At 44.2% G+C, this 68,073-nt stretch overlaps 3 protein-coding genes across 3 annotated transcripts; 2 read left to right on the forward strand and 1 right to left on the reverse strand.

The window, feature by feature from the left end:
- Positions 1-26,877: 26,877 nt before the first annotated feature.
- TADA1 (transcriptional adaptor 1) lies at positions 26,878-43,466 on the forward strand. The gene is made up of 8 exons (XM_029230282.1): positions 26,878-27,284; positions 31,682-31,773; positions 32,036-32,101; positions 36,456-36,553; positions 38,026-38,235; positions 39,517-39,668; positions 41,521-41,683; positions 42,125-43,466. The coding sequence occupies exons 1-8, from the start codon at positions 27,211-27,213 to the stop codon at positions 42,275-42,277; spliced, it is 1,008 nt and encodes a 335-aa protein (XP_029086115.1). The 5' UTR covers positions 26,878-27,210; the 3' UTR covers positions 42,278-43,466.
- A 1,679-nt stretch (positions 43,467-45,145) lies between these two features.
- On the reverse strand, positions 45,146-60,308 carry POGK (pogo transposable element derived with KRAB domain). The gene is made up of 6 exons (XM_029230931.1): positions 60,190-60,308; positions 58,590-58,723; positions 52,995-53,121; positions 52,111-52,209; positions 49,270-50,753; positions 45,146-47,027 (listed from the first exon to the last, which is right to left on the reverse strand). The coding sequence occupies exons 2-5, from the start codon at positions 58,719-58,721 to the stop codon at positions 49,282-49,284; spliced, it is 1,830 nt and encodes a 609-aa protein (XP_029086764.1). The 5' UTR covers positions 58,722-58,723; positions 60,190-60,308; the 3' UTR covers positions 45,146-47,027; positions 49,270-49,281.
- On the forward strand, positions 59,670-60,503 carry LOC114897861 (basic proline-rich protein-like). Its single transcript, XM_029226924.1, has one exon. The coding sequence runs from the start codon at positions 59,670-59,672 to the stop codon at positions 60,501-60,503; it is 834 nt and encodes a 277-aa protein (XP_029082757.1).
- The last annotated feature ends 7,570 nt before the right edge of the window (positions 60,504-68,073 follow it).

A 68,073-nucleotide genomic window follows, 5' to 3' on the forward strand; every position in this document is an offset into this window, starting at 1 on the left:
AGGAGGTGTAGAGGTAGCTAGCAAGTTGCTCAGAGAAGGGGAGTGAGTTTGCCTGACACGCCATCTAGTGGCACACATAAAAAGGAACGCCTCTAGTGCTAACTTTCCAGGACTCAAGGTATTGAAGTGTGCCTCAGTGTCTAAGAGTTGTATCCTTAAAAAGTTGTGTATGAATTCACTTATGGAAAATCAAATTAAGTGCATTAGGAGTTCTTTATTTGGAAGTGATGAGTCCTTCTGTATGTTTTGCAAGTTTAGATCTTTCCATGTTATAGTTTCAGGGTAAACTTCTGTGGGTACCACTTGGGGAAAACCTCATGTTTCTTGCTTGGTACGAAGTGGAAATGAAGCACATTCCTCCCTTGATTTAAAGCTATTTTAATGTGTTCTTTTTTAACACCATTGAGATATAAGTACTGAAGTCAGCTCAGACTCAGATGCTACAGAATTACAGTGAAGTCAGTTTCTTATTAACAAGCAAAACTTATGTCACTGAACTGTGCAACCAAAGGATTTAAACCGTCCATTCCCTGGCCTTTGACTGTAAAAAAATGAATCAATCTCTCTCTCTCTTTCTCTCTCTCTCTCCTATTCTCGCTCTCACTCTTTTGCTCTGTCTCTAAAAAAACAAGCAGAGAAGATTCCATAGTCTCTTACATTAAAACACTTTATATAAAAAACAATCCTTGCTCCCAAGAGATGTTTTCTTATATTTTGTTTACACGTCTTGTGCTGCAGCCCAGCACCAATGTATTCTTGGCTTGTTTTGTTTTTTCCTGAGATATTCAGTCTCCAATAGAGCAAAGCCAGAGAGAGAGAGATGCCAACTTCTTTTTTTTTTTTTTTTTTTTTTTTTGCGGTACGCGGGCCTCTCACTGTTGTGGCCTCTCCCGTTGTGGAGCACAGGCTCCGGACCCGCAGGCTCAGCGGCCATAGCTCATGCCAACTTCTTTTTAGCACTGTTCTTATAAAAGCCCTTTGCTCAGCTGAATGGAATTCATTTATAATGGACATTAGTACCATCCCCTCTCTCCCATAGCCTCTTGGTGTTGCTGCAGTGGTTCAGGCAACTGGCTTTTCTTACTCCTTCATGCTAGAGAGACAGCCACTGAAGTTCCAGCTGAAGTTGCTTTCTTTTTGCAGCAGTATTAGTCAAAAATCTTTTGGTTGCAAATGACAGAAGCCCAGCTCAGGCTAGCTTAAGAAAAAAAAGGAAGAGATGGACGCTGTGTATCAGAAAGATCCTGGGATAGATCATGGGATGGAAGAAGAGCTGTAGGAACTGAGGGAAAATCTAGGTTGTGATGCATTCAGATTCTCTCCCTGTCTATGACTCACATCTGTTTGTCTTTTTATATCTACATTTTTCTCCCATTGAGGACAGACCTTCTCTACAAGGCAGGAATATAGTCACTAGCAGTCCAAGAGTCACAATTTTCCAGCTCACATGGCCCCAGTTAGGTGAAGGGTCTTACCCGTGGGAACGATCTTGGGGAAAGGCTGTGACTGACCCATACTGAGTCATGTGCCCATCTTTGAGCTCATCCTTGTGGCCAGAGAGATGGCAAGTCCGTTTATGACTAGAAGGATGACACTCAGTGATGGACTGGATAGTGGGATAAGAACATTTCTCCAAAGGAGGGAGGGATGTGTTATGAATAGAAGTAGGAAAAGGGATGCTGGGCAGACAGAATACCATAACAATGGGCATCCACTACTGCATGATGAAATATTCTTCTCCTACAGTCATGGAGCCTTGAACACCCCTCAGGTGTAATATCCCTATCCAGGGCATTAGGGGGCTGTTTTCTTTGCAATTCAGTGAAAATTCTCACCAGAGCCTTCCACACACGGGTGTATCTCCTTGGGTACACTCTGCTCATTCTAAGTTGAGAAATCTGTCTCTGCGTCACTGCCTTAGTTAAGACTTTTCATCTCTTTCCTGGGTTAGTCTAATATCCCCCTTTCTTCTCTCCCACCTCCAGTGTTGTCCCCTAATAATTCACCTTCTACTTTGTTGTCAGAAGTTCTAGCTAGTTTCAAGAGAAATACTTGTTCGGCAAAGTGCCTTCTCCTTTCCTCTCCAAGCTCTGCAGAACTGGGGACTTCTAGCCTCCTTATCCATCTCTTTATTTTTTTCTGTACTATCAGGAGAGGAGAACTAACTGGATTCCCGAGAATCCCTGCAGCTCACCGGGCCACATTTCACATGTAAACGTGAGTGTTCATGGACCCCACGCTCTCTTTTCTGGTCCCACATCCTCTTTCATTTCCTGTCTCAGGGTGACCAGCACATCTGTGCTTACTTCCCTCATGGGAGGGCACAGTTGGGTAGAGTCATCACTAGGCATCTTGGCCTCAGACCAAAGCTGCATTCTCTCACAAGGCTACTGGAAACCCTGCAGTTAGAGAGATATTTGTCCCTCGGAGCCCTCATTTGACTTGTACTCTTTGTGTACATGTATGTGGCATTGGTCATGGGCAAACAGGGCTGTGCCACCCCAAACCTCTAATGGTACAGAGGACATTTGTTGACTAAAAAATATTTGTACATGCTATAGAAAGTTTATTGATGTATGTATCTGTACATATAACTTTTATGTTAGATTATGTGACTTTAAATATATCTTTTCAAAAAATTCATTAATTGCTTCTAGGCAACCAATATCTCATACCCATCTGACCATAGATTTACACTTTCCATTCCAGCATTTGACACAGAAATTCAAACAAAATACTGAACAAGTTTTAACAAATTTAGAGCGGCAGTTTCTTGAGGGGAAAAAATCCATTTATTAAGAGATATTCTCTCAAAGAAAAGCAAACACCATGTCCAAGGCCTCCGCATGAGGAGAACTTGGAGAGCGCCCATAGAGATTCTTCAGATTTAAATAACTCAATACAATGAGCGTGGATTTTCACAATGATCCAAATTCTCGTCATTCAGAGCAGGCCTTGGGGCGTTTTCAAAAGGAAACCTCTTCTCCAGGCATTTGAGGGCTCTTGTGTCCACTTTCAGTGCTTCAGAAGGAAAAGTCTTCAAGAGCTGGCAAACAGCTCTTCATCACAGCAGATGCATCTCTCATTCCAAGAAACTTATCAACACATTTTTTTTGCTCTCAAGGAAATTTGAAACCAAATAAAATATTTTAAATGCTTGACTTATGGAGACCTGGGTTTTGTTTTGTTTTGTTTTGTTTCTTATAAAGCTGCCAAATGCTCCTCAGAGCATTAGAAAGAAAGTATTAGAAGGAAAAAATCTACCTAAAGACTCTCACTGTAAGAATTTTAAGGGATAAAAGGGAACTACTTAACTCTGGCTTGTGGTAGCAGGCACCCTGACAGTAGGCAGTGCTGACCCACACAGAGGACTGGGTGCTGGGGCACTGGACTGTGTGCCATGAACTGGGTGGGTGCTGGAGCCCTTGGATCCAGGCAAAAATTTTATCAGCACATAGATCATCCAAGAGTGAGAGCTGAACACTCTCACACAGCCATATCACACCTTGATAATGACCCTCAGTTACAAAATTCCAGATGGGTAAATATTTCCTAAACAGAAAACTGAAATAAATAAATACATATTTCCTAATCAGAAAACTGAAATTACAATACCCGGCAAGGCCAAAGTCTGACTTTGTCACACCCTGCTTAAAACTTTTCTGGCTCTCCGCAGTCTTCTTGACACAAGGTCAAGTGCCTTAGAAAGTACACAAGGCTCTCTGTGGTCCAACCTCTTCCTGCCATTGCAGCTTCACTGCCAATTTCTACTTCAACTTCTCTTTTTTCTTTGCTGTGCTCTCATATGCAGAATCATTAGGAGCACTTGAATACACTGTGTTGTTTTGCATCTCTGTGCCTTTATTGCAGAATGCCTTCCTCACCCTCTTTGGGCACCTCCTTACACATGTTTTAAGATTCAGTTTGGGTGTCACATCCTCTAGGAATCCCTGCTCCCACCAGGCTGAGCTAAAAGCCCCAGTTCCCTGCTTCCCCGGACGTGTTCATCCTGTCGCTGCACTCAACGTGAATTCAAAAGAATCCCTTTTTGTGTCTGTCCACCCACTGAAATCCAAGTACTTTGAAAGTATGCTTTTTCTATCTCCTTCAGATCACTATGGTGCGTGGTACACAATAAGTTCTCCATCGTTAGCTGAACTAAACCAAAGTGGGATCATGTTATGATATTCTGAAAGCTCTGATCGCAGGAGGGCTGGAGAGCAGTCACTCCCATGCTGGTTGAATATGCCCAAACCCTTCCATATCCAGGTCACTGCTCAGCCAGGACAGACGACCTCAGTCACCTTGAGGGTTTCCTCCTAGCCATACGCTAAAGCAGAGGTTGGAAAACTTTTGAAAGGGACTTGCCAAGATACTGGTCCCTTTCTCAGTGACATGTAAGCCTAGAGGGGTTTGGAGGGCAGGAGATGGGGATTGTGTTCACCTATAAGCCATGGGCGAGAGGCCAAAGATTTTGGAGGTAGAAACACCTGAGGCCCTATACTGGCTGCCAACCTCAGCTGTTCACTCCAACTGAGGATTTATATCCATAGAGGATTTATATCCATATGGATTTATATCCATATCCATAGATGCTGTTGTGACTGAGACATGAAAGAAGTTACCAGTCTCTAGGCCACAAGCTGTTTGTGCATGCTTTCATCAGCACCTAGACCAGCCATTACTACCCCCAAGCTCATGAGAACCACGAAGTATTATAAGCTATATATCCAAGACAGAGATATCAGGATTGGACAACTCAGGAGGGCCTGGAAGACATCCTGTCCAGGTAGTGGGGAAGATGGAACACTGAGCTACTAGAGAAACCTACTCAGGCTCTGACCTCCTCTGGGTCTGCTCCCTTCCTCTCCACCATATCGGAGCCTCAGTTTCTTTTAGTCTAAAAGGCAACAAATCAATGTGACAGGCGGAAAATATCAGTGTTAGGAGCACCTCTTAACCTCTTTCTCTTTCAGTGTACACCATATTGGGAACAGCCAGCTCAGCATCTACAATTTGTGATATAAAACGAGGTAATGAGTGAAGGCAGAGCCCAGAGGATCCTGGTCTGGCTCAGTGGATTCACATGGAATGAGCAGAGTGTGGGAGAGAAAAGGGTAAAAGATAATGGTCAAGATGAGCTAGGAGATTTTGGAGAGGGGGAAGGAGATTTGGGGTGTAAGGTCTTGAGGGAGATATGAAAAGAATATTTTAAAGATTTTATTATTTTATTTGTTATGAATGAAATCCCTTCTGGCATTTTTGAGGACCTTTAGTATGTGTTAAACTGGTTATAACAGAATTTTAAAATCTCCCTTCTTAGCAAGAACTCTGTCTTGTCATCTAGCACAAAGGGATTTTTTGGTGGCTTCTTTGAGGAGGTGTTTCCATGCTTAGCATGAAAACCAGGGGAAGAAAGGACAAGATGCCCTATTGTGTAAGTGAAGGATGGAGGACTGATGGTTTTGGAGATGAGCTCCAGAGAACAGCCCCTGGATCCCCAGCAATCTTCCCACATTGCAAAGCCTCTCCCTGACTCCTATCATCGGCCCTGGCTGTCTGGAATATTACTTCCTATTTCATACAATTTTAGATTGTTCCATGGCATGTTTATGTACATTGTTATCTGATTCATAACAAATCTGTGAGGAAAGCATAACAGGCATTTTTGTCCTCTGTTTTACAGATGGGAAAATGAGATCACAAAGAGGGGAATGACTTTCTTGAGGTAATTTTTAAAAAGACAACAGACACTGGAACTAGCACCCAGGTATCTTGAAGCCTGGTTCATTAATCCCCATGACCCTTAATTCTTTTTTTTTTTAAATTTCTCCTTACTTCTTTTTTTTTAAACATCTTTATTGGAATATAATTGCTTTACAATGGTGTGTTAGTTTCTGCTTTATTACAAAGTGAATCAGCTATACGTATACATATATCCCCATATCCCCTCCCTCTCGGGTCTCCCTCCCACCCTCCCTATCCCACCCCTCTAGGTGGTCACAAAGCACCAAGCTGATCTCCCTGTGCTATGTGGCTGCTTCCCACTAGCTATCTATTTTACATTTGGTAGTGTATATATGTCCATGCCACTCTCTCACTTCGTCCCAGCTTACCCTTCCCCCTCCTCATGTCCTCAAGCCCATTCTCTACATCTGCATCTTTATTCCTGTCCTGCCCCTAGGTTCTTCAGAACCTTTTTTCTTTTTTTAGATTCTATATACATGTGTTAGCGTATGGTATTTGTTTTTCTTTTTCTGTCTTACTTGACTCTGTATGACAGACTCTAGGTCCATCCACCTCACTACAAATAACTCAGTATCGTTTCTTTTATGGCTGAGTAATACTCCATTGTATATATGTGCCACATCTTCTTTATCCATGCATCTGATGATGGACACTTAGGTTGCTTCCATCTCCGGGCTATTGTAAATAGAACTGCAATGAACATTGTGGCACATGACTCTTTTTGAATTATGGTTTTCTCAGGGTATATGCCCAGTAGTGGGATTGCTGGGTCATATGGTAGTTCTATTTTTAGCTTTTTAAGGAACCTCCATACTGTTCTCCATAGTGGCTGTGTCAATTAACATTCCCACCAAGAGTGCAGGAGGGTTCCCTTTTCTCCACACCCTCTCCAGCATTTATTGTTTGTAGATTTTTTGATGATGGCCATTCTGACTGGTGTGAGGTGATACCTCATTGCAGTTTTGATTTGCATTTCTCTAATGATTAGTGATGTTGAGCATTCTTTCATGTGTTTGTTGGCAGTCTGTATATCTTCTTTGGAGAAATGTCTATTTAGGTCTTCTGCCCATTTTTGGATTGGGTTGTTTGTTTTTTTGATATTGAGCTGCGTGAGCTGCTTGTATATTTTGGAGATTAATCCTTTGTCAGTTGCTTCATTTGCAAATAGTTTCTCTCATTCTGAAGGTTGTCTTTTTGTCTTGTTTATGGTTTCATTTGCTGTGAAAAAGCTTTTTAGTTTCATTAGTCTCATTTGTTTGTTTTTATTTCCATTTCTCTAGGAGGTGGGTCAAAAAGGATCTTGCTGTGATTTATGTCATAGAGTGTTCTGCCTATGTTTTCCTCTGAGAGTTTATAGTGTCTGGCCTTACATTTAGGTCTTTAATCCATTTTGAGTTTATTTTTGCCCATGACACTTAATTCTTGCTTCATAAACAAGTGTAGAGATTGTGGAAGCACATATTAAAAGGGAAGTGCAGTGAAAAAGCAACATAAATTAAAGGAGCTGGGAACATTGAGTGTCCATTAACCCAGGGCTGGAGGCTGATGGCCAGCTCACATGGGATGCTGGGAAGGACTTACAGACCCACTGGCAGTGAACAATCGAGAATTAAATCCCAAGAGAGGTCTATAGACTGGGGCAATGGGCCATGTCTAATAGAATAAATTTAAGAGGAATAAATGCAAAGTCTTAAATTTTGATCTAAATGATAATTGCACAAGATGAGATGGGGAGAAATTGCTTAGGATCCTTTTATCTTCTTACTCAATTTGTTTTCAAAAGGGTTTGTTGGGCACCCATCATGTCTACATGATGTTCTTGACCAAATAACTTCAGTAAACAAGAACCAGACAAATAAAGCCCTATTCTGCTGGAGCTCTGATTCCAGTGAGACAGACAGCCAGTATGGAGATAAAGAAATGATTTCATACAAGTATCAGTGTAATGAATAAAATAAAGCAGAGTTACAGACATTAATTATTAAGAGGTAGGACAATAGTAGAAGGGTGGTCAGAGAAGGCCTCTCTAAGGAGGAGACATTTTCAAGCTGTTACCTGGAGGATAAGAAGGAACCTAGATTGCAAGGATCACTGGGCAGCGTTCTAGGCAAAGGGAAAGCAAGTGCAAGGGGGTGCAGGTAGGAAGGATTTCAGGATGTTTGAAGGACAGAAAGGAAGACACTGTGGCTCAGATTAGTGAACTAGGAAGGCAGCAGGAGATGATGCTGGAGTGCCTGCAAGGACCAGGTCATGTAGGCTTTGAAAGCCACAATAAGCATGGCACACTGCTAATCATCCTCCCAAAATCTATCCTCCTTTTCCTCCTGGGCACAAGACTTTAATCTGGACACCTCGCCAGACACAGTTTCCCAGCCTTCTTTTTGTGAGGTGCAGCCATGCCACCAATGTTATTGCCAAAGGGATATGAGCAGAGGAGATGTGTGCGACACCCACCCTGCTTGATTGAAAGGAAAATGCTTATCTTTAACTTCCTCTCTTTTTCCTTCCCTTGCGTGACCAGCCATGCAAATAAGGACAATACGCTTTTTGCTTAAGGGAGGATGGAGCAAGAAGATGGAAGGAATCTGGGTCTCCGAAGGACCTCGTGGAGCAGAACTGTCTTTCACTCTTATGTGAAAGAGAAATAAACTTCTGTCTTATTTAAGTCACTGTATATTGAGATTTTTTTAAATAGTGATGTAGTCTTTACTGTAACTAAATCAATGAGATATTTGGATTTTTTTTCAAAGTGAGAAACCATTAGAAAGTTTCAAACAATGAATAACACGAACTATGTTTCAAAGAGATCATTCTGACTTCTGCATGGATAACAGACTATAGGAAGGCCAAGGTGGGAGAAGGGGAAACAGTTAGAAAGCTATTGTAGATTTTATATGAGAGATAACAGACTAAGATGGCCCGGCATTGGAGATGGAGGTATAGGATGGATTATGAATATATTCTGGAGGTTAGAGCAAGCAGGATTGCTGCTTTATTAAATTTTGGAGGTGGTGCAGGACAAGAAAAAACCAAATATGATTCCTAAGTCTCTGACTTGAATAACTGATGAGAGAGTGATAGGATTTCCTGTGGTGGAGAAGATTAAAGTACAGGGTAGGATGGGATGCTTTGGTAGCAAAAAAACCAAAAACCAAGAAAACAAAAACAAGAAATCTTGACACAAACTGGCAAAAATAATAAGCAAATTTATTAGCTTACAAAATGTAGAACAAGCTATAATGTTTGGGTGTTTCAGTGGCTTAAGTATGTTATCAATGGCCTCTTTCTAACTTTCATCTTTGCCATCCAAGTTTAAGCTTCATCCTAAAGCTAATTCTCTTTGGGGTCAGCAACTGGGACAATGTGTTTCTTTGCTCATAACCAACAGGAATGGAGAGGGAAACCATTCCTCTAAGCATATAGTACAGGTCCTTCCTGCTAGCCTGAATTTGCTGACTTAGGTCTGCCATGTTCTGATTGGTTTAAATGAATAAGGACCAGAGTTGGAGCCACTGGCGTCTGAGTCATGACTGATACGTGGAGAGTAGTGAGTGACACCTGGGAAAAATCAAGTTCTGTTGGGAAAGACAGGAGGAAGGATTGATTAAGAGTTTATGTGTGTGAGCTTTAGCTCTTTGTTTCTTTCTCCCCATCTGTGAAGTGGGAGGAAAATATAACTGCAGCCTTAGCAGACGGAGGAGGAGAGATTTTTATGAAGAAAACTAGAACAAAGGTCTCATTTGCACCAAGAGGGAAGGCTTGTTCTAATACCAAAGGACCCATGGGGTAAAACTGCTGCATGGATGATATAACGTGAATATCAGTGACTTCATTTTTAATATGTTTTTATAGAAGTATAGTTGATTTACAATATTGTGTTAGTTTCAGGTGTACAGCAGAGTGATTCAGTTATACATACATATATATATATATATATTCTTTTTCAGATTATTTTCCATTATAGGTCATTACAAGACATTGAATATAGCTCCCTGTGCTATACAGTAGACCCTTGTTGCTTATCCATTGTATTTTATATATAGTAGTGTATACCTGTTAATCCCAAACTCCTAATTTATCCCTTCACCACCCTTCCCATTTGGTGATCATAAGATTGTTTTCTATGACAGTGACTTTATTTGGGTGATACAAATAAACTGAGACTGATGAGTCCAAGCAACCCTGGGGGAGAGCCAGAGCAGAAGACAGCAAAAGAAGACTCTTGCTGGGGGCTTCCCTGGTGGCGCAGTGGTTGAGAGTCCGCTTGCCGATGCAGGGGACACGGGTTTGTGCCCCGGTCCGGGAGGATCCTACATGCCACGGAGCGGCTGGGCCGGTGAGCCATGGCCGCTGAGCCTGCGCGTCCGGAGCCTGTGCTCTGCAACGGGAGAGGCCGCGACAGTGAGAGACCCGCGTACCACAAAGAAGACTCTTGCTGGTCCTCATTTTCTGTGTCTTAGAAACCCAGTGTTTTGGTCTAGAAAATGATCATAAAGGATTCTAAAACCGTCTCTCTTTTGTGAGTCAAGCCTCTGATATTTTCAGAAACCAGGCCTTGAATACGAAAAACAAACTGTGACTGTGCCGTAAGGGGCAAAAGCAGCCTTAGTCCAGGATGAGGGAGGTCAGGGAAGAGAACCAGCAAGAATAATGTGGTATCAAAAGCCGCACCTGCTGTCCAGGGAGACTGATTCTGGGTGGGCAGCTTTCTTGCTTGTGAGTCTATGAATAAGAAACTTGTTTAAAAGGTGCTCCCCATTAACCATGGAGAGGAACTGTCTGAAGAAGTTCTTGGTTAAATTTTGTGATAATCCCGGAGCACCCAGTGACTATAAGATTGATGCGGTTCGGGAGGAAGGGGGCAGGAGTTATCCCAATCATAGGTGAGGCTGCCAAGAACCTAAGTAACCAGGGGACATGAAGCACCTGGGCTCTACCCAAATAGTTTGCATCAGACACATAGATAGAGTCTGAACCCCCATTAGCCCCAGATTGTACCCCCCAAGCCATCCACTCCAATTGCTAAGGATGGAAGGTGGCCAAATAGATCAGACAAAGCTATGAAGCTATCAGTGCTTCATGTCTGATTTTGAATCTTCTTTGGGTGTGTTCCACCTATCCTTTTATATTTCTTTAGGAAGAGTTTGGTGTATTGCATTCTAAAAATCAGAGTTAAGAGTTGCTACAAAGGCAGAATAAAGAAGGCAGGAAAACAGAAAAGAAGCAATCTTTACATTACCCTTAGAGATAAACTGGGAGTTTTAACATACACGCCACCCCTAAGACAAAAGGCCTGCCCTTTGACCTAGTTTTCCTACCTGTGTTGATGGAGTCACTAATCCCAGTTAGTTAACCTGAGTCCTAGGAGGTCATCACAGACTTCTCTCACCCTTCTATCCCAGCACAGGGGTGAAATGTCCAGTTCCCAGAGTCAGACTTCTTGGGTTCAAATCCCATCTTTGCTATTTTCCAGCTCTGTGGATTTAGGCAAGTCATGGAGTCTTTCTGAGGCTTGGTTTCCCCGTTTTTGAATGAGCATAAGAACACCGTCTGCTTCATAGAATAGCACAGGCTGTGACACATAGCAAGAACAAGATAAATGTTAGCGTGTGTTATGATTAGCCAATCAGTAACGGAGTCCTGTTGATCATACCTTTTAAATATCTCTTGTATTTATCCTCCACGGCCATCTTAAAGTGTATGCAATGCAATGAGTTGAAAGGTTTATTTGTGGTGGGTGGGCTGGTTGTCGTGAAAGGAGAAATTAGAGAGGGAAATACACTCCCAGTGGGAAGTGCAGGAAGGGGCAGACATGGACAGCCCTGGCTTTTCGGAGGGGCTGATGGGAGAGACAGCACTGGGGGGGAGGGTATGAAAGGAGAGCAATCAAGAGAAGAGAAGCTGAGAGGCTAGCACGAGTGTGGAGCTTGGGTGAAAAAGATGTCTAAAGAGAATTTTTAAAGATTTTTTTTTCTGTGATGCCCCACACAAACATCTGTATTGTAAGTTCAAGAAAACTTAGTAAAGATTTACATTATTGTTCAAATCATTTGGAGTCAGATCTGGATTCTTTTTAACTTTACACAGTCCAAAGATGGTCTTGGGAGTCCCCTGGTGGCCTAGTGGTTAGGATTCAGCACTTTCACTGCGGAGGCACGGGTTCAATCCCTGGTCAGGGAACCATCCCACATGCCACGCAGTATGGCCAAAATACAGAAAGAAAGAAGGTGGGGTGGGGGGGGAGAAAGAAAGAAAGAAGGAAAGATAGAAAGCAAGGAAGGAAGGAAGGAAGGGTGGGAGGGAGGGAGGGAGGAAGGAAGATGCTTTAAAACAAACAAACAAACAAACAAACAAAGATGGTCCTTAACTGACCCAGTTTTACTTGGACCATGCACAGTGCCCAGATGGAACACACTGAGGGTGCTCTGAGCAGCACAGGACCAACATCTTCCCTGTGGAGACCAGACTTCTGCCTGCACAGCCCACGACCACAGGGACTGCAGTGGCACTCCCGGCACACTACTGACACCTTGTCAACCAAAATCATTCAAGATTTTTCACATACACTATTAGTTTTGTTCTCCATATTTCACATGGAGGCGTCAAAAAATCTATTCCAGTCATACAGGCCTCCTTTCAGTTTCCTGAACCACCTTATTCATGGCTTTTTTCTTCATTTTTAATATCTCAGTTTAAATATCCTTTCTTTGGATAAGCCTTCCCAGTCATCCTGTCTGGTCCCTCTGTCCATCACCTTGTTTCCTTCATGGAATGTAGCATTATCTAATTAGCTTGAGTATTTATTGGTTACTTCTTGATTGTGTCTCTTCTCCAGTAGGAGAGAATGTAAGCTTACATGGAATGTAAGCTCCATGAGGACAGGAATCTTATATTTTTTTCATTTATCACTGTAGTCCAACACCTTGCTGGGAATTGCGTCCTAGACAAATATTTGTTTAAAGAATTAATGTAAAAACAGTGAACCATAAGGATGACGTTATTTAAAACACACACACACACACAACGGTGTTCCCTTTAATTATCTTATTCTGCCTAGGGATAGAGCACGCAAGTAAAAGACTTAGAGTCAGAAAATATTAACACTACTGGTAACAGAGATCTCATTTCATAGATGAGAAACCTGAGGCTTATCTTATTTTATAGATAGCTGTCCAGAGCCACACAGCTTGTTAGGGTCTGCAGTGGATTGATTTGTGGATCCCTCAAAATAGTCACAGAACCTGTGAATGTAACCTTATTTAGAAAAAGAGGGCTTCCCTGGTGGTGCAGTGGTTGAGAATCTGCCTGCTAATGCAGGGGACACGGGTTCGAGCCCTGGTCCGGGAAGATCCCACATGCTGCGGAGGAACTAGGCCCGTGAGCCACAACTACTGAGCCTGCGTCTGGAGCCTGTGCTCCGGAACAAGAGAGGCCGCGATATTGAGAGGCCTGCGCACCGCGATGAAGAGTGGCCCCAGCTTGCCACAACTAGAGAAAGCCCTCACACAGAAATGAAGACCCAACACAGGAAAAATAAATAAATTAATTAATAAACTCTTACCCCCAACATCTTAAAAAAAAAAAAGAAAAAGAATCTCTGCAGATGTAATGAAGTTAAGTATCTCAAGATGAGACTATCCTGAATTATACTGGTGGGCCCTAAATCCAATGACAAATGTCCTTATAAGAGACAGAAGGGAAGACACAGAAAGATCGAGGTGACAGCCATCTGAAGAAGGAGGCAGAGATTGGAGGTGTGCAGCCAAAACCCAAGGACCACCTAGAGCAACCGGAAACTGAAGAGTCAAGGAAACGTTCTTCCCTAGAGCCCTCAGAGAGAACACGACCCTGCAGACAGATTGATTTCCAATTTCTGGTCTCCAGAACCACGAGAGAACAAATTTCTGTTGTTTTAAGCCTTCAAATTTGCGGTAGTGTATAAATGAAGCCACAGGAAACTAATACAATGGCACAGCAAGGAACTACTAGCCATACTTCTTAACCGGTGCACTTTCCATGAGCTCCTGCTTCCCCAGGGTGACTATGAATAATTACAATGTGATCAAGTTCCAAGTGAAAACCCAAACCTTTAGCCCCCAAGTCTAAAGGCACTTAACTCAGGAGAAGGTACAGATCTCAAACCCAGGCAAAACCCCCAAAGCTGAAACCCAATGAGGGAATGTCTGAATTCTGAATCCAGGGAAAGTTGCTTTCTTAAACCACCAAGAGAGGGAAACTTTGGGCTCTAAAAGTGTCCCGCCATTCAGTTAGCCATGGGCGGGCCTTGTTGCTCATGGGACCACATTTCTTCCCAACGTCCATTCCAAGAAACTGGAGCATCAAGAAACTGGGCTCTGTTTGCTCAGGTCCACCCCCACTACACAGCCCATCTCTGCACAACTGTGCTGAGCAAAGGTCCCTCTTTCAAGATTCTTCTCCATATCCTGAGGTAGGAGAATGTGCTCGAGCCAAAAGTGGACAATTTTCTCTGCCAGCTCATTAAAAATGCTGGCCAGCACACCAAGGGTCTTTAACAAGCAGTCAGTGTTTACAAGGGGATTCACATCTAATTTCTCTTGTATAATAATAGCATTTCACAAAACTCCATGTGAAACTCACTGAGCAGTGCTTTTCACACTTTTTTGTGTATTTGAATGACCTGGGTATCTTGTTTAAAATGCAGATTCTAATTCAGTAGGTCTTGCTGGAACCTGGGATTCTGCATTTCTAATAGGCTCCCAGGTCATGCTGTTGCTACCAGGTTTTGAATGGTACAGAGTATCAAGGAATAGAGCCAATCCTTGCATAGTCCTTTGACAAGTGGCCATCTTTGGAACCTCTATGGATTTGTTTTCAGTCTGCTTTCGTAGAGCTTGTCTCAAAATAAAATAATTCTTCCTCTTTCCCTAGACCACAAGCCCATATTCACAGAAGTGTCAGAGCAAGGGAAAAGGAGGTGGTATATGATATGTAAAATACATATACATAAATATGAATATATATACATATAAAATAATATAGATGTATATGACATATATATATGAATGAAAGGATATGAAAAGTGCTTTAAAAATCTAGATGTTTGGCATTAATTTAAAAGCCAAAAAAGAAGAAATATTTTATTTTTTGAAATCCAGTTTCTTTAATGGACAAATTCTTGAGGACACAGTAAAAAGGCTTACAACTCATCTTGAATGTATTAACCTCTGTCAGCTCTAAGATGGATTTATATTAGGTTACCTCCTCAATTACAATTTACGCATAGTCACATGATCAAAAGAACTTGGTTAACATGTAAGTGTTCAAATTCCTTCAGACTGTAAACAAATATGTCTTTTCATCTTTATATCTTTAACACTAAGCACATACTAGGTGCTCAGATATTTGTTGGGAAGAAAAATGAACGTCTTTGGCATTTAAAAACATGAACTCTCACCATGTTATATTATGCTCTCTGCTTCCAGAAGAAAAGATAGAAAGGGCAAGAGTCATGTAGGCAGATTATCAGATAAAAATCGGTGAGAGAAGAGGACGAACTGTACACAGGGCAGGGGAAGGTGTGCTTAGAGCTACCTGTTTATCCAGCTTCTCCAGATCATTGGCTCAACATTAGGGCAGGTAGACAGTTCTGGGGGCCAGTACAGGCCAGAGTGGGAAGAGCATGAAGAAGAAGGAATAACTTGGGTGGGGTAGAAAAGACAAAGACACAGGAAGATCTGCAGAGTGGGAGGGAAGTAGATGGAGGAACAAGGAGCCTTAGAGGACAACAAAGCAGAAACATTCCTATTTCAACCTCCTGTCAATGGAGCACCCCCAAATCTTTACCTCCAGCCCAGACTCGCTCCTGGATTCCAACTGCATTGCTTTATAGACATCTCAACCCTGAAGACAACAGACACCTCAAAGGTGACAGGTGTAACACCAAATCCACTTTCCCCTGCTCTGACTCAGACCTGCATCTCCTGTTGGGTTCTTTATATTTTTAATCTGTGGAGTCATCCTTGACTTGTTCTCTTTCACCCTGCCGTACAATCCTGACCCTAGCTAGACAGGTTACATTTCACAGGCTAAGGGCACATTCTTCCACAAGACTGCCCTCACTTCAGGTGCCAGCCACAAGCTCAGGGGTAACCACTTCACCTGCACTCCTAACCAACTAGCTATAAATTGGAGGGTCTCCCATGACCGCTTCAGGTTTGATCATTTACTAGAATAACTCACAGAACTCAGGAAAGTGTTGTACTTCTGATTATAGTTCATGATAAAAATCAGGACCAGCTCAAAGAAGAAACCACAGGACAAGGTCCCAAATGTGAAGTTTCTGTGTCCTCAGGATGCATCGCCCTCCCAGCGCATCAATGTGCACCATCAACCATGAAGCTCACTCCAGCCTCAGTGTCCAGAGTTTTTATTAGGGTTTCATTATGGAGGCAAGAGTGCTGGAATCATTGGCCATGCGACTGAAATCACTCTAATCTCTTTTCCCCTCCCCAAAGTTCAGAGGTCTAGCTGATAGCACTTGGCTCCGAGCCCCAACTTCCTAATCACACGGTTGGTCTTTCATGTGACCGTGGTTGGCATGGCCAGTCCCTATCCCGAAACTCAGTGTGGTCCAAGGGCCCCATCATGAATAACAAAGACACTTGGGAAAGTCCAAAGACTTCAAGGTTACCTCTTGGAAACCAAGGGCAAAAGTCAAATTCTTCATTGTACAACACACCCCCACAGCCAATCCATCACTAAGCCATGCCAATTTCCTCTCCTACATATCTTTTCAATTCAGCTCCCCCATTCCATCTCTACTGCCTCTTTGAGGTCTTTATCGGCTTTCATGTGGACTATAGCAAGAGCCTTCTAACTGGTCACCTTACTTCAAGGTGCACTCTCCCACCAAGCCATCCTTTGCTCTACTATCAGAACTGTAATTATAAAACCTCAACCCAATCACATTCTTTTCCTGCAAAAAAACTCTCAATGGCTCCCAGCTGCTTACAGCAGCAAAGCCTAACAGAAATACAGTGGGAGCTTAACACATTAAAGGTTCTGGTAGTCTCATTTTTAAAAAGTGAAAAGAAACAGGTGAAGTTAATTTTAGTAATATATTTTATTTAACCAACACATCTAAAATATTATCATTTCAACATGTAATCTATCCATCTATCTACCTATCTATTTTAGACTACTTCCATTTTTAAATTTACATAAATAAAATGACTAAAACAAAAAATTCTGCCCTTCAGTTGCACTGGCCATATTTCACATACTCAAGAGCCATATATGGTTCGTGGCTATCCTACTGGTCAGCTTCCTGCCCATGATGTAAAAGCCCTTCATGTGCTGCCTCCTGCCTGCCTTTCATCCTGTCTCCTCCCACCCGCCCCTCCTGCCCCCAGCTCAGGTACCTTTTCCTCTGGCCACACCGAATCACCACCCCAAAACAGACCAAGCTCTTTCCCACTTCACACCTTTGCACACGCTGACCTGTGTCTGACTTGTCTGCCTTAAAACCTCTGTCTCTCTCCTGTGCCAGGAAATGTCACATACATTGTTGAGTATTAAACCCCAATTTTGCCTCCTCTGTGAAGACTTCTCAGACCCTCCAGGCTGAGTCAGTCATGCTCACCACTGAGCTTCTGTGGTGCTTTAATGCCTCTATTCAAGCAAACCATATTTTCTGCATCAAAGATTGTAACACATGATTTGATACATCAACTGACAACTAAGCAGGCTTTTTAAAAATCAAGGATAAATGTTTTTTGCGATTATAGTACTTATCATGTTATATTGAAATTTTGTTCGTATATGCCTGGGTGGTTAGCTCTTCAAGGACACAGACTGCTCCTCCTTTTTTTTTTTTTGTTTTTTTTTTTTTTCGGTACGCGGGCCTCTCACTGTTGTGGCCTCTCCCGTTGCGGAGCACAGGCTCCGGACGCACAGGCTCAGCGGCCATGGCTCACGGGGCCAGCCGCTCCGCGGCATGTGGGATCTTCCCGGACCGGGGCACGAACCCGTTAGATTAAACAGGACAGCAAATACAGCAAATACTCCTGGGGGCAGTAGTATGTAGACCAGTTAGTTATATATCCTGTTGTTCTTCCCCTTAACCTTCACTGCATTGTGCTTAATCAAAGCACTCTTAGAACGTTTGTTCCTATTCAAGTTATACATCATTGATGACAATGAAAATTGTTACCAATTGTACAAAGGTTTGCAATTTTGACAGAGTTCAAAGACTCAGACTAAAAATATGAAACAAGCTTGGAAGGAGAGGCATCTTCCAAGTAGACGCTGATCAGGGAAGTTTTCTGGAGTTTCTGAGAGTGTACCTCATACAGGTACTGCTTGATTCAAGATTAAGTCTTACATACACTACCAGATGTAAAATAGACAGCTAGTGGGAGGCAGCCGCATAGCACAGGGAGATCAGCTCGGTGCTCTGTGACCACCTAGAGGGCTGGGACAGGGAGGGAGGGAGGGAGGGAGACGCAAGAGGGAGGGGATATGGGGACATATGTATACGTATGGCTGATTCACTTTTTATAAAGCAGAAACTAACACACCATTGTAAAGCAATTATACTCCAATAAAGATGTTTAAAAAAATTGAAAAATAAAAAAAAAAAGATTAAGTCATTTAAAAAATATGCCATAGGATAGCTGATTTTCAAGTTTGGTAGTTTCTTACAAAACTAAACAGTCTGACCATACGTTTCAGTAATCACACTCTTTGGTATTTATCCGAAGGAGTTTAAAACTTATGCACACACAGAAATCTGCACATGGATCCTTGTTGCAATTTTATTAATTGCCAAAACCGTGAGACGACCAGGATGCTGTTCAGTAGGTGAATGGATAAATAAACTGTGGCATATCCATACAATGGAATATTATTCAGCACTAACAAGAAATGAGCTATCAAGCTGTGAAAAGACATGTAGGGATATTAAATGCATATTGCTAAGTTAAAGAAGCCAACCTGAAAAGGCTACGTACTGCATGATCCCAAACACATAACATTCTGGAAAAGGCAAAACTGTAGAGACAGTAAAGAGATCAGTGGTTGCCAGGGGCTGGGGCATAGGGAGGAGTGAGGGAGGAGTGAATGGGCAGAGCATGGAGGATGTTTAGGGCAGTGAAATTATTCTGTATGATACTATAATGATGGAAGCATGTCCTTATGCATTGGTCAAACCCCACAGAATGTACACCAAGAGTGAACCCTAATGTAAACATGATAGGAACGAGTCAACGTAGGTTCTCGGATTGTAACTAATGTACCAATCTAAGGCTGGATGTTGATAGTGGGGTAGGTTGTGTATGTATGGGGGCAAGGGATATGTAGGAACTCTTTCTGCCCAGTTTTGCTGTGAACCTAAAACTGCTCTAAAAATAAAGTCTGTTATACAAACAGACAAACACTGTAGAATGTGGAAAATTCTGTCCATGAGCTTCTATGGTGCTTGAGGAAAAAGCAGCCTTCTACACTCTTCAAGGCTCAGAAGCCTTCCTGAATCTCATGCTGGGTGAGGTAGGTACTCACTCCATGGACCACCCCCACCCCATGCCTTTACTTCCTCATCTCCTCTCTAGACTTCAAGACCCTTGAGGGCAGGAACTGTGTTTGATTCAGTGTTGCATCCCCATTGCCTGGTATCTATTAGATGCTTAACGCACGTGTGCAATGAATCAGAGAGTGTGGGCAGCTATGGAGCTGCCCTAAAACACGCTTGACTGAAGCCGTAGCTCTGGATGCCTCTGGGAAAGCACCCTCTGAATCAGCTACACTCTCTCCTGAGAAAACGGGGCAACTGCTTCTGGCGGTACTGTGTTGAGTTCTGCTTGAGAGGCCATCTGAACAAAAAGCTGCTATTTCTGAAAATATCTCAAAAACAGAGAATGTTAAAGCACCAGGTTGGCCTTCTTAACTGAAAGAAAACTCTCTAGATGAGGAAAATATTACACCAGAAAATGGGAAACTGACTAGGATCTGGCCGACCTAGTTTCAGGCCCAACTCTTTCACTTACTGACTGTGTGAAGGTGGACATCTGTGAGCCTGGTTCTTTGAGAATAGAACAGGCAAACCCTTGGGTTGGATGAGCCCAAATCTCCCTTTTACCTTTGTGATTTAGTACAGCCCAACAGCAAAGGAGGTACTTTTAGCCTTCATGGTCTATGTCCTCTCTGAAGCAATTTACCAGCTATCCTTGCTATATTTCCATTTGGCAACTTGTTTATAATAATCTTCATTTCATGTATGGTGCTCATATTCTCAGTTTGCCCTCACCCACACCCCACCCTAGATTAAAGGACTCTTTATGCCCTTTTCTGCAGACTGTGTCTTCTGTGGCTCTCTTGCCATTTGAGATCAGAGAGCAGGAAAAGGAGGAGACCAGGGTATTTCTTCCCCATTCCTTCTCTGATATATTAGTTTCCTAAGGTTCTCAAAACAAATTACCACAAACTGTGTGGCTTAAAACATTAGAAATTTCTTCCCTCTCACAGCTCTGGAGGACAGATGTCTGAAATTAAGGTGTCAACAGGGTTAGTTCTTTCTGAGGCTCTTGGGGAGAATGTGTTTCATGCTTGTCTCCTGGCTTCTGGTGGCTGCTGGTGACCCTTGGCATTCCTTGGCCTATAGAAGCATCACTCCAATCTCTGCCTCCATTTTCTTTTCTTTTTTTAAATTTTATATTGGAACATAGCTCATTAACAATGTTGAGTTAGTTTCAGGTGTACAGCTAAGTGATTCAGTTATACATATACATGTATCTATTCTTTTTCAGATTCTTTTCCCATTTAGGTTATTACAGAATAGTGAGCAGAGTTCCCGGTGCTATACAGTAGGTCCTTGTTGATTATCTATTTTAAATACAGTAGGGTGTACACGTCAATCTTAAACTCCCAAACTATGTCTCCCTGGGCTCGAGTGGGCAGGGCAAACGCCCTCCTCTGCTGCTCCTCTGGTCTGGGGGTGTGGGAGGGCTGCTCCCGCCTCCTCTCCTGATCTTCCAGGTCTCCCTCCTATGTCCCCAGGACAAATGTGGGCAGTGAGGGGGAGATGGGGGCCTTGGAGGGCAGGGGACTGGCCTGCAAGCTCAGCAGGCTCCCCGTGCCTGAGTGGGTGGGGCAGTCGCCCTCCACTCCTCCTGTAAGGCCCCTCCCACCTGCCTCTCCTGATCTCCCCAGCCTCAGGGGCACCGATCTTGTCTGGCCTCCACTTCTTCACCCCTCTCGGTCCCCCTACATCCTACAGGCTCACTCTGGGGTTCCTCCCGCCTCCTTGGGGGTCAGAGTTCCCCACCAGTGGCAGGCAGGTGCCCTAGTTGTGGGGAGATGCTAACTTCACGTCTTCCCATACCACCATCTTGACTCTAAAATTAATTCTTACAGTGACCCTTAGGTAAGTACTATTCCTATTCCCACCTTGCAGGTGTGGAAACTGAAAGAGAGTGATTAAGTAACTTGCTCAGAGTCATACACCTAAAATAGGAAAAGTCAGAATTCAAACCTCAGGCAGACTAGCTCTAGAGCTTGTACTTTAACACTATGCTATCTTGCCTCCATGGCATTCCAATGCATGAACAAAAGAAATTAGATAACATAATAAAGGAAATAAGTAACAGACATAAAAGGTATCTTTACAAGAGCATCAAAAACTTTCAAAGAAATTAGGTATAAAGCCAACAAAAGATATGCAAGACAGAGCTCCTTACTGTGGAGGAAGCCCTGGCTTCCAGCAGGCTTGCAGCTTCTGACAGGGGTAAAGAGTGGGCTCAGGACTCCTGCAAGTACATAGGATGCTCTGTGTGGTACAACTGTCACTGTAACTTCCGTTAGCAAATCACCTCCTGGATTTCAAACAATGAGCCCTGGCCTAATCTTCTACAATTCACTTATCAAGTTCCATCCCTGGGGCCTGACTTTTCAGGGCAACAGCAGAGAGCATTTCCTCTTTCTCGATCAGCACTGTGGCTTTCCCTCCTTCCAGAGGGTGACGTGTGGAGCCTAGTCTCCATCCAGCATAGTCTCCCTATGTTATTAGCAACTCCAGAGACAGTGCGTCAGTTTGGAACCTCCACCTGCCCCCAGTGCCAAAGCTGTCTCCAAAGCTTGACCTCCATCACTATACAAAAAATATCTTTTAGCACCTTGGAGAAGCTCTTATCTATAAGAAGCCTGGCCAAAGACTTCAGCCAAATTTTCCAGGTTTCAGTTTGGCAGGCTGCTTACAGAGATTTCTTTTTCAACATACACAGTTTAATAATTCATATTCTGAAAAATTTAAAGAATGATCCCATAAATACCTCTGATATTATGCCCAGGACTAACTTCATCCTTAATAGGACCCTGTTTCATAACAGACTGTCTGCAGCATTCTTACTACTAATATAGGACCAACGGGGTCTTTGCTGTCAGGCTCCCAGAGTAAGAAGAGGCAACAGAATGAAGAGAGTTTCTGAGATTCCCTTCAAGGCATAGAAATATCCTGGGGATACCTATGGAACTGTGCTCAAGGTTGGTTCTTTGTGTCCTCGGAAGCTAATTAGTCATCCAGCTTGGCCGCGTAGTCTGCCCTCTTAGCTGAAAGGTAAACTCTACTGTATCTCTATTCTCAGTTGATTGTCGTAATTCTAAATCTTTTTTTTTTTTTAAGTTTATTTATTTATTTTTGGCTGTGTCTGGTCTTTGTTGCTGCGTGCGGGCTTTCTCTAGTTGTGGTGAGCAGGGGCTACTCTTTGTTGCGGTGCGCGGGCTTCTCATTGCAGTGGCTTCTCTTGTTGCAGAGCACGGGCTCTAGGGCACACAGGCTTCAGTAGTTGCAGCACACGGGCTCAGTAGTTGTGGCTCATGGGCTCTAGAGTGCAGGCTCAGTAGTTGTGGCTCACAGGCTTAGCTGCTCCTCGGCATGTGGGATCTTCCCGGACCAGGGCTCGAACTGGTGTCTCCTGCATTGACAGGCAGATTCTTAACCACTGCGCCACCAGGGAAGCCCTCTTCTTTTAATTGCAACAATACTTATACTTTTACTTATACTCCTCTAACTGGGGGAAGAAAAATTGCTAGGATAATTTTTAAAATAGATTTAAAAAACTAGACTAAGCTAATATTTGTAGAGTTTAAATTTTTTAACGTACTGTACTGTTGACTGGCTTCTAATTATCTTCTATCTACATTACAGATCATGCCTCTTCTTTCTATTCCTTAAACGTCTGTTCCTCTATTGTAAGACTCACTAACTCCAGGGAAAATGCTTTCATCAAGTTAATTACAACCATGATAGTGCCAAGACACATTGTAAAAACAGCGCTCACTTTTCAGTATTGTTAGGGGTTGCTTAGGTGTCTTTTATCACTAGAATCCCTAGATGCCTTCCATTTCTCAGAGTCCTAAAAGTTTAATCTCCAAGAGCTTCTAAAAAAAGGAAAGAGAAACTATAATTAACTCTCTGTAGTACTATTATGGACTGAATATTTGCCTCACCCCACCCCATCGTGGCTATATTTGGAGATGGGGCCTCTAAGGAAGTAATTAAGGTTAAATGAGGTCGTAAGGGTGAAGCCCGGATCCAACAGATTAGTGTCCCTACAAGCAGAGACACCAGAGCACACACACACACACACACTCTCTCTCTCTCTGCCCCTCCCCTCTTTCCTTCTCAATCACCCTCTCTCTCCAAACACATACTGAGGACAGGCCATGTAAGGACGTTAGAGAGATGGTGGCCGTCTACAAGCCAGGTGAAAGTCCTCACCAGAAACCAAACTTGCTGGTGGCATCTTAATCGTGGACTTCCAGCCTCCAGAACTGTGAGAAAATAAATGTATGTTGTTTAAACCACTTGGTCTGTGATGTTTTGTTATCGCAGCCTGAGCAAACTAAGTACCTATAAAGCTTCAGAGGATTTTAAGCTGGGGCCCATGGATAGTACTGTGTTTCTATAAAACTGTTTTAAATGTAATCATATGTAGTTTATGGATTTAGAAATATTATTCTGAGAAGGGCTCACCAGACTGCCAATGAGGCCCATGGCACAAAATAAAAGATCAAGAACCTCTTTATATCTTATGTGGGCAGACATAAAATAAGTATATGTGGTGTCAGTGTGATATGCCTCTCCAAGTGTTTTCAACCATAAATTTTACTAGGACCTAGTACATGCTAGTCTATAACCTTTAACTATATTAATATCTGTAGATCAATATAGATATAGAAGAGGAAGACTATTATGTAGAATTTTCTAAAATATTTAATTCTACCAGATATGTTGAGTGCGAGCCACTATGTTCTATAGTATAACTGTATATATAGGTACCATATGTGTGTACCATACATACCATAGTATACTACATAATAAGTATTACAAATTGTTGTGAACATTATGAGGGTAATTTCAACGGGCAACTAATATATTATCAATAGTATTTTAAAGCTGAACTGTAAGAGTCCTTCCAATAAAGCAGAGCTGCTGACGTCTGATATGGAAACAACTCACACCTTTGCAGTCAGTGCTTCGAGAAGAAAGCTAATGAACCAATGCCAATGAGCAGACTAGGAAAGTCAATCAAATATTTCTGCTGCACTAGGTGCTAGCCAGAATAAAGAATGAGTCCGTGGTTTATATACAGGTCTAAGGAGCCTAAATATCGTATCTGGGAGAAATCATTATTATCATCATCATTGTCACCTCCAGATCTGAGATATCTCACAACTCCATGAACAGCAAATCCTACCACCAAAAAAACCAAACAAACTAGTGCTTTATAAAATGAAGAACTGGGAAGAATTAAGCAAGCAGAGGCCAAGCTTTCATGGATATGCAAGTAAAATAGCTATGAAAATAGCCTTTCTGAGGGGTTTTCCTTTGCATTGTATTTGTACACAATTATATTTATAATTTATATAATTATATTTTGAAAGATGTTGCATAAGAATAGGCAATATATGAATAATACTACCAACCTTCAACAGTTCATCCTAACGACATGGAAAAAATATGGATAATATAAATAAAGGGAACTCTTACTTTATATAGTCTGTGCCCAATATCCTATTGAGTTGACTTTACCAGTTACTCTCAGGCTAGCCTGCATTTGGGGAAGAGCAAGTTGCTATAATGATTTTAAAAAGATGTAAAAAACTAGATTAAACTAACATTTGTAGAATTCTTTACATTCTATAAACGACTTTCACACACATTCTCTGAAGCTATTTAATAGTTGTCTACATGTGGTATACATTTTTACAAGCACGTCTATAACTAAAAGATTTAAAATTAGTTTCTTTAAAGTAAACTACCAAATTACAAATGGTTTTAGTATTGATTTCTATTAAGTATATTGTTCGGTCAGATGTCTGTTTGTGTTTGTTATATCGTCTAACACTACAGTTTAAGTGGACATTTACCTGAATCACTATACTGAAATTAATGCTAATTGGTATACAAAGTGATGAAGGAGAATGGACTATTTAATTGAGCTAGATGTGTAGAGGTATGCATGTTTTCAAGCATCGATTCCAAGAGATAAGAGTCATATTTTTCTTAGTGGACAGGTAGCCATAGAGATGGGGTAGCCATACAGTGGGGACAGTTCCTGGAAGATATACCCAAACATCTGTGCCCCTTCCTAGTCCTATTGAATGGGTCCTTTAATACTTGAACCTGGGCTTCCCTGGTGGCGCAGTGGTTGAGAGTCCGCCTGCCGATGCAGGGGACACGGGTTTGTGCCCTGGTCCGGGAAGATCCCCCATGCCGCGGAGCGGCTGGGCCCGTGACCCATGGCCGCTAGGCCTGCGCGTCCGGAGCCTGTGCTCTGCAACGGGAGAGGCCACAACAGTGAGAGGCCTGCGTACCGCAAAAAAAAAAAACAACTTGAACCTGATTGCAAAAAATGTAGGTAGCCACCCATAGGTCTCAAAACTAGCAGAGGGGAGATATATATAAAAGGACTGAGTCATGTGGTTTGTTATAGAAAGTGAAGTAACTAGAATGCGGAGTGCATACTAAGGGGTGATGGACAGGCCTGGGTGTGTGTGAGGTGGACAGGTCGGCTGAGTCCAGGTCATAAGAAAATTTGAATGCCAGGTTAGGGAGTCTGGAATTTGTTCAGTAGTCAGTGGGGAGCCATGGAAAGCATAAGTTGATAACTACTTTTTAAAAAGTCAAAATTTCTTCAGAGTTTTATGACACAGATAGGAAGACTTTACCTGCCTTGTTCATCTTTGTATCCCCAGGACCCAAAAGATTGCCAGGCGCATAATAGGAATTCACTATATATTTGCTGAAGGAATGGAGAAGCCTGAAGGAGTCTCTGTAGAGAAATTACACAAGATTTAAAAGCCATTTAGGATTATTTCAAATTTGGGGGAGGCAATTTGACCATATGCACCAAGACTCTTATAAATACTCCTGTCTTTAAATCAGTAACTCTATTTATGGGACTCTGTTCTAAAGTAATAATCCTAAATGAGGAAAAGCTTTATGCATAAAGTGTATTACAATATTGCTTTTAATAGAAAAAAAAGGAAATAATCAGCCTAACAATTGGGAAACAAGTTACTGTGTGCCTTCCTCCTGTGCGGTATTTAATATGCTGTCACCAAAATTATGATTATAAAGACAATACCAGAGGAAAACATTTATATTATTAAGTATAAATATAACAAAACTCTACCAAGATGCACAATTGAAGATAGAGTATGATTATAAATTATGGGAAGGGGGCATCTCTCTCAGTTAAAAGGGTTTTTCCCGGGGTGGTAACATTTTGTTTTCTTTCTTTTCCTCTTATCCTTCTGTGCATTTTCCTGTTTTTCAAAATTACTTCATTCACTCAGCAAATATTTACTGAGAGCCCACTATGTGCCAGGCACTGCTCTAGGAACTTGGGGAAACATCAGTGAACAAAACACAAATCCTGTCCTCACGGAACTTACACATTTTAGTTGGAGAAGGCAGAAAATTAACAAGATAAGTCAATTAAGTGGCATGTTAGATGATGAGTGATCGGCAAAAAAAATAAGGCAAAGAAAGAGAATAAAGTCAATACTACATTTACTTTCTGACCTGGAGGGGGAAGATATTCATCCAGGTAAAAGGACCGAATTCGGAACTTGCGCAGCGGTAAGACTGAGAGCCCGGGATACGCCAGCCCTGCAGGTGACGCTGCAGCCCGGGCCGGGCGGGGCGGGTTTAGGTGGGGCGCGGGAGCGCTAGGTGAAGCGGGTCACGTGATGTGAGGGGGCGGGAGCAGGAGGACCACGAAAACACCGAGTTTGGCTCAGCACTTTCTCTCCAGAAAGGCGGGCGGAGCCGAAAACCAAACAAACGTCTTCTCAGAGCTTGGGGGCGGGGCAGGCGGGAGAAGACGGAGCCTCCGGAACCGAAGCCTTCGCGGAGTTGGTTTTTCGGTTGCTGGTCGTTGTGGCCGAGGGGTCTGAGGTCGGGCTGAGACGTGGGGAGCAATGGCGACCTTTGTGAGCGAGCTGGAGGCGGCCAAGAAGAACTTGAGCGAGGCCCTGGGGGACAACGTGAAACAGTAAGAACTCCCCGGACGCAGCCTCCGGGTTTCCGCGCGGGTGCTCCCCCAGCTTCGGGCTGCCGACCCACTATGGAGTTGTCTCCCGCGGCCGCGAGGCCTGTGCAGCCCTCGCGTAGCGGGTGGCGGGGCCTCTGGGTTTCTCGGGCCCGGGAAGGGGCCGGCGGGCAACCTCGACTCACCCGGCTGGAGGGGCCGGGCCTCCCTGGTTCCCACCGGAACCTCGCGGGCGCCTTCGCCCGAGGCTGTGCCCTGGGTGGGGCGGGAAAAGCTAACTCCACGCCTTCACGCCCAAGGGCCTGTTGGGCGACTGCGGCCCGTGCGAGGGTGCGGGACGCATGTGGCTGACTACCGGCCTGGTCTGAGCCGGCGCCGCGCAGGCGGCCCGCTCCCGAAGGGCTTCCTGGAGGCAGAGGCTTATTGAGCGCGGGTGTTGTGGAGGCACTGTCGGTAAGAGCGTGGACAGCAATTTCGGAAGGCAGACAGACCCTCCGGTGAAATAGTCACCGAACAATACTGCAGTTATAGTGATGATAGCAGTAGCAGACATTTACTGAACACCTTTTAAGCGCTCTAAATGTACTATCTCATCTAATCCTCACAACAGAGATGTGAGGTAGGTGCAATTATCGTTCCCGTTTGATAGATGAGAAGACTGAGATTTTGAGAGGTTAAGTAACTCTTCAAAGTCATGGCAGGATTGGGGCCTTTGCATCTGATTTCTGGCTCTGATACCTAAGAGAGGGTTGCAAAGGACCCCAGAGACTCTCAGACAGACTTTCACCCAGGTTATAGCAGGGAACCGAGTACACAGTGGGGTCAGATGCTGAAATGGCCGAGTGTAAAATCAATAACTCAGTACAAGGCTGAAGTCATAGAAGGAACCCTCCGAGGCACAAGGTCAAGTTTGGAAATTTTCAAAACATTGTTATTACAATTTTATTTTTCTAAAATATAAGAAGCAAATTTTAAACGTTTAAAAGTATAAGTCTTGTGTTGTTGCTAGATGGTTTCTGTGATATTCTACACGTTTGCATTACTCAACAGACACTCACTTTGAAATGATGTTTCTGGAGAAGCAAGGTGTTTGGGGGATCTTTCTTTTTCTCCAGCACTTTCTCCTTCTCATCTTTCTACTTTTCATTATGACTGGAGATTGACGTTACTTAACTTGGATGTCATACGTGATCTTTGGAGTTTTTCCTTCTTGTGAAATTTTGGGGTGGCAGAGTCTACTTTTCGTCCTTGCAAGATAGATATGCAGAATTCCCATGTGAGACTTCTTGGAACACTCATGGCCTAAATGGAATAACTAAGAACAAAATATAATTTTTAAAGATTATTTTAATAGTAGGAACGTTAATAAATCAAACTAGAAACACTAGAATTAAAATTTAATCATCTAATCTGTTATTTTGGCATAATTATTTAATTTTTTGTAAACATTGATTCCCAAAGATAAAATGTTCTACCTAAAGTTATATTTTAATATTCATGTTGACTTTGTCTCTTTCCTTGCTTACTTAATTAAAAATTCTTAATTATTTTAATGAGTAAAATTGACAGCTTTTACCTTCATTAATTACTATAGCTTATTTTTGTAATACAGCTAAAATTTACACTTTTTAAGCACAAAAGACTTTTCACTCGGTTACATCTAAGATGCTTACAAATATTTGAAAGTGAATGTTTCCATGTTACAATAAACCTGGCTTGTGTGTATAATTGATTGATTAGATGCGATGGTGAACTCTGTGATACCACACTCCTCACACAAGCTTGGGGTCGCCAGAAATGTTGAAGTTAGCATTTCCTGTTTGGTCTTTAAAGGTCAACACTGGCTATCAAACGTTGGTCACATAGAGCTGCCAAAGCTAATTTGGTGCATCTTTAGCTGAATCTCCACTAACAACGCAATCAAAATATGCTTTTGTGCCAGGAACAGTTAATGGTACAGTGTTGTTCTCTATTAGTTTTTTCCATTCTCTCATTGTCTTTTCCCCCTTCTCCTTGAAAAGCGCTTCTAGGTTGAACAGTCTGTGATATTGCTATACAGTAATTTCTCACATTTCCTCCATGAGTAGTTAGCTTTGGTTTGTACAACGTGACCACTTAAATGTGGTCCTTGTTTGTAGGTAAAATATATAATAAGGTGTATAAGGAACTCAGATATGAGTTGCTTTCTATTTATGCAGTGGCCCTAATGTTCTTTATGTCAGGTTGTGTGCCCATGTCAGCTTGTAGAAAGAAATTAGCTTTGCTGGCTAACTCACTTTGTATAGTACCCAGTAGAGTTCTGGGTTCAAATGGATGCCTAGTTTTTCCGATGATTTAGCCATATGTTATTTAATTTTCTTCAGGTATCTCAAGTGCTTCCTAGTCTGACCCATTTATACTCATCACCCATCATCCTCACCTACATAGAGGTTGACTAACTTTGTTTTTGGTATTTTTGAGGAAAACAGTCATTTGTCCATGGCTATACAGCAAGTTAATACAGGGACCAGGATTGGGGAGCCAGTCTTCAACTTGATAGCCAGTGTTGGCTATTTGGGCTAGAAAGTTTGCCACTGGAAAAGATAGACAGCATCATGTTGGCAGAGCCTTGCCTTAGTTCTGGAACAAGTTCATACACCAAATATAGATATATTTGCCTCTTTCTTATAAAATAGGAACACAGGGCTTTTAAAATAATGAAGTTTTTCTCATGTTACTATCTTCTTTTGTTGTATAAAATGGGATAGGAAAAGACTTCTGTTTTTCTGTGGAGCTTTATTTCATTTTTTAGTCGTTCTTTGAAAAAAAAAGCAGGGGTTGGGGCATTTAAGGGTTTGATGTTGGGAAGTTATTATTGACTGCTGGGTGTGACTAGTCACGTGGAACATGGTGCCAGGCTGTAGAACTAACATGTTTTGCTGTTGAATGAAATGGGTCTTGGGAAGCTTTTAGACACCACTAAAGCTACGGGTTTTCTCCGGTGTGGGGGGGAAGGGGGGGATGAGGGCAAAGCACAGGAACCCAGGCAATTACATATATACTTAGTCAGACTTAAGCTAGTCTACATATGGGAGAACAGGAGAAACCCTGCCATGGGTATAATAGGTCAGTGAGCGCATTAAACCATCTCGTTTAGGAATCGCTACTTTTTTTTTGTTCTTTTCTGTTAGAAACTCAAATGAGCATTAGAAAGTAGTTAATCGTGAATTGAAAGTGATTGTAAAACATACTAAGTAATTTTTAGCTCTGTTTCTTGAAGGAGGAGTAGCTTTCTTCAGCACGGAAACAAGGGGTGTGGATGTGAAAAGTAAAGTATTTTACTCCGATTTCTAATAATGTTGTTAAGGTATAAAAGATTGGATCCTTTTTTCCTACTAGTTAACTAGTAATTTTTATGATTAGTGGTTGGTTTTCACTTTTAAAACCACTAAGTTTCTCCTATGCTCAGGTATTTTTCTTTGTGGCGAGCTGTTTTAGAATCCCATTCAGCCAGGATAGATTAAAACTTGAGTTCATTTGAAAGGAAAGAGGTTGCCCAGAATTGGTATTAATGCCCATAAAATACATACACATTTTAAAATATAAATCTTTTTAAAATTGAGGTATAATTGACATATAACTGTATAGTAGTCTCAGGGGTACAACATAATGATTCAGTATTTGTATATATTGCAAAATGGTTACCACAGTAACTCTAGTTCACGTCTCTCACCATACATAGTTTAAAAAATTTTTTTCGTGATGAGAACTTTTAAGATCCTCTCAGCAATTTTCAAATATGCAATATTTGATAATTTAAATAATACTTTAAAATATAAATCTTAAGAGTAGGTTTCTGGTGAGCAGGTCTTTTAGAAGGGCAGCAGTGAGAAAGGAAAGGTACAGCAGTGGTTTTTGGCTGGTTGACTCATGAGTCTGATTCTATGACTACTGCTCAGTCCCTTTTAGGGAGGACTTTCCGTCTTCTGATGGTATTCTGACTCCTAAGTAGCTTAAACAACAGAGATTTATTTTCTCACAGTTCTGGAGTCTAGAAGTCTGACATCAAGGTGTGAGCATGGTTGTCTTCTGAGGCCTCTCCTTTTGGCTTTTGCCTGCTGTCTCTGTCTCTCTGTGTCCTAATCTCTTCTTACAAGGACACCAGTCACACTGGGTTAGGGCCCACCCTGATGACTCCATTTTTACTTAATTACCTGTTTAAAGGCCCTACTTCCTAGTACAGTCACATTCTGAGGTACTGGGGGTTAGGGCTTCAACAAATGAATTTGAGGGGAATACAGCTCAGTCCATAACACTAGGGAATGCAGAATTTCCTTCCTTCCCTGGGAGTTGAGGCAGATAAGGTGAACTTGGGGAAGAAGCAAATCCTGAGGCTCTTAATATTGTTTCTGCCTCTGCAGATACTGGGCTAACTTAAAGTTGTGGTTCAAGCAGAAGATCAGCAAAGAAGAGTTTGACCTTGAAGCTCATAGACTTCTCACACAGGATAATGGTAAAATAATTATCTGGGGAGTTATTTTACTGTTCTGAAGTTTTCCCAGATTTGCAATAAATTAAAAGTTTATTTAAAATTTTAAAAAAATTTTGGTTTTAGTGGTATGTAAGGTCATTTAAATAATGTGGATATTTAAAATTAAATGGAAAGAATGACAGAGTAGGGGATATCCAAAGTCCTTAAAAGCTAGACTGAAACAGTGGGTTCCTTATGTTGTAAATATTCTGTATTTGACTTGTGACAATCTTCCCTTTTTCAGTCCATTCTCACAACGATTTCCTCCTGGCTATTCTCACGCGTTGTCAGATTTTGGTGTCTACACCAGGTAAGGGAGTGGAAACACCTCCAGGGATGTCAGTCAGCAAAACCACAGAATGCTGGGCTTACTAGACTTTCACTTCCTTTAACAGACTTGTTTGCAAATGAAATGTTCTTTGAACTGCTCAGAAGAAACATTTTATTGTGTAATACAGATTCTTCTGTAGAACCTTTTTAAAGCAGGTGATTTCTCTGTCCTTTCATTGACTTTTGGTCTTTACCCCCCATTCAGCTGGGTTTAGATTACTTAAATAAATGAGAGGTGAGAAGGAGGGTAGGTGGTCAGGAGGAAGAAGCTGAGGAGTGAAGGGAGGGAATTTGGTGGTTAGGAGAGCGTTTCCTTAGATATAGGGAAGGTAAAGTACGTGGAGGGGAAACCACAGCATATGTTGAGAACCTGGACTTTCTCCTATTCTTAATTAAGTGAGATATTAGCACCTGGAAGGTTGGAGCTTCAGCATGTGTTTGGCAAACTATTGGTGAAGAACAAAGGTAGTAATAGCAGCATGTTGGGGAGGTATGTGGATGCTAAGTCTGTCACTTCAACCTAAATAAATAGGTATAGACAGAATGATTCCTTTGTCCCTAATTTTTTGGAGCTTAAGTGGTACAAGTCCCCTCTTTCAATTTTATTTTAATCAGTCAAAAAAAAAAAAACTAAATGCATTAAAACTTTGCCTCATGATAAAGCTTATCCTGGGCTCTTGTTAAAAACTTGAATTTACAGGTACCTCCTACTGTAGATTAAATTGAAGTTTTTGTTGTTTAAAGGGCCTGTGGTGATTCTGATGATCATTTATTAAAAGCCCATGTTTATCTAGAAGTGACTAGTATTTTGTATCATCCCCCTCTGCTAAGCTCTGTTGTAAGATAGAGATTCAGATGAGATCTCCTAAAGGCTTGTTCTCCACACTCAAAGAAGTCGCCATTGGTGTGAAGAATAATAAACAGTGAGCGTTTGTTTACGGAGGTTGGTGTTAGAGAGGGAAGGCTGTTTTCCACCCCTCACCACACCCCTCACTGCACATTCTACACTGTGTCACATTTCTAATGTTTAATTTAAATAGAAATGGACTTTCGCCAGTTAGATCATAAAGATAATCCACTTCATTGTATAAAGTTTAATTTGATCAGAAAAGCCAACATTGTGAGGATTAGATCTTACTTTTTAGGTAGGTATATTCTAAAGTGGCACCCACCCAAAAGGTTCAGTGGGATGATCGGAAATAAAAACCTTGGTTGGGGCTTCCCTGGTGGTGCAGTGGTTGAGAGTCCGCCTGCCGATGCAGGGGACGCGGGTTCGTGCCCCGGTCTGGGAGGATCCCACGTGCCGCGGAGCGGCTGGGCCCGTGAGCCATGGCCGCTGAGCCTGCGCGTCCGGAGCCTGTGCTCCGCAACGAGAGAGGCCACAGCAGTGAGAGGCCCGCGTACCGCAAAAAAAAAAAAAAAAGTAAAAAAAAAAAATAAAAACCTTGGTTGATAGGAGTCAAGGGGCTTGGGTTCAAGTTTAGGTTTTGCCACTAGCTTAGATAATGTAGTTAATTATTGAGTGTTCTTAGCATCCACATTTATAAAATAGAGACAGTAATATCTACCCTGCAGGATTATTTAAAAAAAAAAACAAACAGATGAAAGAACATGCAAAAAGTGCTCTTAAAAATAAAAAGTGCCAAACAAATACAAAGTGGTATTAGTATAAGTTTTGATATTAATTAAATAAAGGCTTTGATATTCTTGAATGTTTGTTGTTGGTTAAAAATAAATGAAGAAACATTGGAATTTAGAAATTATTTCTCAAACACCCAAAATGTCTTCCCTTAAAATGAACTTAATATTTGCTGGCAACAAAGAGGTGATTTCTATTAAAAGTAAAGTATAGAAATACAGGTTTTTATACTTTAATAATTGTGATCAGGTTGGTTACTGTTTTTCTAAGTCAGGCAGGAAAGATGCTTTTAATAATGTTATTTATTGAATACTGTAACTGCAGTGCCTTAGATGCTTTACGTGCATTATCATTAATCCTCACAACAACTCTTCAGAGGTATTAGCCTCTTTTTTATATGCTAGGAAACAAACTTCAGAGGAGAGAAAACAAAACAAAATAAAAACTTACCCGAGGCCCTCTTCAGCTAGTAAGTAGAAGTGTTGGATCCAAACCAAAATCTGACTGCTGCTGTGAAGCCCTCCTTCCTTGGGGTCAGAGTCAGTCCTTGCCATGCTTTGCTTCCTCACCCAAGGTATATTTGGCCACTCAGCAGCAGCATCGCCTAACATCGAGTTCCATTCATCAGGGAAATCATCTAAGATTGACCGGCCTTACCAGGTGTGGTCTAGGTGTGCCAAAGACACTTAAAGCGATGGAGAAGAGGAACTTGACTTCCCAAACGGTTCTTTTTTAGCTGAGGAACCAGGAAGATTTTTTCAAAGCTTTACGAACTCATTCTTCCAAAAACATCAAGATGAAATAATGTTTTGCTAGAATGATGGGTGATTTTTTTTTTTTCTTTTCCTAAAAAAATTCTTTGGGATATTTTTTTCAAGTGTACTGTAATGAGCTTGTATAACTTTTGATTTTTTTTTTAAACACTAAACTATATATGTTCATGGTTTAAAAAAATATAGTACAGAGGGTCTTAGAATGAAAAGCTTCCCCCTCCTAGACCAGCGTGTTCTCAAAGACAACTGCTTTTGCTTTTTGTTCTTCTTATGGGACCTCAGTGGCTCCGTATAGTGTGCTGAAACGTCTTTCTGGATTGACTGGTTTTAAACATCCGTCTTGCCTTATTGCTCTGTGTTTTGTGAGATTTCCTCAATTCTTTCGTTCAGCCCTTCTGTCCAGTGCATTCTTTAATTCGGCAATTTTTGTAGCGTCTTCTTTTTGTTTTATGGATACCCATCTTCTCAGACTTCTCTGAGGATATGAATTAGAAATTATTCAAGTTCTTTGTGTTGCCTGAATTCTTTATCTCTAGGATCTCAGTTTTTTTTTTTTCAGTTTAGTCTTTCTTACCATGTTACAGCTTATCATCAAATGTCTTTGAGAATCCACATTTACGAATGAAGCATAAAACCTGGAGATTGTGCTTTAGAGTGAGCTGACGGGAGGCCAGCCATTACAGTGAGGTTCCTCAAATGCCAGCTGCAGAGAACTGTGCTCTAGGGTACCAACATTCATACCAGCTACCTCAGTAAATCCCAGAAATTTTGTTCTATTTAACTAGAGAAGAGTTCTCCATTCTCCTTTCCCTGCCACCTGTTTATACTGCACTGTATACAGGAGTGAGTGGGGCTGGTTTCATGGGGCCAGGAACTGTCCATGAACTTGGAAGGGCCTGCACTTGGTTTAGTGCTGTACTGTGGTTGTCTTGAAATTCTTAACTTTTGAGCAAGGGACCCTGCATTTTTGTTTTGTACTGAGTTCAGTCCTGGGGGTGAGGGAAGGGGTTTCTATGGATGACTTTTCAATATAGATCTTCCATTAATCTTGTTTTAAGCTGTACTATCCCTTCTGGTTCCCACTGCACTCACCTTCTCCAAATCCAGATTCTTTGTGGATATCTACTAGTCAGGTTTATTTACTTCCACCTATTTACCAACCTTGCCAACTTAGGTCACAGCTTCCAAGGGTCCGCTTTGTAAGTTGGCTCCTTTTTAGCCCATCTTTGAAATTTGTTGAGATCTCATCTTGGTCTGCCACTCGTTTTGCTTTTTATCTGTGTTCTGGATGTGTGCCATTTACTTTTTTTTTTTTGTGGTACGCGGGCCTCTCACTGTTGTGGCCTCTCCCGTTGCGGAGCACAGGCTCCGGACGCGCAGGCTCAGAGGCCATGGCTCACGGGCCCAGCCGCTCCGCGGCATGTGGGATCTTCCCGGACCGGGGCACGAACCCACGTCCCCTGCATCGGCAGGCGGACTCTCAACCACTGCGCCACCAGGGAAGCCCCCATTTACTTTTTTCTACTATCATATTTAGTAGGGTCTTGGAAGAGAGAGGAGACAAGTACATGTGCTTATTTCACCATCTTGAACTAGAAAACTCTGTCCTGCTTTTATAATACTACTGCTACTAGTAAGCAAACAAACACCCAGTAAACAATGAAAAATGTGAAAAACAAATTTGTCTTCCTAAAAGAACAATTTTGGTTACAGCTAGAGAAAAACATGTGATTTGAGAGAAGTTGTGTTTAGGGAAGGAGAATGTTTTGTTTAGAGAAGGAGAATGAGAGATCTGAATTTAAGCATTTATTCATTTTCATCATTTGAGCATTTCATACTTTTTTAGCCTAAAGTGAAAACAAGCTTAGCAGTTATCAACTGTCATTCTTTTCTCTTATGATTGTTATTTTTCTGTCTTATAGAGGGTGCTGGATCTTTACCCTGGACAGGGGGTTCTGCAGCCAAACCTGGAAAACCAAAGGGAAAGAAAAAGCTTTCTTCTGTTCGTCAGAAATTTGATGTAGGTTGTTTAGTAGATCTTGGTAATGACTGATTTAAGCACTGGTGTGATGGAACTGGCTTTAGTTTTTTAATGAATATTACAATTCTGGTAGTAAAGTTGGAAAAAAAGGGCATGATTTGGGGAGAAAACGGTGTTATTATATTTGAATTTGGTGAAGAGGGTTTCAAAGATTGTGTCTGAATTTTTATTCCAGTTTGTTATTGTGTAATTATTAATATGTTATCATTAGTACCTAATGATTTTTCAGTAATTCAACAACTATGCCTGTGTCCTTTTTCCTCTTAAATATCTTTGTGGAATGAATAATGTTTCTCAGATTGAAGACTTCTGTTCCAAGGGTCCAGGAGGCCCAGAGGCCTCTGGCAGGATGCTGCTGACGCCCCACTAGGCCTTGAGCCTTCTGGGGATCCTCAGAGAAATCTTGAAGGCATTGGGCTATAAAAGTTGTAAACATTTTAGAATAACTTGCTTTTTTTTTCTGGTTTATATCCAGGGAACACAGTTTCCCAAAAGTATCCCTTTTATAGGTTTGACTGGGTATTGATAGCTTTATTCATTAACATCAACAAATATTTATTTATTTCTACCTTGGCTCTATGTTTTAAGTCAAGAATATTCGATCTGGAGGGCATCAGTATCTCCAGAGAGGTATACTTGGTTTAAAAAAGCATGTTTGATATAAAATACAGTTTTATACTTACTTGGAAAATGGAAAAACAACAAGTATTGCTTTTATAGTACAAACTTCAAACAGGACAAGCCATATTCGCTTCAAAATCTTGTGAGTTGGGCTTAAGCAAAAGCTACTGAGGCATATCTCCCACTGATTATGGAGAATATAATTGGGCTATCAGCATCTCCCAGAGGAAGGCTGAGATTTTATGAGCGGAAAAGATTGGGAAAAACTATTTTTAAAAAAACTAATGACTGTGTCTTAGAAAGATTCTGTGTTGAGAGTTGTCAGTAGAAGATAATGGTAAGAGTTACACTACCCTACATTATCTTGGAATATTTGTTATTAGATCTGTTATATTGGTTAGCTAGGTTTTTTTAGGGCTTTTCTTAAGCATTAATTATATATTTTTATTTTCAGAATCTGCTTACTTACAAGTATACTTAAAATACTCTGACTTGTTTGAAAATAGTTTTATATCTTCTCCTTCTCCCCAGTTGTTATTTTTAGCACAGAGCCATATATTCTGTGATTACCGAGGTATTAATTGAATAGAATAAACTGCTATGCATAGTACTGTTATCTCCCATAACTCATGTCTTCATTATTACTATGTAATGGGTGTGAATCTGTGATTAGTTGTGCATGAGTTATTTTTTTTTTTTTTTTAACTCTTGTGGTATAGTTTTGGTGGCATTAATTTGTGGGATCTCAGGTCCAATTCATAGGTCACTTTTGTTTGTGTCTTATTACTTGCCACATAATGAATAATTTTGAAAAGTTTTCTTACCCATAGCATAGATTCCAGCCTCAAAATCCTCTCTCGGGAGCCCAGCAGTTTGTGGCCAAGGATCCCCAAGATGATGATGACTTGAAACTTTGTTCCCACACAATGATGCTTCCCACTCGGGGTCAGCTTGAAGGGAGAATGATAGTGACTGCTTACGAGCATGGGCTGGACAACGTCACCGAGGAGGCTGTCTCAGCTGTGGTCTATGCAGTGGAGGTTGGTTTACTGGTGGCAGAAACACTCTTACAGATTGAATGTGACAAGCTTGTGTGAGTTATTCAAAGCTGGTACTGCAAGAAAAGAACTAAAATGTGACTCTGATCTCAGAATTGTCATCATTGAAAGTTGTTTTCTTTTGAGGGGAGAAACATCACAATCCAAACAATTGCCTTCAGTTAACAGACTAAACTTTTCAGAAAGGTTACTTGCATAACACTTTGGATGTTTAATTTCTCAACAAGGGGACAGTTTTTAAGCAAAAAAAAAAAAAAAAAAAAATGAGATTGAGAATCCTAAAGATTAAAATCACTTGATGTTGCTGTGGTACGGCATTTGAAGAGCATTATTAGACTTGGCATCTGAACTGTGGGATTCTTGTCTCAGCACACTCTTTCATTCATTCATTTTACTCATTTAGTTACTCGACAGAACATACACTGGGGTCTAGAGTGCACAGGTACTGACCGGTGACGCTGGGTCATTCCTTTCAATTCTCTGGGCCTCCGTTTCCTTGCCGGTACCTCAGAGATTATAATAGCTTTCTCAAGAAGTTATAAACATTGAATCATAAGTTGTACCATGAAGTCCTGACATGAGCTGATCTTATTGGTAGAACTGAAACATCATCCCTGACCCCAGCACCCCTGTTAATAAGGGTAGGCTGGGACTGGTTCTGTCTCTATTTTCGCAGACATTCTCTAACCCTCTCTTAGGTACTTGGCTCTCACAAGGGCGAAGAGATATTAAATACCTAACTTTCTGTTTATTTCCTATATATCTTTTGTTTATGTGGCTTTTGAGAGAGCCAGTGTTCTTTTTATGCAAGGATTTTAGTAGATTGGGCACTATAACCAATATGTTCCTGATGGTGAAACATTTTGTACCATTTTAAACCAAGCTTCAAGGTAGTTTGCTGCTTAAAAAAATTACTTATTTTTGTACTTTTATTTAAAGCTATCTGAACATCATTTTTGAGGGAGAGGAGCCAATTCAGAGATACAAAAACTTTAATAAATTTTAAAGTAGAACAAGCCCATCCTAAATAAAACTAAATAAAAATAGCGTGTCTCCTTTTGCTCTTTTCTGTACCCTCGTACCCTGGTATGTATGGCTCTGTGGCTGTTTCGTGAACATTCGTCTGGTTTCAGCACTTGTTTGCCTGTCTCACATCTCCATCCACTAAATGCCAATAAACATTTTTTGGTCAAAGGAAGTTTTATGGTTTGCTTTTAAAGAGGAGTTCATGCTATTTTTCTCTTTTTTTTCTTGTTTTTACAGAATCACCTTAAAGATATATTGACATCAGTTGTGTCAAGAAGGAAAGCTTATCGATTACGTGATGGTCATTTTAAATATGCCTTTGGTAGTAATGTGACCCCACAGCCATACCTGAAGAACAGTGTAGTAGCTTACAACAACTTAATAGAAAGGTATGTGAAGTTTCTTGTGATCTTTGCATCCATCCTTCCTAATTGGTTACACTACTCTTTTGTAATAGACCACTGTTAAAGTTGGTTACTGGGGCTCTGTGCGTCTAAGGTACCTCTGAGAGCAGTATGGTTTTATTTTCTTAAGTTGCATCCTTGCGTGATAACCAGTGAATTCTTATGGTACTCTTTATGTTAGGAGTGAAGTTGTAGAGTTTGGCCGCTGCATGTGGTTTAAAGTGAGTGCCCCCCACTTCCCGAAGTACAGTGGAGTAGTTCCCTGGGGCAGTGCATCTGGATGGTTCCTGAGGGGCATCACCTGACTGGTGGGGGGAGTGGGCCGGCTCTCACTCAGGAGCGTGGCCTGTGCTTGTTGGGTCAAGGTTGGGTTTCTTGATGGTGGGAGGAGGAGCAGTAGGTGTCTCTCCAGGTCTTTTTCTGGCTTTTTTAGCTGTAGCTCAAGATAGCGGCCTGTGCTGGGTGTCGTCAGGTTGCTCTTGGCATCCCCTTGTGCAGTTCTGGTCTCTCAGCTCCGATCTCTGGAATCTCTCTGTCTGCACTCCACTGTGGGCTCCCAGGACCTCTCTGATATTCTGAGTCATCCCTCTGAGATGACCTGGATTACCTTCATCCCTGTGTTGTCCCTTTTCAGGGAGAAGAGAGGTAAAGAGATGACAAGGGAGATAAAACTTCAGAGAGAAAAGTGTGATTGGGAAGGCTGGCAGGAGTGACGCTGGGGAAGAAGTAACGGGCAGAGAAGGCAGGAGGAGTGACAGTGGCGGGTGCGGGGTGGGAAAGCCGAGCAGGGAGTTGAAGAGAGCAGATGGTGCTAACGCCATGGGGCGGGCATGGTGCTGGTGCCTGTTTCATGGCCCCGAAGACCTTGAGACGGCTCACAGGGCTCATCTTGAAGACCACTGGCTTAAACTGCGTTCACTATTTAGATTAGGATTTACTTTCTCAGTCTCATTCAGGCATATCTGTTTGGGATTATTTTTTCTCATTTGTGAGTCATTCTTCTCTAGAGAAAAACAAACCAAAAAGAGTAAAAGAGTGGCCCCTCGTAGCGGGCGAGCGCTGGAGCGGTGTGTGACCCTGCCGGGCCTCCAGCTGCCCTCTCCCCCTGCCAGCCTGTCCCTGTGAGGCTCCTGTCTCACCATCGGCCGCTTGTTTCTCTATCAGCGCTGCCTTTGTCTGCTGCCGGAGCCCACGCTCACGCTCCACTTGTGTTTTCGTTCTAGTTCCCTCTTCACTGTTGTTTCACCTCCTGCGTGTTCTCCAGAATTGCATAGGTTATCTCCTACTGTATTACGATACAAAAATTATGTCTGACTTCTCAGCTGATGTTATATCTGGGTTCTATTTTGGGAAATTGGCAAGATCTGGATGAATTTTCTCCACGCTCCATTTTTGCCTGTTGCTTTTTTTGTGCTTTATTTTCTTTTCTTGTTATTTTTGATCCTGTTGTCTCCAGTATCATCTACCTTCCTCTCCAGGTTGGTTGTTTCCAATTTCATTTTCCTTTAATGAAGGTCTGTTACTTTTTTCCAACTAGAAGCTCTTTAAGGGCAGGGAACAATTTTGACTCAGTATCCTGACTTAGTATTTTAGCACTGTGGAGGGAGAAGGGTAAATGCAGTTGCACTGCATTTTATTTCCAGCCCAACAGATGGGCTGCCTTTAAAAATTAAAATTATAGACTACTTGTGTATACACTGGCTGAAAGATAACTGGATTTCTGATTCACGTTGAGATATATTTTATAGGAAGTATTCTAGCAGCCCATCCCTATTCTGTTTGTTCAGTTGTTTCCATCTTACTTACTGGGAATATTTCTGAAACATTTTGTTTCCAGCCCTCCAGCCTTTTCTGCTCCTTGTGCTGGTCAGAATCCAGCGTCTCACCTGCCTCCTGACGATGCTGAGCAGCAGGCTGCACTCCTGCTGGCGTGCTCGGGGGACACGCTACCCACGACTTTGCCTCCAGTGAACATGTATGACCTTTTTGAAGCTTTGCAGGTAACTCTTGGCTCCTTAAGGTTTACCTGGATTTATGGATAGGCTCAAAGTTTCTTCAAGTCTACAAAGATATTCACTAGCTTTTCCATTTCCTGGCTTTTGTTTTTCAGTTTCTATTGTTTGTTATTAAAGCCATTAATAGTAACCTAATCTTTCAAACCCCCGGCTCAAGAGTCCTTCCTAACTTACCTCCCGCATCTCTCACCTCCCCAGTGAAAGAAAAAAAATCTTGTCCCCTTATTTCTATTTCAGAGCCTTGTTATTTCCTTGTTTTCTTGTTATCTGATTTGGGATTAATTAGGTTCTGGCTTAAAACTTACAGGTTTGTGTGTCTTTTGTGTGAGTGTTTTGTTGACACAGATCTTACTTTCATTTTCTGTGTTGGAAAAATAAGTATACTGAAGTATAATGGGAGACGTGCTGATATGTTTTCAATCCCAGGTACACAGGGAAGTCATTCCTACACACACTGTATATGCTCTCAACATTGAAAGGATCATTATGAAGCTCTGGCATCCAAATCATGAAGAGTTGCAGCAAGACAAAGTCCACTGCCAGCGCTTGGCAGCCAAGGAGGGGCTCTTGCTCTGCTGAATTGGGATTGGAGGGTGTGGGACGCTCAGCAAATTCATCGATGATTGGGAATTGAATGCTTTTGGGGGCCACATTTCAAGACTGAAGTGTGTAGAGTAAATATAACCTTTCCTATGGAAAGGTGATAGTACATTTTGTGTTGCTACTGTGAAGCCATTAATAAATCTGATTTTAATAATGACCCGTATCTCTGTATGTATGTGTGTGTGTGTTCCCAGTTATGGGAATAGGCACTGAGAAAGTTCTGTGCCTGGAGTGGTGCTGTTTAGGCATCTGAGGCCTAGTATCCTGTGGTCTGCATGTGAGGTAGGTGACATTCTCGAACAAAGAAGCTGTTATAACTTAGTCCCCACGATCAGCAGGACATCTCTGGGTTTAGAGACATCACGTATTCTGTATCTGGCAAGTCTAAAATTTCTGCTTTCCTCCTGAAGAAAGAACTGTGCTTTTAACACCGTGTTAAAAATCGGTTATCATTTTTAGTGACCAGTTTTATATATATATGTATATTTTTTGTGACCAGTTTAATTTTTAACAGGTATACGTAGTTGCCTAAAGATTCATTCCAACTCCATAGAAAATAAGACTTAGAAATGCTGTGCTATTAGAGAAAATAAAGTCCTTTCTTTAAATTAAAAACCAAATCAAAACAATCTCTTAGAATGTAATTAACCTTATAAAATATCTTCTCATAACTCAAGTTTCTTTTATAGAGTTGTTATGCCCAAAGACTCTGATTGGCAGGTTCATCTTTTAATTATTCCTATAGGAGTCCATGTGAACATATTGGATTTATACTTGGTAATTCTCCTATTCCTACGAAATATCTTTTTCTATACTTTCAAATGGCAGTGTTACTAATAACTGTTTGTTTAGAGATATGTTGCTTTTTATTCAAGAGATGTTATTGGTGGATACATTAGAATGTACAGATGGGTTTACGTAGGTCTGAATAATATATGTATAGATATGTATATATGGTTCAATATCTGGATCTGTGTATTTGGTTTTGTACTTTAAATGCGACGAATAAACCTTTTGGGAGAAAACTTTTTTTGTTTATTAAAGTAAACATATAAAGAATACCACCTTCTACAGAAATACGAAGAACCTTGCTTTCTGAGATCTTAGCAGAGACTTTTCAAAAGAACGTACTACATGAGAAAGATTAAAAGCAGGTTCCAATTAAGACGTGTCATTTCTTCCTCTTGTGATATGTAGGTTAAGACTAAAAAGAAAAAATAAACAGCCTAGTTTCAGTTCTTGGCACAAGTCTGGAAAGTCTTTTAGAGTTTTCAATAACTCAAGAATTTTTAGGGTTTGTAAGAATTTGAACTGGTATCTAATTGCATATAGTGGTTTTGGCTTGGCCTATCCATGTATCTGAGTCTTAATGCTAAGTATGTGTTAAATTTCATGTGTTCCATAGATGGAGAGGCAGCTAGAAGCCTCAGACATGCCCTGCTGCCCACTGCAGTGGCAGGTTCCATAGAAATCTGTATAGCAGAGGGACCTCCAAACAGAAAAATTCCTCACTACTCCGTAGGACCTGGCCCAAGTCCCTAGTTGCCTACTCTGGTGGGACCACAGGACACCAGAGGACTCTTTTTGCCTCCAAGTTTCGGGCCTACACTCCAAGATCTACTTTCCATGCCAGTTTCCCTCAAGCATCATTTTGTACAGTGGAGAGATTGGGTTGAGGGCAAGGCAGGCAGGTAGATAAGAGTGATACTTAGGATTTTTCAAGAGAGCCAGAGTTCAAGTGCCTTGTTCCACCAAAGGTGGCCTCCAGCCGTAGCACCGTGGTCAACTGTGGGATCCTGAGTGCAGTCTCCTCTATAATTAGGTTCTTAAGAAATCATGAGTGCTTATTATCAAGCATCATTTAGAAAAATATTTCAAAGAGGAAAAAAGCTACTAGAAACCAGATAATTTCAGGCTTAGAACAGAGCTTAGTTTTCCTGTAGGGATTTCAGTAATTGTCTTTTAGCTGTAGGTATATCATTGTGCAAAACCAGGTTTGATAAGGCCCACCTTATTTTCTACCAGGTACCAGAGTGCTGGCTTAGCACACATTCTTATCCCCTTTGTCACCCATTGCTGGGATCAACCAAGCACATAATTTCTCTAACACTTCTCCCATTGTCTGAAGTGATCACGACGTTCCTGATCGAATTTCATGAAGCGTCTTCTAAATGATTGCTCACTTTGACCGTAGATAAATACCTGTGTTTCCTCATGTCTTTTGACTCAGACCAGAATGCCTCCAGTCTGAATAATGGTAAGGAAGCTTGGTTTTCGGGGTCAGACTTAGATGCTGTGGCCAACAGATTGGTTCAGCATTTAATTCTCACGGCTTAAAAAAGGAAAAATGTCTAGATTATTCTTGGAGAGTAGATTAATATTTAATTGAATCTACGGGCATGGTAAATTGTCAAGACTAAAAGCACACCATGAAAGGGCATATAGGTTCATCATACTTTCATTTTGAGAGAAATTTATGAAAACAGGACACAAGTTTTCTGTTCATCAAGCTGCATGTTTCCATCCTCTTAAAATTAATATCCCTTTATGAATTTCCCTCGTGTGATTTTTCCTGTGAGCATCCAAAACATGACTGATTGAGGGAAAAAGCTATTTTTGCCAGGGCCCTTTCCCCCACCTTTAAAAGCCAGTTTAAAACCACATGTAACATTTGTCTTTAAAGACACCGACATTACTTACACTGCCATCCCATGAACAGACTTTTTTATTTCAAGGGTGTAATATATTGGCACCAAACTGAGTGGAGAATAAAGTGTAAATGAAGAGTTTGAAATGTGACTTTTCACAAAGCTAGCAGATAATAAATAAAACCACCAGAGCCTATTGTCTTTATTATCAAAGTTTATTGTCGGAGTCAGTTCCTATCTACTGGGGAGTACAACTATGTCTCAATATGTGCTATAGTAACTCTAGGGTAATAGCCATTCTGCAAAATAGTTGTACTGGGGCTCTGTTAGGCATAGATCATAATAAAGTCAGTGGAAGAATGAGCCCAGAAAAACCCTGACAGTAGAGCCATTCCTCTAGGGAAGTTCCAGTGCTAAGCAACCTGTAAGGCATCATCTATCAGCTGACGATGAGACTCAAGGAGGTGTTGGTAGAATGAAACAGGAGTTGAACCCATTTTCTACTCTTCCCTGCAAGACAACTATGGCTCCAATGCAGGAACCATAAATTAGGTCTTATAAAATCCTTTAAGCTCCCAAAGCAAGTAAAACAGGACATTAAGAGGAAAGGGCCAGGAACCCGGATAGTGGAGGATAAATTAAGTGTAACTGGAGGGAATGAAAACTTCTGGAATGAAAAGTAGCTGGATTTAGATGCCGTTTGAGATGACAAAGAATACAGTACAGGTAAAAGCAAATGGGGAAATGATTCAAACATTGAAAGTTATTCAGATATCAGAAGTTAAGTGAAATTTCCCCTCTTAGAGGAAAACTGGTTTTAAAAAATGAGGAAGGTGAATCACTAATAGGAAAATGAGTACCTGAGTAGAAATAGGTGTTTCAAAATGCCAAGAACAGTATAATATACAAATGAGCTGGGTCTACAGGAAGGAAAAGTGGTTATGGTAGCCTGTTAACCAGATCTGACATTGGAATGACATTTCTAACAATGGCTTTGTCTATGAGGTTCTGGCATATTTTTCATAGCACAGGTAGCTTTGAAGGAATGTTTTCATAACACTCAACGTATGTGGGAATGCACATTAGTGTAAAAATTCAAAGACCTCCCACCTATTTCTGCAGGATAGAAGAAGTCTTCAAACAGCTGTGGCTAAAGACCCACGCCCTCTCACCACCCTTGCGATAAAAACATTAAAGGAATTGGAATTAACAAAACAAGTATCAGATGAGTCAATGAGCTTTGTACCATGTAGACAGCAGATAATTTATGGTGACTTTTGCAGGCAGCCTGAGAAACAGAAGAGCTTGTGTACTAAATGCTACCCTATCATTAAATATAATAATAATGAAAAACAGGGCCATTAAATGAGACCCTAGAAAAGTCTAGCTGCCAACCAGATTGGGAAGATAAATGAAACGGCATAGTTTATTTTAATCTGTATCTTCCACACTAACCTAGTTTGTCTATAGAAAAGCCATCTGCTGGCACCAGGCCAGTACGTCTGAATTTTGTTGTTGTTATTAGCATCTCATTTTTCCGAAAGAGGAATGTGTAAGTAGCAGGTGTACATAAATGACCATTTCTACAAAGCCTTCTCTGCAGTCTTGACCTGTGTGGGGACAGGTTCTACTGATGGAAGCATTTTTAAAGGCAGAAGAAAAAACACTGACTTGAGGTTTCCTCCACAGAAAGAATACCAGTGGAGTTGGGCCCGTATGATGAGTCTCTTATTGGCGCTGAACAAATGGCCTCTTCTCCAGGAAATACCTTTGTTCATTCCTATCTACAGGTTTCTTTTGATGGACACATGGAGTAATCTCTAAAACAAGAAATGAGGCAGAAGCAGTTTCTTTTCTAATCATGTCTCTGACGAAGTGAAGGGTCCTAGACTTTTCTGACACCTCATGGACGTGGGGCGAGGGTGGGCAGTGTCCCAAGATAGGATGCTCAGGCTGCTGTCCAGACCTGGGCTGTTCTGAGCCCCATGGCCTTTTCCTGCTGCTCCCTGTGTACCTATGCTGCGAGGAAATCTTCTTGAGGATTTTCTTCCTCAGCTGTTCCAAATACAGTTCATTTGCTGGAAAACAGAGAGAACCTAAGTGTGAGTTAACCCTTGGATTTTAGACATTGTATAACTTTTCAAGAACAGATTAGTCAGATTTCCAAACAGATGAGAAGAGGCCGTTTTATGCCCACGTCGCCTCCAAAATGTCTTGTTCGATGAGAATCCCTGTCTACTTCTGGCACTTCCTCAGCTCAAAAACAGGGCAGCCGTACAGAGAACTGTGGCTGTCAAGATGAGCCGAAGCTCGTGGTTGGGATCGGACATAAATGCCTACGTTCGTAGCTGTAGCCCGGCATTGTTTTTTTCCCTTTCCTCTTCTGGCGGGTTTTTTTTTGTTTTGTTTTTTTCGCGGTACGCGGGCCTCACTGCTGCGGCCTCTCCCGTTGCGGAGCACAAGCTCCGGACGCGCAGGCCCAGCTGCCATGGCTCACGGGCCTAGCCTCTCTGCGGCATGTGTGATCTTCCCAGACCGGGGCACGAACCCGTGTCCCCTGCATTGGCAGGCGGACTCTCGACCACTGCGCCACCAGGGAAGCCCTCTGGCGGTTTTTGATCCAGTCCTTTGGGTAGCAAATAGCTTAGAAAATTTAAAATGCACAAAAATGTTATCTAACAAGGGGGGGCGGGAAGGTAAAAAGGATAAAAAGTCACTATAATTCAAAGTCTGATATCCAGTAGAGGCAGTGTCATGATTGGCAGAAAAGGGAGGCTGAATTCACGGAGTGGAAGAATAAGGGAACATGAGGGGAAAAAGCAATTTTCGTGATTTCGACTGTAATAGTAAGAACTTCTCCTTGTCTCTGTAATTCTAGGGGTCTCAGAATAACACTGCGGTTCAATGTTAGGAGTACAGTTTGATTTGGGGGCAGGGAAGGGGAGACATAAGTCACTCTTCAACTTACACAGCATGAAGGGGGGCAGTGTAACAAGGTTTCTCTTAGCATTTCATTTGGAGAAAGAAGCAAGTAGGATGGAAATACCTAATTATACTTTAAAGGAAAGAAAAACCGTCAAGATACTTTTAGGTCCTCTGTAAAAGGAGTGCTGTCTTCATATTAAACACTGTCTGGAGGAACAAATGAACTGACAATTAGGGAAATGAGAACAAGAAGGTAAAATGAAATGTCTGTTCTCTCTGTATGCTGCCCACTGTAGGTGGTCGTTCACTCTCTCTCAAGGGGTCCGGATGGGGAGGCTCACTCCACTAGTGGTATCTGGTAGCCCCCCACTCCCTGCTTCCTTTTTTTTTTTTTTTTTTTGGCGGTACGCGGGCCTCTCACTGTTGTGGCCTCTCCCGCCGCGGAGCACAGGCTCCGGATGCGGAGGCTCAGCGGCCATGGCTCACGGGCCCAGCCACTCCGCAGCATGTGGGATCTTCCCGGACCGAGGCACGAACCCGCGTCCCCTGCATCGGCAAGCGGACTCTCAACCACTGTGCCACCAGGGAAGCTCCCCACTTCCTTTTAAAGCTGTTGCCCTTCTATACTCAACTGAAAATTCTCGGGCCTGTGGTCCTTAGTCCTTAGACTTTACTCACTGTAGTCCGAGATAAGCATTCTGTTTTTGTTTTTTTTTTTTGGTGCAGTTTCAATTTAAAAATATCGCCCTTCAAACGTCTGTGAAATTATTATAATTGTTCACTCCATGTGAATGTCATGAGAATAAGATGACGGTTTAAAACACACTTTTGAACTCCCAGGGAGAAGCAGGCATTAAGCTATTTCTTTCCTTCCCCACTGGGCTACTGCAGACCACCCCAGGACGGAGACCCGAGGCCTAGGGTACACAGTCCGAAGGCACATGCGTCCTTACGTCCCAGCCCTACAGGCTAGCCAAGGCAAGCACGGCCGCTCCAAGTGAATCAGGTACACACACTGGCCCTAAATGTTCAGCACGATTTATAAGGGGAAGAAAAATTTTGGTTTTGCAGACAAAACTTTTTCTTATCGGGGCCATGTCAGACTATGCTCTTTCAGGCCCAAATAATTTCAGCGATAATTACAGCTCTCAGGTTAAGTGTTCTGGGAGCTCACTCCTTGTTCACTTCATGCATTATACAAAGTACCCACGAAATAAGCCAAGCAACCAGTTTCACATAAAGGTGAAAATGCCCATGGCCTGTTACCTACAGCACTGCACTGTGGGCTTGAAGAGTTCTCAGAAACAGAGGAAAATAATGGCAAGAGAAAAGGTGTCTGTGGAACCCAACACGTCCCTCAGGGTAGGCGCTGGGCGGTTCCTCCCGACTGCTTACCTTGGCTTTCCCTCAGGTGCTCTCTGTCAGGCTCTCAGTGTCGCACTCTTTGGGCGGTTCCCCTCCTCCCGGCAGCTCGCTCTCGATTTCCCACAGGACGTCATCCTCGTCCTCCAAGTTGCTAGAGATGTGGCACTTCTTGAACCCCTGGACAATGGATTCGCTTGAGATGCTATTCCATGCCACCATGACCCACTCCAGAAAGAGGCCGAGGGGCGGCTTCTTGGCGTTCCCCGTGGGGCTCAGTGCCAGGTTCCCCGCCAGGAGCCAGTTGGAGTACTGGGCCCGGACACTGTCATTCAGGGGTTTGTAGACCACCACATCCAACACCTGCAGCTGCGAGGTCAGGCCCCCCGGGATGATGACCATGTCGGTGTTCATGCTTTCCATGGAGCTCTTCACCGAATCAGTGGCGTGGCCCCGGAAGCCGTTGAGGATCAGCATCCCTCGCTGCTTGGGCACTGCACCGGTTCTCCGCCTCCACACCACTTCCAACCAGTCCTGCATCAAGTCCTCCGTCATCCATCCGTACCGGTGACAACGGATTTCCATGCCACTGGGGAACTTCCCGGGGGGGATGTATGTGCCCCTCAGAATGATGTACGGAGGTAACTTCCTCCCATCTGCCAAGACACCAAGCATGGCGGTGATTTTCAGTTTCTCCCTGCCTGGCGTCTTGACCAAGACGGGCTTTTCACCCTGGTTGTCCACAGTCACCCTCGAGGGCACCTCTAAGCAAATGGGCGTCTCGTCAGCATTTCCCATCTGAGCCACCTGGTAGTCGTGTGCCCTGCGCAGAGCCAGGACGCTCCGCTGGTAGGTGACGAGCTTCTCGGTCAGGTCTTCTGGCAGCTGCTGGGGCACCGGTACCTTATGCCGCAGAGACAAGTCATACCTTCGCATCATTCTTCGACACCAGCCCAGGCTGGCCTTGAACCCTTTCTCCGGAATGTTCATCTCCTGGGCAATCTCCAGAGCTTTCAGCTGCATGGCCTCCCTGGTGATGGGGTCCCCTTTGGCCTGCATGTATCGAACGTACTCGGCCACGCGCTGGTCCACCAGGGCGAAGCGCCCGTTTTTGGGGCCCCGGAAGGCGCGCCGCATGGCGTGGGCGTTCTGCAGCTGCGGCTTCACTTTGCGCCAGTCGCGGACGTTTTTCTCCAGCACCCCGAACTGCTTGGCCGCCTGGCAGTTGTTGGTGCTCTCGGCGTACTCCACCACCATTAACTTGAACCCCGCGTCGTAACTGCGGCGCATGCCCCGGCTGAACTGAAACTTCCCGGCCAGGTCGTCGGCCGAGAGGTCGTATCCGGGGAAGCCCACGGCCATGTAGAAGGGGTACCCCTCGCCCCACTCGGGCAGCTCTGTGATGTCCCGAGGCAGACGGAGGCCACAGCTGTCCAGGTGCTGAGGCTGCGGAAACTGGGAGGCCGTGGTCCTCGGGCCCACCCAATCTGGGGGCTTCACGTCAGGTTCTTCACTTTCTGGCAGACAGACAGGGAGGGGCAAAGATAGTGCCCGTAAGGAAAATGATTTCTGGCTCATTCCCCGATTTTTTTTTTTTCTTTTTTTGGTCGAAATACCAAGAATACCTTAATCTCAAACTCACTAAAAGCAGTAGCTCTATTAACAGATAACACTTACGAAGTCCTTACCCCCGTGCCAATTCCCATGGATTACCACATCTAATTCTCACAATAACTGTTTATTTCTTCTTTGCACGTGAGTCTAGAGAAATTAAGTAATGCATCAAGGTAGCTGAGCTACGAAGTGGCAGAGCTGGAAACTGAATACAGGCAACAAGCTTGGATCACATACTAACTGTGTGGGCCATGCTTGGGTCAAAATAACCTTTACCTGGACGAGAAGCCAATTATAACCCATATCACCACATAATATTACAGAATTTGTATCATCATGGGCTGAATCATACCCCTTAAACCAAGAAAATCTATAGCAATACCACACTTAGCAAAGTTAAGCTTATAAGGCAGAAGTATGGTTCTTGCATACCAATGTCAGAACTGGGTTTCACTGTATGTTTCTGTTTAGAAGGTGGCCACAGAAATTGAATACGACTCACGGAAATTACCATATCTCACCAAAACTAAGATGCCATCAATTGCAAGATGCACCATTATATGCCATTAAGAAAAAAAAACTACTAGTGAAACTATAGCATGTCATCAATTTTAAGAGGCATTCTCAACTGCAGAGATGTTAAAGTGATGAGGGAAAAACGTGTCTTGGAATCAATGAAATACAGCATTTTAAACTATTACTTATAGAGAGAAGGCAAATCAAACCACTCAGGCTGTTGGGAAGCTGTATTTTTCCAACTCCTGCCCTCTAACTATAGTTCTTGATAAAAGACTGAGTGCTTCTTTAGACATATTTGCTCAAGTATGTACTACAGCTGCTATTGCTTTTTCTATCCAAGATTAAGGAGACAGGAAGCCAAGTAAATAACCCTGGATGCATGCTTCGTCACACTATTTTCCTTAGTTTTCAGAGGTGTGTGGTGTGCCACCGAGGCACCCAGGATGTGCGCTGGACCAAAGCCACACAAACTTCATTTTGGTTCACCTGTATACAAAGGTGCATGTTGAGACTTATTACTGACAGTCGACAGGTGAAGAAATGGAGGCTCAGAGAGGTGGATGAAGTCGCCTAAGGTCACATAGCATAGGAAAGGAGATTCTGAAACTCCAAAGCCCATAATCTTTCTGCCTTACAACCTTGCCTTACTCTTAAATACCCCACAGAATGTACCTGGAAACTTAAAATTCATCTTCATTATTCTCCCATTGGATGGATGTTGAATTGGGTTAATCATAGTACCTGCAAAGGTTCCTCCCTGGAACTGCCATTCGTCAGAATTCTGAGACTCCTCCTCCCTTTCCAACCGAGTGATCATGTCGGGCTTAGGGAATGGGAATTCTGTTTATAGGAAATAGAACAGGTAACAGCTGTGTGTTACTATCTTGGAACACTGCCAAAATAAGTACTTTATAATACTTAAGAAACCCTCCCCTCCACTTCCACCCCACCACAGTCTTCTCAATATGCAGATTTATGAAAGGTGGGGGGAAAGGGCTCAGGGATACTTAAAGAAAAATATGATGGGAAATAGGTCTGTCCAAGGGAATTTATGAATCTCTGCTAATGTACTAGCAACAACAAAAAGGAACTGCATTTAGCAGGGAAGTGGGTGGGTGCAGCCACGGATCTAATGAGCACTCTGGTACCCATATGAGCAAATGGGGAGATCCCTCCAAATGGTTACATTCTAATAGTATGGTTACATTCCAATAATATGGATATCAATGCTGGGAAGGGAGCAAGGATTCTTTGAGGATATGTCCCCAAGCTTCTAAGGCTGACAGGGTAACAATGAGGCCTGCCTTCCCTCCTAAGGAACATATGAAGCACAGGCCCAGACCCATGGTGACATTTCTTAGATTATGTCTTATTTTTTCTTTTTTTGATGAGAATGCCTGGGTTGAATGAGGATGGTTCTGAGAGCTGGCACAAGCCGCTGAGTAGAAGGACACAATATGTATATCCTGCCTAAATCAAAAACAGGAAATTAAATGGGCACAGGCATTGAGGGGACAGACTCCAAGTTCAGGAGAGAGGGATGTTGGATACACCAGAGAAGAGAGACGTGGAAACAATTCTCTGGGCTCAGAGCTTCTAGGAGACAAAGGAAAACAAAGCTTTACCCAGGGACAGGACAGTTTCATAATTCATCCTCATGACCTCCCGGTACAGGGCCTTTTGCTGCTCCGTCAAAACGTCCCACTCCTCATCGGAAAAATATATGGCCACCTCATCGAATAGGGCTGGCACCTGCAACAGTGAACAGGCCTTTCTCAACGACTAGTAGGCACATGCAGACACAGATCACACACCCGCATCTCACAGGCGAGGGCTTGGGCCCGGGGAAACGTCTGTCCTGAGTCACACGGCTTCTCCGAGAAGCAACACCAAGACAAAAACAAGGTCTCCCGTGCCCTGCTGAGTGCTTTCCTCCCCCGGCATCCACAGATAAGGAGAGCAGCACCTTGAGAAGAAAAGTCCCCCGTACGGGTTGGGAGACACTGGATCCTCACATACAGCAGGGAGAGCCGATCACGGCTCAGCCCCCATCCAGAGCCAGAACCAACCACGCTCAAGGAAACACCCCGAGACAGCTGCCCCACCAACATAACCCTGCTCTCTCCCTTGGTCACAGATCCTCAGCCCAGGAGGGTGCTGGGGGCCTCCTGGGCACTAGTCTCCATTTGCAGGGCACTAGCCCCGGTTTCTGACTCAGAACCCAACACTGCCAGGGAGGGGCCGGTGAGAGAAGGGGCTTCAGCCGTGGATTTTCCAATCCACGAGGAGGACAGAAGGGCTAATTAGAGCTTCAATTTATGTAACGAGATACTAGAGCAGACTGCTTTGCTTCCGTGCCTAGACCCGCAGCAGGAAGCCCTAAGGCCAGAGAAGAGCGCTCTACTGCCCGCTCCCGGCTCACCTACCTCCCCATCCCCACGGGCCAGTGGGACGGGGGTGCCTGAGCCAAGCCACCCAGACCGACCCCCTCTTGTTCAACTCTCTGCTTTTCTTTTTACTATGTGTTTTCCTTCAGTCATTAAAAATCCTACTCCAAAGTTCATCGTATTCAATGGTAAGGGATCTGGGCTGCTGCTTTCACAGCTACTCCCCATAGCTGAATCTAGGGCCTGGGGGATCAGAGTACTGTTTTCCATCTGCTTAGAAAAGTTCAGTGTCTGCACCACCTGCAGCTTCTTCAGGCCCCTGGCCATCAATCATCTAGATCTCCTGGCCCTTCTTCCTTACGCATGGAGCCCACCTCGTCCCTCCCCCTGCTCACAGCCCCTTCCACACAGGGAGAACCTCCTAGGAAATGCCCTGTAACTGCTTCCCTTATTCCCCCCACAGCCCCATTTAATTAAGGAGGAAACTGGCTCAGAGCAGCCCCGTTCCTGGCCCAAAGTCACACAGCCAATACCGGCAGGGTTGAGGGTGGGACACAGCACTGTCTGACTTCAAGGCTCCCGCCCTCACAGAGGGCAGAGGGGCCTCCCAGGTCACCAGCTGACAGGCCTCCGCTCCCACCCCGCACACGCTCAGCGGTACTCAGCTGCTGCAGTTCCCTGAACAAACCATCCTCGCACCCTCTGTGTCTCCGCACATGGTGCTCTGCTGCCTCGGAGGTCCTCCCCATTCTTGGCCTGGCTGACACCCACCCACCTTCCAAGACTCAGCCCAGACATCCTGTTCCCCGGGAAACTGGTCCTAACCCAGGCTGTGTGCCCTGTGACGCCCTGGGCTGAAGGCTCTGGTGGCACTTATCACACTGCAGAGTCCTCTTGGCTTACCTGTCTGCTTCTTCCACTGGAATATTGGCTCACTGAGGGCAGAACCTGGGCTTATTCCGTTTTGTTTCCCTAAGCCTAGAACACTTCCTGTAGGTAGTAATCCCTTAAAAATGTGTTCCTGAATCAAAGATTTAAGCAAATAACCCCTGGACTTCCCTTCTCTTATTCCGCTTGGAATAGTTTCAAATAATCGTTAAAATGTATCTGTCACAAGACTGAACTTACTCTTTGGAGTAAGAATGGACAAAAATCCCTACTGTAAAATACCAGGAGGTACAAACGAACTGGTCTCTGGGCTGCGCTCAGACTTCATCAATCTGGAAAGCCAGGCAGCCAGGAATTTTCCAGCCCACTCCATCCCACTTCCCAGGCTTTTAAACAACTCTCCCTTTGGCCTTTTCTCTCCCTAGGAAATTCCAGATCTAGGCCATACCTATTTATAGGCCCTTTCCCTTTGCTGATAAAACAGGACACAGGACTGGCTATGCCTGTCATTGCAGAGGGGCTACCCACATCGATCCTTGTAGAAGGTAACACGTCCTGGGCCTGGTAAATGTATCAGCAGCCCTGGAGTGGTGAGAAGGCAGCTGGAGGCTGAGGCTGGATTCATCTCCTCCCATTTAGGACTGAGCCCCGGAGGATCCTCAGACAAGCCCACATTATGCTCCAGAGGCGCGCAGTGCAGTGGCTTAGGAATTCTCCTCACAGCAACCTTCTGTGAGAATTGAGCAAGCCTTCAGCCAGGCCCTGCTGTGCAGGCCTCCCCTCTCTCCACAGAGGCCTTTTATCTAGCCAAGCACAGCAGAAGGTAAACAGGGCCAGCCCTGGGCCAAACTCAAGAGATCAGGCAGCCGCCATCCAACCCCTGGACACCCTTGCTTGGCCTCACAGGTAGAGGCCCTCGATCCCCGCCTTCCTCCCTTCCCTCAGAAGGTCAAGGACTCATCAGACAGGTGTTCTTCCTTCAGCTTGTGTGTGCTGCCTCACTCGGTCCCACGAGCTGGCACTCCAACGCTTATCTCCAAGGGTAATCATCCTAGAGTACTTACACGCTGCCCAGGCTCGCTGCACCCAGCGAAGACAGCACTTAGGGGGCTGGGACTGGTGCACTGATAGAGCGCCTGCTGTATGCCAGGCACTGTGTAGGGCACCCCCTCTTACGTGGTTAAATGTGTTACCTTATTGAATCCTTTAAATAGTACAGGGATACGGCGATCACCAGCCCAGTTTTATGGGTGAGGAAACAGGGCTGATAAGTATCTTGCCCAAGGTCACAGAGTTAGCAAGTCGGACTCCCAAGCCCGTGCTTTCTCGGCAGGCCACTTAGGCCAAGTGGCCTCTGCCTGGTGGCGGCAGCAAACCCTAGCGTCCCTTAGAAAGACGAGCCGAGGACTTCTCCCTCAGAGCTACTAGGGAGAGAGCTCAGACTCCTGGGCGCAGCACACTCCCCCGCAGGGCTGGCTCGGTCCCCTGGCCCCCTCTGCTTCTCTCGCCCATCCCCTCCACTCCTGGACTCCACCGCGGGCTCCAGCTGCAGGAGCTGCTCCGGACTCTGCACACACGAGCTTTCCTCTTCAGTGCTTTTGCTTCTGGCTGCCTGGAGGGCAAGACCCTCCCTTCCCTTGGCTGGTTCCACCTAGGCCGAAGGCTTGGTTCAAAGTACACTTTCCCTTTTTTCTACTTGAAATTGGATTTCTACTCCAGTTCTCCCACGAAATATTACCCTAATATACAGCCTGATTCTTTGGTTGGAAAAGCTTTTATTGATCACTCTAACACAATCCCCAACAACCAAAATACATATTCGATTCTTTTTTTCCCCTAGTTTTAATGCTCTAGAGCAAGGGTTTTTCCCACCTCTGCACGGCTGACATTCTTGGCCAGATAATTCCTCGTTGTGGGAGCTGTCCTGTGCATCACCGATGGGTAGCAGCATCCCTGGCCTCTACCCAGGAGATGCCTGTAGGATCTCCCACTCCCCAAGCCCCACCCCGAGTCATGACAACCAAAGACGTCTCCACCCAGGCGTCCCTGGGAGGGATGGGGCTGGGGGCAAAACTGCCTACTGCTCCAGACCAGGTCCCTGCCTGCCTTCTCCAGTTCTCCAGCCTGCAGGAGAGCACGTCCTGAGCTGACTTCCCCCACAGAACTCCAAATACTGGGCAGTTAATTGGATTTACTTCCCTATCTTCCTCACAAGACTAGTAGCCCCGCGAGACTAGGGATCTTGCCTTAATAACACCCAGCACTGTGCTCAGTAGCTGCGGATGGATGGCAGGCTGCCTGGGCGCCACACGTGCCAGTCCCCCTCCGCCAGCTCCTCTGGTTACCTCCTTCTTTCCCAGCCAAGCATGGGCTTCACCTCGCTCCTCTCTGTGTTGTCCCAATACACTCTTATGTGTGCCTCTACTGCACCTGCTTTGCGCACTTCTCCATTCTGTCTAGATGTTCTCGGTTGGCCAATGCAGCCTCAAAGCCATGAGTTCTTGCTCAGGGCTAGATAGGACTGATGCCTGCTCTCCAAAATCTCCCTAGCTGCATGGATCTGAACTGGGGAGGAGGCCAGGGTGGGCTGAAGAGACAAATGCAATCCAGGCTCCATAGCTAGATGAGAAAACCCAGAGCCTGGTGTCATACTGCTTTAAATATTTTTAATTGAAGTGTAACACACATACAACAAAATGCAGTACTTTTAAGGTTCCGGCTCAAGAGGTGTTTTTAAGAACAAATGTCGTGTATCCTAGGGGCAAAATAGATAACCTTGCTGCACCCCACGCAGTGGGAGCGGAGCGGGACTGGATAGTTTGGAAGGACCATGATTCTATGAATACAGATCTCTCACTGGAAACAAAGGCTATGTATACCGATGACATTCATACACAGTGGAAAACTAAGCAGAGAAAAGGAATGTCATTTTGTTGCTTCTTTAAAATGTTTACCGTTCATGCCCAATTAGCATGAAGTCCAGTAAGTACTGTGGCTAATGTACGTAACGATGGCTATAAATATCTGTTGCACTTACCCTTTTGTAAGTTTACTCTAATTCTACCACGCTATGCTGTTTGGATATGCTCCCTATTCACTGCTGCCTACCATCCCAACCCCTCCATCCAGGACCAGCTGGAAATGCAGCTCTCTCCTGTGTCAACTGGCCTCGTCCCATAAAGCTCTCCTCACGTCAGTTCAGTGCCCCAAGACTTACTTAAATGGTTTAAATGGTTCCCTTCAACCAGCGGTAGGTGATAAAGACTCTCTCCTCACCCAAACTTTGGCCAGGCTCCTCTGAGCCCTCTTCTCCACTAGGCCTCTATCTTGGGCACATACACACCCCCCTCCGGTTCTCAGTCTGCCCAGACCAGTTTTAGCAAGAATCCTGCTAAGTCAGTTTAGAAAGAACCCTCCACCGTGGATGTCTCCTCTTGGTAATTTTCCAACCACTGAGCCCTCCGCTCTGCTCCTTGGCTATAAATCCCCACTTGCTGAGCCCGATCTCTCTCCCCTATTGTGACAGTCTTGAAACCTATCTCAATAGTCCTGAATAGTCTTCCTTATCATCTTAACAAATGCCAGAACAATTTTTCTTTCACCTAGGCCAGCAGAGATTTAGTTGGTGTCTACAAGGTGCCTGGCATTGAGCAGGATATAGGGAATCCACGGGTACAGGAGAGAGACACAGTCGTGGCCTCTTGGACTCCCGATCCTGATGGTGTGCTTGAAGCTGCGTGCCTGAAGGGACTGTTCCCAGAACCAGTTCCATTCTTCACTGTGCCTTTTAAAGCCACAGAACTGTTTTCTCAGGAATGCAAACACACCGGGCTGGGCTAGGCTATTTTTACTTCCTATGTCTGCTTGAGGAAGAGACTTAATACAAGCCCGGCTCCCAGGCCTGCCCCTCACAGCTGTGTGTGGACTCCACACCTTCTTACTTACCCATCCGCCCTCTGAGCAGATTCGGACTTTCTGCATATCTGTGGGGCCATCCTCCAGGTCCCGGCTCTGAATCTCTTCTTCTTCTTCCTCTTCTTTCAGGGCCAAATTGAGAGGGTAGGCTGTGGACTCCATCTCTGCAAGCAAGATTCAGTTCAGAAAAATCAGGTGCTAGTGTGAACTCTTTAAAGTCTGTGATGGGGGCAGCTCAGGCTACACAAACCTTTTTAGCCCCAAGCACAGTTCAGCTGCAACAATGGAAGGGGACAGGGCCAGGGCTGGGGAGGAAGGGTTTCAGGGAAAGCACCAGGAAGCTGGAAGGTGACATATTTAATTATGATAAGAAGAGGGTTGCAGGCAGATAGCATACCTGGCTGCCTTCAAATATTTAAAAAGCTATCTGTGTAAGAGAGACCAGACTGGTTCTGTAGAGACCCAAAGGCAGAGCAGGCCACTGAGTAAACATTCCAGGAAGAGGTTTTAAAGAGTGCATCAAATGGCAGAACTTTCTCACAGCCAGTGCCACCCAAACATGGAATTGGCAGCAAGACAGCGGTATTGGCTTCCTTTCAATGGAGGCATTTGAACACTGATAGAGCACTCGCTCAACTGGGTTGTTCCTACAGGGCCAGTTCAGCATCAGGAGGTTGGGTGGCCCAGAGTACCTGGATTTCCCAGACTCAAAGGTTCTGCCCATAAGCCAGGTCAGAAAATAAGACTGTTCTGCCTTAAGCGACTTTCCAAGCCCAGGAGTCGGTGATCCTTAGTGAGGGGTAATGCCTGGACACGCAAGAAGGTGCAGAAATCAGCTGGGGCCAGGCTCTGGGGCCCACCGCCACCGGGAAGACTCGCTGCCTCTGGGCCGCAAATTCTCTCTTCTGCAAATTCTCTCGCCCAGCTCCTAGGCCAGTACAAAGGGCCGCGCTCCTGCCCTCTAGGGGCGCGGGCAATTCCTAGGTGTGGAGTGAGCGCGCATCTTGTGGGCCGCATCCTCCCGGGCTTCCAAAGAAAAGATCCTTCCGGAGTTCAAAGTCTGCTCCTTCGATATTTTCAAAAAGGACGGGCGAATGCGGCAGGATAGGTATGGGGCGGGTGGAACAGGCTTCAGATCCCTGGAGCTGGGGCCCGAACTTGGCCGCGGCCTCCCCCGCCGGCTCCCGGGAGGGAGATGGGGGGATGGGGGCGCCGCCCCGCGGCGAAGGTGCAGGCGAAGAGGTATCCTCTGCCCCGCCACCGCCCACCCGCCCGGCGCCCCGCCCGCCGCCGCTGCCGCGCCCCCGGGCGCGCTCCGGTTTCTCCAGCCATCTTGTCCCATTTCCCTTTCTCCGCGGCCCCGCGCCGGGAGCGCTCCTGCCGCCCCCCTGCCCGCGCCCGGCCCGACCCATCTCCCCGCCTGGCCCGCTCCCGGCCCCAGCGCACCTGCCGAGCGGCCGGGGCCGGCGCCGCCTGCCTTCCCCGGCGGGTCCGCAACAAAGGCAGTGGCGGCGGCAGTTGCAGCTGCAGCCTCGGGACCCCCCGCCCCCGCCGCGGCCCGACCGCCGGGGGCCCGAGGGAGGGGCCGTGCCGCCCCCGGCCCCCGCCCCGCCCGCCCGCGCGCACTCACCGCCGGGCCGAGAGCCGGGGCGTGGGCCGGGGCCGCGGTGGAGACGCCGAGGGCTCCGGCCCGGCTGTCACAGCGCCATCCTTTCCGTCTCTCCGGCTTCCCGTGCGCGCGGCCCCTCGGGAGGGAGCGGGGAGGACACGTGGTGGGAGGAGGGAGGGTCCGGCCGGGAGCTGAGGGTGTTGGGAGGCGAGGGGAGGAGCGCGGCTGATGTCAGCGGGCCGCGGCGGCGCCGGGGGACGGCGCCCGCGCCAGCTCCCGACCCTCCTCCCGGCGTGGCTTCCGGCCGGTCCGCGCCGCGCGCTCCTCTTGGCTGAGCTCCCGACCCTCCGCCCGGCTCCGCCTCGCTGGCCGGAGTAGTGCTCTCTGCCCTCTCTGCTCCCCCTGGTGCAGTTTCCTGTGCACCATGTGCGACCTCGGCATAGATGAGGCAGGAAGAGCCCGGATTTATGTTTGAACTGAATGTATCCTGGGTGCACACGTTCAGGCGCTTATTTGCATGAACCACTGCTTTGCACTTGCTTGGACGAGCACTCGAGGCACTCTAAGGCATGCTTCAAGGAATGTGTTATGAAGAGTAGATCAGCGAGGGGGTTGGGGGGAGTGAGGAGGGGTCTAGGATCTTTCGGGAAGCATGCATATTCTGGCAGGCATATGTTCAGAACTTCGTACGTAATATACATGCTGAAGGAACTTCCTGATTTTTGTAGTTGTTGCGTGTTACATCCCAAGCGTGTAATGCCATGGAGGAAGTAACTCTAAAGCAGGATCTTCTCCAAAATGTTCAAAGAATTTGCGTGCGGGTCTGTGGACAATACAACAAAAGTGAGCGGAGAAGCCCTGAATCTCTTCTCATTCTAGAAAAAGATCCCGGGTTTGGTATTTTTGTTGGGAAGTCATTAAAGAAGAAATTACTCTGACAATTGTTAAAGCGGAAAAGTAGGACTTTTTTCGGGATTATTGAGATAGCTGGCAAGACTATCGCAATAGAGCTGAGCTCTCCGGCTCAACTCTGAATACAGCAAAGACGAGTTGAGGAATTATCACCCACATGAGAGTGAGGAGGTCAGTGGGTGGAATACTAAGAGGAGACAAGAAGGGTAGAGGGACTCTTGCTAAACCAATTTAACGGGATGCTTGCTGATGGCAAGCCAGGTTGATCAGATATCCAGGGTGGGGGGCTCTCTCTGTGCTGGGAGGGCTGAGGACCGGAGGGGGTGTGTATGTGTCCCATGTAGAGGCCTAGTGGAAAAGAGGGTTCAGAGGAGCCTGACTAAAATTTGGTCAAGGAGAGAATTTTGTCAAAATTTTCAGACTGTCCCTGAGAACTGAGTGCCTGCAGGGAAAGATTTCTCCAAGTTTTTGTCGCCATTCCTGTATTTATTTATATGTGACTTTGATTTCTCTCTGCCACGGAGAGGCTACAGTGGAACTGTGGAGCTCTCAATATATAAAATATAGTATGACAATCGCATCTTTGAAGTGTAATTATGGCGGACAACCAAAGACCAAGACCAAAGAGGTCTAATCGATGGAGAGCAGTCAATTCAAATATTGGGAGAGAGGTAGATATTAGGATTTTTTGTTTGTTTTTACGCACAATTCTTTTTGTGTATAAAGTTAACATTTTTAGCGCAAGTGTGACATCTTAGCTCAAATTGATTGACATTCCCATCTTTTCTGAGAAAATGGCTGGTTCAAATGGAAAGGTGAGGGAGTCAGGAAGGAGAAGAGTACGAGGGGCACTGCTGACAGCTCACCTTCTTATAAAAAAAGTATTGATACAGGTTATGAGATAACCAGAGAGGAATATTATGCTAGGGTTTTAGGCTCTGAGAGCCCCACTGTTCTCATGCAGCTTTGATTAGGTTTTCCCTGGGAAGAGCCCAACCAACAGTGTCCCACCTGAATTCTTGACTTTGAACCCACAGCCCCATGATCTCAATTATTGTCACAGGCCCACCTTTGTAGAAGTCCACAACTGCTAACACGACTTACTCATAGCAACAAAGTGCTGGGGTCAGCACAATACACTGCAGACATTCATGTTTGTGGTTAAGTCGCATCACTTGTCTCTGCCTGAGTTTCCTCATCTTCAGAAAGAGGGGGTTGAGCTAGTTATTGTCTGAGCTTCCCCTCACCTCTATCATTCAGTGATTCCTTTCTCTGTAAGCCTTTGGCTTAGTCTGAATGGGGAGTGACTGAAGCTAGTCTTTGAAATGGTGCATGGCTTTGGTACTTAGGTAGGATGGATATCTATTAGTAAGTGGTTAACAATTATGAACAGAACACCCATGGCATCAACGTGATAGTTCTTTAATGTGATTGGTCTGACTTCATCTTTCCTTCTGTTGAATTTTTGCAATACACAAACCATAGGGATTCCAAAGAGCCCAAGTCCCACAAAATACCTCTTGAACTGTAGTGTCTGCTGGTTAATACACATTTCTGACCTTCAGTACAGACTCCATGGCCCTCAGACAGCATAGCTACTGGCCCCCATCGCTCCATCTCTCAGGGACTGTGGTAGATTGAATTCATGGTCTTGCTTCTTTGTGTTTCTGTGGTAGTACACCCTGCTGTTACATAGCACACCTTGCTGAGGTCTCAGTTGTGCAGAATGTACTTCAATGCCCCTTCACTTGGCATGGCCATGTGACATGCTTTGGCCGATTGAATGTAGGTGGAAGTGACTACATGTGAGTCCTGAACATGGGTCCTAGAAGGTCTCACATATTCTCACTTATCTCTCTGGTAGCTTTTGTCCTCTGCCATGACAAAATCATGCCTAGTTAGTCACTGCCCCTCCAGCCTGGGCTCCAGAATGAGACCTGTGCCGCACAGCCATCCTGTGAACATGAGAAGAGGTCACTGTTTTGTTTTAAGCTATTCAGTCCTCAGGAGGCTGGTTAGGTAGCATTTTTGTGGTGAAAGCTAATTGAGACAGTGACAACAGGCAGCCTTGGACTTAGAGCTCCCATCATTGGCCCTCATGGGGATGCTCTGAGGCAGGGGAAGGGAGAGTTGCCATTTCATGGTGGAAATCCTCAGATATGTGGACAAGGGAATCCGAGATTGAGAGTGGAGAAATAAAGAACCAAATGGGGGGAGGGCATGCAACTGCTGGCTGTATCTTTCTCTTCCCTGGGATTCTGGCACTTCAGAGGAAGATCAAGATATGACCTCTACTTTCATATTCCCAGTAAAGCCTGAAACTATTCCTGGGAGATCTTGATAAAATGGTAAGGGAAACCCTGCTCCGGACAGTTCTTGGAAGGGTTAAAAGGTTCCTGGAGAGGCAGTGTGTTGTTAGAGAAACTCAGAGGATTAAGGAACAGGTAGAGGTCTCTCTAGAAAAAAAGCAAAGAGAATTGTAGTACTGAGTGTAGTACAGTAGTCCCCCCTTGTTCGCAGGGGACATGATCTAAGACCCCCAGTGGCTGCTTGAAACCACAGTACTGAATCATTTTCTGTTCATGTCTTCCACCCACAAATTTAATACCTTTTCCATCTTAACTGAGCACTTATCATACACTGTGACCATAATTTTTGCAGTTTGAGGTGCAGCAGCAAAACTAGCGTGGGTTTTGTCCTTCATTCCAATTTCATGAATAGAAGATTCGTTCTTACCATATCTTAGCAACCTCAGCATATGATTTTTTTACTTTCCTTATTGAGTTGAGAACTTTCACCTTTTCACTTAAAGGAAGCACTTTGTGATTTCCCTTTGGCATATCCAAATTACCAGCATCACTACTCTTGCACTTTGGAGCCATTATTAAGTAAAATAAGTACCACTTGACACAAGCACTGAGATACGGAGACAAATCAGTCTGATAATTGAAATGGCTACTAAGTGACTAATGGGCAGGATATGCTGGACAAAGGGATAATTCACTGTCCCAGGCAAGATGGAGGGTGATGGTGCAAGAATTCATCATGCTACTCAGAACAGTGCACAATTTAAAACTTATGAGTTATTTCCGGAGTTTTCCATTTAATATTTTCAGACCATGGTAGACTATGGGTAACTAAAACTGTGGGAAGTGAAACCATGGATAAGGGGGGCATACTGTACAGACTACAAACAGACTCCCAAATGTATAAAGGCTCAAACAATAGAAATTTATCTTTCATTTATGTAACAGTCCTCTGTGGGTGTTCCTGGTCCACAGGTGACTCTCCTCCATGCTGTGATTTAGAGACCCATGTTCCTTCCATCTTGTGGCTCTGCCACACCCTCAGGCCTTGTGATTTTCTTCATCCATCAGAGTGAAGAGGAAAGAGAAAATGGAGAATGTACACCCCCCCTTTTTTTTTTTTAGCCCTAAAGTGACACACATCTCTTTGGATAGCTCACTGTGTTCCTGAGCTATGACCTTCACAAGTATTTCTCAGTTTTTTCCTCCTTCCCCGTTAACTGAGACACGATGAAGAAGTTGGACTTGGTTTTTTCCCTGCCTCCAAGTCATTTAGGCTCTGGTAAAACACGAGTTGGTTAAGTTCTGTTAAAATAAGTTTTCCTTAAAAGCAGGCTTTTGTTAAGGAGAATAGAGTACGCTGGGCTTATTTAAAAATGGTTAATTTTCCCCTTCCCCTTCTGGATATATGAAGGGATTTTTCTCCCATGTTCACCCTGAGAACCTGGTGAGGCTCCTGGACATAAAACTCAGGAAAGTGTGAGGGCTCCCAGGCAAATTTATCTCTTAAGCTAGTCGGGGCCCAGTCGCCAATAATTAGTCAATTGCCCTTTACATGTTCCTGCAAGGCTCCAGCTGCAGCTTCTGCTCCTAATAAACTATAATCCTCCATATTTGTCTGTCTCTCCAGTTTTCGGGATAGCAGTTTGTCCTGTAACCTCAATTCCCTGATGTGTCTAAGACTTGTTGATTTTCAGTTTGTTCAGCTTTTTTTTTTTTTTTTTTCTTTTTGTGAAGATAGGAGGGATGACTTCCAAGCTCTTCACATGTCAGACTGGCTAGGGCTTCTTTAAATAGGGAAGCTACTTATCTTTAACTTGCAGATAAGGCTATGGCAAATCTCCTACTTTACCTTTATCCTCAGAGATGACACAATTCAATAGCTAGCTTCCTTTACACCAGTGGAGTTGAGCTCAGTACAGCCCATTCATGCTGGTTCTTCTTACCTCTCAGTGTATATGTTATGTCTACAACCCTCTCTCATTCTCTTCTATAATATTCATTTATTGCTCCTAGTCTCAGCCTCTGAGGTGACACAAAACAAATCTAACATAACAGCCTTGTCGATATTTAAAAACTTCTGTTTTGTTCCTTCAAATCTCCCCTAAGTGTTCCTGTTTTCTTCAATAGCTCCTCATAGGGCATGGTTTCATGCCCTATGTCCTTTGAGATTACTTATGCCCCTTGTCCTTTGAGATTACTTATGATCTATTGTAGTTCAGGATTTTCCTGAGATCTTAGTAATACCATAATCCTCAAAGTAATTTTCCCACATATATTTTTGTGTGTATTTAGTTTTCTCTTCTTTCTACACTCAGAAGAGTCTTTTTACTGGAAAGGAAAAAGCAAACTAGTTCTTTGGCAGAAAACAAATTCTTCCCTAGCAGTGAATGCTAGGTCAGTTTCTCATGTGTCTTGTATAAGGGAAACTGAATGATATAATACTGTCCTCAACAACATTGTTTGAGAAAATGTAGTCTCAAAATTCAAATAATGTAGCTGTCAGCTTTTGCTGCACAATGGGATGTGAGTGGACATATGTGAGCAGAGAAATGACCTGTGCTTGCACAGTGGGGCTTGCCTCTGATACTCCAATGGTTGGCTATGAAGAGTTTTCCCTGGGTAGCTGCTCCTTGAGCCTGGTCTCTGGACCACATGTGGATCTGACCTTAACTCAGCCCACAGCCTGGAACCAAGCCCAACCAATTCACTGCTTGAAGCAGAGCTGCCAGTGGAGCCCAGCCCAGATCATCTGATCCATAGTTGGCCTAAAGACCAGTGAACATGAAAATAAATACTTTTTAATATAAACCACTAGGTTTTGGGAGACGGGACCAAGCTGATCACTTGAGCATAAGAGGCGAGCCCCACTGTGTAAGTACATGTCAATCCTCTGCTCATATTATAACCACTAACATACTGTTGGTCAAAGCAAGTCACATGGCCAGGCCCGAAGTCAAGAGCTGGAGAAATACTCTCTCTCCACCATGAGGCCATGGTAGGAGTGTTGTCTCAGTCTGCCCAGGCTACCTTAACAAAATGCCATCGATTGGGTGGCTTAAACAGCAGACATTTATTTCTCACAGTTCTGGAGTCTGGGAAGTCCAAGATCAAGGTGCTGGCAAGGTAGGTTTCATTCTGAAGCCTCTTCTCTTGGCCTGTAGGAGACCGCCATCTCACTGTGTGTTCCCATGCACTTTCTTCAGTGCTACATGTGGAAAGAGAGTGAGAATTCCTTCTCTCTTCCTCTTCCTATAAGGCCACCAATCCTATTGGATTGGGGACCCACTTTTTTTTTTTTTTTTTTTTTTTTTTTGCGTTACGTGGGCCTCTCACTGTTGTGGCCTCTCCCGTTGTGCAGCACAGGCTCCGGACGCGCAGGCTCAGCGGCCATGGCTCACGGGCCCAGCCGCTCCGCGGCATGTGGGATCTTCCCGCACCGGGGCACGAACCCGTGTCCCCTGCATCGGCAGGCGGACTCTCAACCACTGCGCCACCAGGGAAGCCCTAGGGACCCACTCTTACAACCTCGTTTAAACGTAATTACCTCCCAAAGACCCCATGTCCAAATAAAGTCATGTTGAGGGGCAAGGCTTCAATATATGGATTTTTAGAGGGCAATTCAGTCCATAGTAGGTGTCACTGTATAATACTACCACAAGGGATAAATAATTGGAAACAATAATTCAATCTGCAAAATTATTCATGACCCTCCCTTGTGCAAAATATACTCACACCCATTCCAAGATCCATCCCCACCCCCAAGTCTCATCTAATCACAGCATCAGCTCAAAGTCCAGATTTTCATGACTACATCAGGTCTGCTTGATCAGGAGACCTGTGATCTAAGAAGGCAAGTTACCCTCCTCCCCAGCTCTGCACACCCTGTATAGAAAGGGACAGGATAACCACAATGAACACTTTGATTTGAAAGAGGCTGAGCAGTCTTTTTTTTTGCGGTTTGCGGGCCTCTCACTGTTGTGGCCTCTCCCGTTGCGGAGCACAGGCTCCGGACGCGCAGGCTCAGCGGCCATGGCTCACGGGCCCAGCCGCTCCGCAGCATGTGGGATCCTCCCGGACCGGGGCACGAACCCGTGTCCCCTGCATCGGCAGGCGGACTCTCAACCACTGCGCCACCAGGGAAGCCCTGAGCAGTCATATTTATAGCAATTCTGAAAGCCCAGTAGGCAAGCGTTGTCAGGTTTCACTGTCCTGGGGGGTTGGGAATGTCTCTTGGTTAGGCCCTGGGTCTGCTTCTGGGAGCGACTCCGAAGCTCATGTCCTTTACCACTATGGCTCCACACTCTGGGAGGTCCTTCACTTTCCATCATTCTCCTTAGCCTCTTCTGAAGAGGCCATAGGGGAGCATGCCCATCTTGGTGGCAGAGTGGCCTTCTCAACCTGCTCCCTGCCTCTCTAAAATATAGAGGCTCACAGATCCTTATTCATTGTGAACACCCTCGGGGTTGTTTTTTTTTGTTTTTATACTCTGGGTTTGTGAGGCACCTTTTGCAAACACAGCCCTCCTAAAAACTTTGTGAATTTTCTAAGTATTTGATTACAATCTGCATCATGTGTCCAAAGACACACCTACCACTCTTTGGGGGATAAGCGCTCTCTCTCTCTCTCTCTCTCCCTCCCTCTCTCTCTCTCTCTCTCTCTCTCTCTCTCTCTCTCTCTCTCTCTC

This window comes from Monodon monoceros, unplaced genomic scaffold (genome assembly GCF_005190385.1).
Source record: "Monodon monoceros isolate NGI ecotype Baffin Bay Population unplaced genomic scaffold, NGI_Narwhal_1 Super_Scaffold_18, whole genome shotgun sequence".
In the NCBI taxonomy this organism is placed as follows: domain Eukaryota; kingdom Metazoa; phylum Chordata; class Mammalia; order Artiodactyla; family Monodontidae; genus Monodon; species Monodon monoceros.

What these genes read in the sequence shown, in the direction of transcription:
- TADA1 (XM_029230282.1), top strand. Translation starts at nt 27,211, where the DNA reads ATGGCGACCTTTGTGAGCGAGCTGGAGGCGGCCAAGAAGAACTTGAGC. An exon ending in GATTTTGGTGTCTACACCAG is followed by an intron (nt 32,102 to 36,455) that starts GTAAGGGAGTGG and finishes TCTGTCTTATAG; the next exon opens with AGGGTGCTGGATCTTTACCC. An exon ending in CTGTTCGTCAGAAATTTGAT is followed by an intron (nt 36,554 to 38,025) that starts GTAGGTTGTTTA and finishes TCTTACCCATAG; the next exon opens with CATAGATTCCAGCCTCAAAA.
- POGK (XM_029230931.1), bottom strand. Translation starts at nt 58,721, where the DNA reads ATGGAGTCCACAGCCTACCCTCTCAATTTGGCCCTGAAAGAAGAGGAA. An exon ending in TCTGCTCAGAGGGCGGATGG is followed by an intron (nt 53,122 to 58,589) that starts GTAAGTAAGAAG and finishes TCACTGTTGCAG; the next exon opens with GTGCCAGCCCTATTCGATGA. An exon ending in TGAAACTGTCCTGTCCCTGG is followed by an intron (nt 52,210 to 52,994) that starts GTAAAGCTTTGT and finishes TCCTATAAACAG; the next exon opens with AATTCCCATTCCCTAAGCCC.
- LOC114897861 (XM_029226924.1), top strand. Translation starts at nt 59,670, where the DNA reads ATGGGGCGGGTGGAACAGGCTTCAGATCCCTGGAGCTGGGGCCCGAAC.